This window comes from Centruroides sculpturatus, unplaced genomic scaffold, assembly GCF_000671375.1.
Source record: "Centruroides sculpturatus isolate CEXI.00-Female unplaced genomic scaffold, Cexi_2.0 scaffold20, whole genome shotgun sequence".
NCBI classification, from domain to species: domain Eukaryota; kingdom Metazoa; phylum Arthropoda; class Arachnida; order Scorpiones; family Buthidae; genus Centruroides; species Centruroides sculpturatus.
The window spans coordinates 875,163-947,251 of record NW_019384333.1 but is presented as its reverse complement, the minus strand read 5'-3'; the positions used below and the strand labels follow the sequence as shown (position 1 = coordinate 947,251).

Sequence of the window (72,089 nt, the reverse complement as noted above, 5' to 3'; positions counted from 1 at the left end):
CAGTCCCAAATTATGTAAGGTGTTGATTTTCTTAAAAAAAAACTAATAGTACTTCACACCAAAGAGGTTACTTGAAAGAAAAACTCAGACTTTTGATGTTGAACTGTACTATTGTTCAGAAATGAAAAAAAATCCAAGTGGCAAGTGCTGTATGCTACCTGTTGCAGTAATATATATATATATTTTAAATTATATAATTTTTTGTAAGAATTATAGTTTAGTGTATTATTTTGTTAAATTTTTGGCCAATAGATGGCATTACGTGTAAATCAGTAAATTGAACTAGATAGAAATTAATAGATTTACAGAAACTTAATAGATATTTTGGAGCGAGATGTTTGACATCATCTAAGTTAGAAGAATGTAAACATAATTGTTGCAATTGGTTGAATGGTCTAGGAGCATATAGCAAACAAACAAACAAACATCCTCATTTATATATATAATGCTATAATGCATAGCTTTGTAATAATGGTAATATAAATACCACTAAAGTAGCCTATACATTAGAAGTTTAATCAAAGATAATATAGGCAAATGAATAGCGAAAATAACTTACAGTTCAAATTGCTTTTTTATAGTAAAAAATGAAACATTAATAAATATTAATTATAATTATTACTAAGATATAAACAAAATGATAAACAATCTAGCTTCATTTTTATAATAATATTCATAAATTAATTTCTTAGAAAGATCATATTACTTAATTTGCATACACAATTAACATTTTTATTACTCACATAAAATTGAATTAAAATGTTTTCAAAATTAATACAAGTGTTACTTCATAAATCAAGATAACCAGTTTTTTTTTGAATAAATGCATTTCAGTGAAAAAATTTTAGTATATATATTAAAGAATACAGTATACTCTACCAAATAATATTAGTCAGTTATATGTGAAAGGTTTAAATAAGGAAAGCAAGAAATAATGCATTCAATAATAAATTATTCAGTTTACATAACATCAATTTCACTGAAATTTTGTGCATCTATAGATATTGTAAAATTCTATGCACCTATAGATATTGTAAAATTCTATGCACAGTTGTCTGGTCAATGCCTGTGTGTGTTTAACTCCTTCAGAGACCATTGCTGGTCTTCTCCATACATTGGGCAATCATGATGTAAGTAACATCAATAAATGCAATTGAAGATAACCCTTTAATGGCATGTCGGCATTTGATTCTCTTCTATGCTGGAATGATGCTAACCTTTCAGCAGTTCTGTATGACAGAGTACAGTGTGTGATCGGTTAAAGAACAGTTTGGATAATAAACACTTTTGCAAAAGATTTTTATGTTCAGATAACGAACGCTTCACAAAATATACAGAAAAAGAAGCGACATAAAATAGTAAATACCAATTTGTCTTATCTTGTCTCCAGGTGACAATTCAATATAATAGCCAAAGTAGAGAGTGGGCAGATGTCTGATGTTGCTAGGCAGTATGGCTTGAACAGATCTATAGTAAACACAATCTTAGCTATGAAAGATAATATATCAAAAAGTCTCAAGCAATTAAAGATCTTTTGAGGAAGTGGGAGGATGTCAGAACAATGGTCATCCAAATCAGAATGAGGTTAATAGGCTTGGAGATCTTTACAATTACAATGCTATTAATTACTTCTGAAAAATCCTGAAGAAGAGATAAAAGCAATCGACATTGGGCAGATTCTTTAACCCCCAAGAACAGAAAAAATATGACTAATAAAAATGCAAGACTATGTATATATATATATATATTTTTTTATTATTACATATATACTTTCTTACTACGTTTATTTATATCTTTTATTTTTTGGAGTCTCCAGAAAGAATTAATCAAATTCCCATAAAAACCTATGGTAAATCGATAATCGGTTAACGAACAATTCAGATAGCAAACAAAGTCTTGGAACGGATTATGTTCGTTAACCAATCACCCAGTGTATAATTAACCAAAATCTAATTTCCACCAGCTCTGTGTGACACAGTTGTTTTTGCCACCAAATAGTATTTTCAAGTATACTATCTCAGCTGACCAGAATTCATTCTTGACAAAGATCGAAAATGCACAAACATTGTGTAAGCCCTTTGATGGGCTTGAATGTCTGAACCATTTAGTAGCAGCACTAGCTACCTGATGTAAGTTCCTTAACAGCATATTTTATAATTCTGGTCAGAGTTTCGGATTAGGCAGAAAAAAAATGTCATGATTTATGAAGTAAACCTCATTTAAGTATATAACCTAATTGCTCTGAATAAATCTACAAAAAAATACAAAATTCTATTGTTGTTCTCAATTTTAACTTATAAACTTAGAATATGTTTTTTTTTACTTAGGTCACACACAAAATATATCTGATTAAATAATTTCTATTAAATATATAAATATATTTATCTATTGATAATTATATAAAACATAAATATGAGAAAATAATAATTTGATTAATCTATTTAAACTATCAACAATGAAGAGCTACATAAAAAAGTTACATCCATAATTTTTAAATCATTACCTGTCAACTCATACAAAAATAAAGTAATTTCACATAAAAACCTTAACTTGATATCAATTTTATTTTTAAAAATGCAATTAGTACTTTCTATTTCAACATTAAAAACATATTTACAATCCAATAAAAATTAATAAATAAAAATTCAAATGAATGTCAAAATACATACATGATTATAGAAATCATCAATTAATTGATGTTTTTTTTATTTTTGCAATTTTATTGGTGTTATATTATATTATTAGTACCATTACTTTAAATTTAAATTTTCAAGTTTGTATCTTCATGATCAATAATGTTTTATGTAGCACACAAAACATTATTACTATTCTTACAATGCCAAACGTACTATCCAAAGCTGGAAGAAAAAGCATATAAATTGCAAAGTTTTACCTGATATAATAAATATTAAATTTGTACATAAATTATTATTATTAGTTTTAAAAATTAAATTTTCACTAAGATAGAAACAATAGTATAAATATACATATATTAATTAAATAAGAAAATAAAAATGTATATTAATTAAATGATTGCTTAGAAAACAAAACATCTTTAGCAAGATGAATAAAATTAAATTACAATTTCTTCAGGCAATAAATTGTAACAGATGTAGAAAAATCACATAGTACAATGCTGATAAAGAATTCAGATAATTTCATTTTAATTATGGACAAAGCTACAGTTGATAGCTGTAAGCTCTTTTCCCAATTAACAAATTCCCCTTAAATTCGAAGAATAAAAACATTCATGCCAAAGAGAAAACTAAATCCTTATCCAAACACATAAGGAAAAATAACTTGGACATCAAAGCAGCAGAGTTAGTCAAATACTTGCTTTTAGGGCTTGATTTAAAAGATTACAATTCAATGTATTTCAAAGCCTAATGATGAGAATATAAAAGAAAAAAATTCTGTATTTTATCCTCATGCAGAATTAATAATTTGAAGTATAAGGAAGTATTCAATGTTTTCTATAATGCATATTATTTAAAACATAAATTTCTCTTCTTTAATTTTCATAAAAATTTCTTTAGTACCAAAAATAAATTAATCCAAATCTTATGTCTGATACTTCTAATAAATTAGTGAAAATAAATGAGATAAATATTATTATTAAAATACAATAAAAAGCATATTTCATATGTTTTCATATCTGTGATTTTTTTCCCCGAATGAAATTCTTTTATGCTATTTGAATCAACATAATGACCCTACAATGATAAAACTGTCCTTGCTGACTTTAGATTGCATATGAACTGTCAACATCACATGATGTTTAATTCTGAAAGGAAGACAAGAAATAAATAAGTCTTTGTAAACTGTCTCGAATATTTTCATTCTAACCCTTGGAGGCATTTAATTATAAATTATATCTTTAAAAGAAAATTATGTGTCTATATATATATGAAATTAATTAATATTTTTATAAATTTAAATCTTTAAACAAACAATGAAACTATTAATAAAAATTATATTTTCTTTATTATTTAATTATTGTTAATTGTAATTCCTGATAACTAACCATTAAATAAAAGGATTTAATTACCTAAATTAATTTTGTTTTTGAAATATTACATTATAAAATTAGAAACTGGATTCAAAATATGCATATGAACAGTTTTCTAAACAATCATTCAATCGTTAACTTATATTAGAAATGATACTATATAAAAAATTATAATATTTATATACTTAGGATGTGCTTCTGTCTGTATTCTTGATTTACTTTCCAAAAACCTATTTTTCTGTCTTAAAAGCTCACTTGTCAATGGTATTCTTCCACATGTCCTTTCCATTTTCAATTCACTATCTTCGTGCACAGTAGGAAGTACATCCAAACCGTCCCTAGAACTTGAACTACTACATGACCTACTATTTCTCAACGAATCACTTGATGCCATATTATTTTGAATCAACCTGATGTGTTGTAAATACACATCAGATTCTAAAAAATTTGGATATGCAGTACACATCATCAATTCTTCGACTTCTTTCTGAGCCGGATCATAAATACTCTGATCTGTACATAGTTTATTATTGATTTTTTGTTCAATTTTCTTTTTAGTTTCAGGTTTGATATCTTTTAAAGCCTGTTTAATGTACCTTTTGTAAAGGAGTTTATTAAGTTGATTGATTTGAGTTTTATCGTTTGGATCGTACTTTTTTAATCCTTCGCAAGCTAGCCAAAATTCTAGAAGTGTTTCACACTTTTCTTGTTTTAAATATTTCTGAAATAATTTTACTCCTTCGGCATCTTCCAGCAAAGTCTTCAAATTTTTTGCCCATTTTAAATACACTGGCGTACTCCGATCCGAATTAGGTATCGAAGCATTCGCACTCTCCGTCATTTCACACTCCACTTTACCATCTTTTGTACTACATTTATTTTCACATTCGGTTTCTTCTGACACAATTTCACCTGTAGGAGACTGTAAATGGCTGCTCTGAAGTTTATCGTTATCCCAAAATTCACCAGTCTTATCCACTTCTTCGCAATTATACAATTCAGGACCTTCGCCGTACTGTTGAAAATTACAATAACTCCCCGTATCTCCTTTAATCAAATTTGGGGATTCGGACCTGACATTATTCATATCCTGTCCCAAATCTGAATTTGGCACCAAATCTTTTGCCTTTTCGACTGATGATATAGGCTGACATATATCATTCATTTTTACACTCGGCACCTGTTCACAGTGCTTATTTAAAGTCACAATCAACTCCACATTTTCTTCGTAAGGATCATTTCCCACATTACAGAGTTTCCATAATATCTAAAAATAGAAAAATAATTACACATAGTTTAAAAAAATTATAGTCTCTATATAATTATATTTAAATATCCCATTCAACAAAAGGTAAGTCTAAAAACCGAATTATATGTTTTAAATTAATAACTAATTTTTAATTATTTTCGAATATTGTTCTTAACAGATTGTATAATAAGCTATCATTAAATGACGAAACAAACGTCCAATTGCTAGAATTAAGTTTCAAACAAAAAAAATTACACAAAAATTTAAGTTAGAAAAAAAAATAATAATGATAATAAAAAGATCCAGAGTTAATAAAGCATTTATATTTCTCTCTCATCAAACAGTTGTGAAAATAATTTCAACTTTTTGTGGCTGGTTATTTAATGGAGTTATGGTTCATATAAGACGTATAATCGACACAGATGACAATGGAAGTTTTTATTTTATTTTTATTTTTTTTTATTCTTCCAGACTGATTAAAACACGAACATAAAAGCAAGTCCACAGCAAGCTAGACCACGGCTTAGCTTCCGGCAGCTTTACAGTGGGACGGTAAATGCAGCTAATTACAAGGCAGCACAGACAGAACACTTCCTCCCCACACATACCGACACACCCTCCTCTCTCACTTCTAGACAGAACTAGCCCAGTGGACAGAGTAATAATCATGCATACAAAAATACACTACACGGTTTATATATAAAAGTTTTCATTATAAACAATGCCCGTGTAAAAATTAACAGCGGTGCGATTTTATAACCCATCGGTAAAAATCCGAAATAGTTAAGAACGACGCATTACAAGTATTCCTTTCTTCTAAAACAAGTATTATATTGTACGTTTCTGTTAACAGCCTATGGTAGAGGCAGGTGAGTTTGCAAAATGCCCCGGGGGAACTTATAAAGCAGACACACGCTCGACAAACAATATCATCGATTGTTCCCATCCGAGAAGGAATGAGACGAGTGGATGGCCTCATCCCTGGAACCAATGTAATACCCGAAGTAGTTTCATTCTTTAGAATATGGCAAACTACATAAATGGAAATTAGAACGCTTCCATTACTCGTCTACAATGACCGTTAAGAAATTCACCTTGAAGCTTTATTAATTGACAACTGCCAAATTAGATGATCCACAGAAGAAAAAAAAAAACAACAAGGAATTTCGAGCCGAAAGGAGAACGCTTTGATAAAAACTAAGAAAAAAAAAGAAATTTTTATTTTAAGTAAGCTTAAGTGGTCGCCTACGTGGAGCTTTATCGTCCATTCGGAAGATTTAAACCCGTCTAAAAATATCAAAATTAAGTATAATAGATATAAATATATTATCTAAATACACGATCATTAGCATCCTCTCGGCAGATAATTAAAACTAAGTTGAGCCATTTAGTTTGGCCAATAAATATCGGAACCACTTAAGCGCTACGTCATTTTATCCTCGAGGGAATGGCTATCTTGTCTCCAAAAGTCATTGATTTCATCCGTTAATCACATCCCGACAAATCCCATGTTTCTCCAAATGGATCGTGTACATCCTCTAACCGTCTCTTTCGATTCTGTTTAAGCAGAGAACGTTAAAAGTCTTGGCAAATTAATAGAAAAATGGTAGCGATTATAGAGAGAGGGGGGGAGAAAAATGAGTGTATCCATTTTTCTGTTGACTAATGATTAAAAACCCGAAAGGACGAGAAAAAACGCGAATGTCCAGGTTAAAATTTCAACCGCGAGTATAATTATAAGAGGAGGGGAAAGAAAAAAAAAAAACAGAAAAAGAAGCGGGACGGCAGAGTCGCGGCCTACAGAGATAGTAAAAGAGAAGACAAAAAAATGCTGTGTTTATTTTTACAGAGCAGAACTACACAAGATAACCGTTGTGCTGAACAAGGTTTTAAATAACCCACTCCTATCGTTGCCGTCACTTCGGCTCTAAACTCATTGATTTGACCGAAAGTTGACTTAATGGAACACGTGACCGGGCCCGAACCAATGGGATGAATACGCGAATATTTACTACCAGGCCTTCAATTCGTTTAAAACAGGCTAAAAATTTTATCAGATTTTTCGATATGGAGTCATTAAACGATTTTTTTCCCCTTCTTTTCTTTTTCCTTCCGAGGAAGGCACCATTACGATTCTGGGGAAGGAGAATGTGGCACGCAGCGTCTACTGTGGCAATGGTATCGTCTAAACCGTACCATTAAGCAACTTTTGATGCCTTAGCACCGAAACGAGATCCTGTTTCTCCGACATGCCGACGTGTAAACTACCCGTTAATAACAGGGTGCTAGTCCTACAATTGATTTCGGCCTGAGAAGGGACAAGTTCCAACCAGAAAAACAGTCCATCTGGAGTGTCCCGCAGGCACGACCGGTTCTTTTTTCCCTCTTTCTCTCTCTCTCTCTTCTTCTGTACATACAACGCATACACGGTATACTTTTCCAGAAACTCGAGGCAGGTACGCGATATACTGAACACGGCCTGTACTACGAGGGGGGTGACGAGTGAGCGAGGGGGTAAGAATGAAGCCACACCCGAGTGAGGGTGGAGTGGGTCGCCCTTCTTCGCAATCGATAGCGTTATTTAAAGTCACTGACTGCCTATACTCAGCTACTACAGTTAGGTATAAATCAAAAACGTATTTTTGAAATTGCGCGGCCGGATTTATCATCGCAAAACTTCACTAGGAGGGAGAAAATGGAATTTAAAGAGGCCTTGATCTGCTACTTAATGATTGAAACTGCATTTTTGGATGGCGAGATATTAAAATATTAAATATACAATGTATTTTATAAATTAAACTTCATACACTATATGAACCATATATTTTATTTACTGTTTTTATAAAATTATCAATTAGTAAGCATAAAAGAAAAAAAACAATATTCCTTTTAAGTGTGAGCAATGCTCAGTACTTAAACTTGAAAACAGAATTATAATTTGCCATTGGGAAAGTTGCCAATTCATGCAAATCCTCACATATAGTAACTAGAAAAAAAATAGTTTGCAGACTTTATAACAAAAGAATTTTTTCTCCTTAAAGTAACCATTGTAGCTGCGTCTAATAATTCAACCTAATATGGTGCCTCACATTGTCATTATTTTGTAGCTCTAGTCCGCATTTAAAAGATACATACATAATTGGATGGTAATTAAATTCAAAATAGCAAAACTGGAAATCTAAATGTCAATTGCTATATAATTTTTGATTAAATAATGAGATAACAAATGGAAATTAACTTTAAGTAACTTGGTTTAGTTACTAAATAATTCTTTTTAATATATTCACTAGCACTAAAATCTTTTTAACTAATCACTTTATAATTGTTTCTGAACATTTCAACAAATGTACTCTAAAATACAACCACCACCTTAAGCAGGAATTAGAAGAAGAAATAATCTACACCCATATTATAACATTAAATGTACTGTACATCACCATAATTTATAACTTCTCCCTTCAAATATATAATTACATTCAAAGTAATAGTTATCAATTTATTAAGCTTTGACATAATTTGTATATTTAGATGCTCTCAAACACCAGAAAAAGCTCAAGATGTTTGATAAATGAGAATTAAATTTCGACAAATATAAAAAAATTAAATTAAAATATCCAAATTCTTTTTAATATAATAAAATGGTAACTGAATTCAGTCTGTTGATGAATGCTATTAATTTTGAATGGCATTTTTATTAAAATTTTGAAAAATTCATTGCTGTAATCACGTTATCACAAATACTCTCTCTTATGCTAGAAACTTTCGCAATGTTTGAATTAAAGATTAGAGAACACTTGTCTTATTCTACATAGTGATAAAGAAAAAGACTCCACCCAAAACTTTTTTCGGTATCTACTGATTATTCTAAAGTAATCGGTAGACTTTACAAGAATTAAATGTTTACAAGTTGTCATATGTCAAGTGCTTACAGAACATTTTAAATTTCTCATACGTAGGATTACAGCAACAACCGATTCAATTCTATATTTTTTTCATTTTCACGACCAAAGTATTTAAAATATAATTAAATTTAAATCACTATAAACCTTATTCAAAATTAAAATAAAAATAATTAAACATTTTTTAAAACTTGTATATATTTTTTTAAAGTAATTTAAATTGTCTTTATTTACAAAATATAAATTTTTATAATCTAGTGAGTTTACATCAGGTTTACATAATGTATGAGAGTTCACTTTTATAAAACCCAACTTAATTTGTTATGGCAGTTTTTATAACACTAAGAAAGCTGTAAATAATTGAGTTGGAGCCAGATGACAATTTGTCTGTTAATTGTCAGATTTTTATCACTTCTGTACAGCATTTATTTAGAATCTCTATTATATATCACATATTCTCTATAAAAGAAAATTGTTCTTTACTACAACCCTCTGTAGATAATTGGTTTTTTTTTTTTTTTTGTTTTTGCTAGATCAAACTAATTCTAAATCAAATAGGCAATTGTCTTTACGTTCTTAATTACAAATGAAAGTAATAAGCTATCGAAATTTTCTAGAAATCAGGATTAATGGCAGCGAAAGCAATATAATAATACTTTTCGATTTATCTTAACAGCAGTTTATTACTTTGCGCTTACAAGTACATTCAATGGAATATGTATTTTACTTAGATCATAAAACTTTATGGTACTAAATTATATTATGGGTCATTATAAGAACTGTTTTAAATACATTATCACAAATCATTTAATTATTTGCAAAAATAAATTTAAATATAGCTTAGAATAAGTATTCATTTCTGTATCAGCTACTCAGAATACCAAAAGTTTTATATTCTAAGTAAATTAAAAATAGGTTTAATAATATTAAAAACCAACCTATAGTCTGAGAAGAGAGAACTATCTTCTATTTTTAATACAATATTAAGTTATAATAATTAAATCAAAGAATTAAATTATGTACATCATTGTCATCTGAGACAATTAAAATTAATTTCAAAATTTACTTTTAAAGCAAATTCTTATGGTTTAGTTAGTAACTTATTAAATATTTCTTCAATAGAAATTTGGCTATGACTTTCTAATAAATAACTATTTTGATTCCTAAATGCTAGAAAAAGCTGTTGTTCAATATGTGCAATTATTAATAGATATATAAATTATACATTTTGTATTACATGCATTTGTCCATGCCTTATTGAACTTACAGTATGATCAATTATAAATATTCTTTATCAATATAAAGACCTAAAATAATTCTTTAATCTACATCACTATACTGATGTTAAATGTCATTCAGTCTTTTCAATTTAAGATCTTATCGAAGAACATAAAATATAGTTATTCAATGCATAATTGATTCTAGATTTCTATCTCCACAAAAAAAAAAAAAAAGTAATGCTTGGATGCTGTTTTTTTTTCCTTACAACTTACAAAACTATTTGATAATTAAGCACCAAAAAATCTAAATTTGAATAGTTCAAATATGTCATAATTAACATCAACTCAATTAATTAAATAATGATACTCTTATTAAAAGGAATTTATGAACAGAAACCTTTAACAGAAATTAAAGTAAATAAATTAAATTAAACAGTTCGGTAATAGTTTATCCTTACTTATTTGGCTTAATTTAAGCCAAATAATGTAGATTCTAAGAAAAAGTGGGTCAACTGAAAGTACAGTTTGGAATCCAGTTCTATTAAGAAAAACTCAATTCTTTCTTAATCCATAAAAACATAAATATGAAGATTTGACTGAAATTATAATTTTCTAATTAAATTATGAGAATAAAATGAAAGCATCTTTAAAATTTGTATAAAATGATTAAGAGCATAGCTAGATTATTGCTAGATTAAGAGCATATAAAAATTTCTAAATTTTTAAAGGTGTAAGTATCTAATTCTATCTTTTAATCATTCAATAAATGTATCACATATAAAATCAAAAGCAATTCTGATAAACAGGAAATAAAACAAAAATTTAACACAAATTTCAGAAAAAAATCAGCAAACAATTTATAAAGAACATTTAAAAAAAACTAACTCGTTTAAATAACAATCCATTGTATTATTATGATTCTCATTTTTTTTACTTATAAAGGAATAAGTTAAACTTTTATAGTTTTAAAGTAAGTTGATATGTCTTATTTGCATTTACATAATTAAACATTTCCATCCAATTTTTACATCTCAAACAGAGCATTCTCCAATGATATGGATGACAATGTACATAAAAGTTATCATTTGAATGAATAGTGTATTATCTAATGTGTTCTGTATACAACAGTTAGATATTTTGACACAAATGTTACTATAGTAACTTACTATATATTATAACAATAATACAGTATAAGAGATACACCAGAATACCAAACACACTTAACAATTGAAATTGATTAATTTCCACATAAAAACAGCATGTGTTATTAACACTACAAAAACAACAACAGCTCGCGAATTCTTGTGTATTCTCCTTGTGTTTAACGATTTCTTCGCGATTATAAGAGATAAAATTCGTTTTAAATTTAATAATAAAACTTCAACTTTTATAACTTAAGTTCTAACCTGAAAGATTGTATCCTCTCTTTAATCCATTGCTTATCTCGTATCCTTTATATATACACCTGTTTAGTATCCATTATAGTTTGAAATTAACACCCGTTCATATTTAACGATTTATAATAACGACTTTCTATCTTTTTTCCCCGACTTTCAACTTTGACTTGACTTCCATGTCCGACGCCGACCCCTTCGACGGACACTGACGTCACAAGGAAGTTTGTCGTTTAGTCCAATGGCGTACGAGGATATTATTATGTACGGAAATTCGCACCGGCCTTTGTTCCTAACTTAGTTTATTTTTCTGCCACTAGGATAGTTTAAGATTTAATCGCCGTATTGTTTTTCCCATTTNATAGACTTGAACAGTAGAGTAACACGTCGCTATGAATGGGTAAAAATCTAATTTTGTAAAAATAAAAATATAAAACTAGTTTTGTAATTTTAAAACCTGCAAATACAATTTTGCATTCAATTTTCTTCTTTCATTTCAAGCCTACTATTATATTTCTATTACTTGAAAGCTGGTTATTTAGGGATTAAAAGCGATGGTTTTAAACTTACCGCTATTTATTATATTTAAAAATTTATTTATTTTATCTTCTTAAGTTAAAATTGCCGAATTATGTATTTTATCTTTTATAAAAGTCATGCATATGAAAATAAAAAAACTATACAACTAGAATTCGATATGCTTTCTAACATAATATAAAGTTAGATAAAGTCGTCGCTTTTATGATAATGACAAAGTTTCATCCATCTTTCATCAAAGCGGTGTGCCTTTCATCTCTTTTTGTTATCGCGACGATCAGGTGACCAAAAAAGTTCCTACAGTTTTTTTAGAATAAAAATGCACAAAAAAGAAATAAACACGCGAATTTTATTTCCAAAGATAATTACACTCTAAACGTCTTCCAACGACAAATGCCATGCCTAAAATATTTTTGAGTTTTATAAAGGAGAAACATTCGACTCCGTTTCCGATGACTTTAGGCTCCGAAATTTTCAGTTACGCGTAAGATACCAATAAGAAAAAGTGATAATCGGATGGCAGAAAGTGTGGAAAAATACGATATGCATAATAAAATTTCTCAAACTTTGCTGAGAGATTTTATTCCGCCCGTTTAAACCTTGCTGAGAAATTTTATCCCCCCCGATCTTTGCGTGTTGTAACAGGTTAACGGCGCCGCGTGAAGTCTGGCGTTATCTTGAAACGATAAAGATGCTCTTGCGATTAACTAATACATATTTGCAAATTAAAGAGTCTTTTGTTGATGAACTGCAGAGTAAACACGCTTTGATTAATTTAAATACGTTTAAAACAGAGTTTGCGTCGTAATATTAAATGTAGAAAACAGTACAAACTTAATTACTCAAGGCAAAATTTCGTAAAAGGAAAGTCTTTCGGATATTATTTCAATTATATTGTGATTAAAAACGTTTTAATAAATATTTAGTGGAAAAAAATGTAATCTAAACTAGTTTATAAATGAAACTTCAAAGTATCATAACCGATTCAAATTAATATACAGCTGTAAATACACAGAACATAGAAATTAATGTACGTGAAAACCAGTAGCGATATTTAATTTATAATTAAGTCATAAATGACGTGACGTTTCATAAAAGTTCGAACTCAAAATGTAATAAATAAGACTAAAGTACTCTCGGTAATGATAAAGCTGCCGCCTTCTTTGAACTCGGAAATAGTTTTTGTTTCAGTTTACGAGATTTAAATAGAAAACGTAAAACAGTGTTTGCAGTGTATACAAAGATCGGTTTCGTAAGTTAAAATGGAAGATGTAAAGTAACAATATACCTGATAATTGTGTCTTAAGTAAAAATTAAGAAATCTGAAACTAAAGATCAGGTGTTTTATTAACTCGAACTAATATAAGTAAATCTGCCTTTAGGTTAACAATGCACTTACTGGTCACAAATGTACTATACTTATCACTTAAAGTTTAAAATACGACTAATAGTTTCGATAATGATAAAAATGCCGCTTCCTTTGAACTCTTAACAATGGTTTCTAAGATTTGTAAGATTTAATAGATACGTTTTAAATGAAAGTAATATGGAGTGTTTACGTTTTACAGGAGTCATTACCAATTTACGAGTAAATTACTCGCGTAAGAATTCTAGAGTATAAACTCTTATTTTGCTAATGGAGATTGCACAGGAGTAATTAGACGTTCGAGTATGCAACGTTTACGTGACTGAAAAATGATATGAATTGAATTAAAATCAATACGTAAAACAATTTTATGAATGCCGATGTTTCATGTATAAATTTAAACGTACCGCTCATAAGCGGGTTGAGTACAAATGTATTGTCCTTATACTTTATTGGCAGACATTATGCTCTAAATGGCATGTATACTAATAACCTTTACAATAAAAAATCGCGTAGACAAAGACCTGTTGCAATAAACTAAATGACGAGAGTAAAAATCAGCATTAAATTGAAAAAAAAATTTTGTAGATAAATTAAATCTCGATTTAAAAAGAAAAATTACATTCATTTAGTCAAAAAAAAATTTTAAAAACTAAGATTAAACATCGACACGAACTCCATTAAGTTCAGCGAAGGGAGAAAATTTTCAACGTGACCTACAGAATTTTAACCACGAGTATATACTGTATCTCTTCATCTTTCATCAGCTACGTGATGTGACTTCCCTTAAATTACTGTATAAATCCACACACCAACACTGACACACTATATATATATATATATATATATATATATAAACTTACGAAACTGAATTATTTTCAAAACATCCGATACTGAACTTTCTGCTTGACTTGAGAAGAGTTACAGGAAAAGATTGCAAGATCGAGCCTCCGTAGTGAAGATAGGCGCCAGTCAACTGAGATTGTTTCGCTCGAAAGATCAAAGGAGCCGACACTATTCTTTTTTTCCGTGTCTCTTGCTAGAGTTGAATGAAACGGGACAACCTCAGGAAACACTTAATAGGAGGTTAGAAACAGATCTATCTCGAAAAATCTTCCGTTATTTTTTCGAAAAAAAAGAAAGAAAAATTACTCGAACGGTTAACAAAATCTCATAATTAAAACCACTCACAGATATTTAAACAATTTTCCTGGAAAGCGTTAAAACCCCTCTAAACATACCTTCAGGATAAGGCAAATTGCATACAATTGGGACCGAAAGATAATAGGATGTGTCTTCTACCCTTTTACAACCCATATTACTTCCTTACTCGTTTGTATCAATAGAAGCCGAAAATGTCCATTAAAATTTTTAATTTTCGACACAAACGTTTTATTTTGTTTTTAAACTTTAAAAATAATATTTAAATAAAGGTATAATTTAAATATAACCAATCGGAAAATTCGATTTACAAAAACGCGCGGTGATTCGATATATTTGAATTTTTTTAAATACCTTTAAATTGTTGCGTAATAGCATAAGAACCAATAGGATGCGGCAAAATTAAAATATTTCTATTTATTTACCAATAAGAGTGAAAATATCGACATCTATCGATTGCTGATTGGTTAATTTGATTTGGGAATGGAATTAAATTTATTTTGCTGTATATTTTATTTGAAAGATGTATTGATTTATCATGAAACGAAGTTTAAAAGTACTTAATTAAATATTATAGAATGGTAATTTTGAATTAAAAAAAGCCTTAAATATTTCAAATTAACTTGTGTAATGTTGATTCCTGCTGAAATGCTTTTAACAATAGACTTGAACAGTAGAGTAACACGTCGCTATGAATGGGTAAAAATCTAATTTTGTAAAAATAAAAATATAAAACTAGTTTTGTAATTTTAAAACCTGCAAATACAATTTTGCATTCAATTTTCTTCTTTCATTTCAAGCCTACTATTATATTTCTATTACTTGAAAGCTGGTTATTTAGGGATTAAAAGCGATGGTTTTAAACTTACCGCTATTTATTACCTGTCAATCAAGTAAATGTCGCAACTTTAATGTCCTACTAGCCTCTGGCCTCTGTGTTCATTCAACCGAAATTTTCGACAAAGCACATTCAGGACAAAAATAAAATTAATGACAATGAAAGACTCGAGAAGAAAAATAGGGTGCAACTTATATGCTCTTTCTTAGAATGACGAAAATTATTAGGATTTCTCATAGGTTACACCTATAATACTTTTCTATAATCAAAATTAGCAACATTAACAGCTCTATCCTTAGTAGTTTTTATAGAATTTTATGGTATAATGTCCATAATTATTTTTCTATAATTTGAATTTAATTGAGTGTATCGTTAAATGACACAATACCGCATAATAAGAAGTCGGCATCCTTTGCCTACAAACCGCGAACGTTCTCACTTTTAATGAAGTTCATCACGCACATCCTGCACCCCTGTGACGTCACTTTCGTGTTAGATAAGGATAAAGTTATCATTCGGTTTAATTATGCGTAGATATGTTATTTTCTTCTTCTTTTTTTATTCTTTGTATGTGTTTTCCGTTGTATGAATCCGAAGGGTGGTTACAAGTTTGCGGTTTATTATATACTAAATCTTTTGAATGTGAGGTGGGTTTATGTTTCGTGCGTGTTTTACGTAACGTGTATGGTAAGTCATTTAATATTTAGCATTAAAAATCGCTCAGAATGCTTACTTTCGGCGTCGGGGCGCTTATTTACGCTTTCATAAATGTATGATATTAAAATGATATAGGAATATATATTATATATTTAAAATTTATACGCTCCTTAACTTTGTTTGTTAGGTTTAATTAGAGATTATTGCAAATGTATCTGTACTTATTGTTAAATTGTAGAATAACAATATGTATTCTTCCATAAACTGTTATTAATACACGTCACATTCACATATGTACTGTAAATACAGTATTGTGTATTTACGTATGTATGTGTGTGTGTACATTGTATTTACACAGTTACATACAGTATATATATAGTATTTAAATACAGTTTAATCGCATAAATTAATTTATAGGATTAAACTGTATTCAGTAACAAATACAGTACTACACAAAAAATAATTCTACAACGTACAGTACATAAACATATACTTGTTTACCAGAAATCAAATTACATAGGAAAAAAAAAATCAACTTTGCAGTCGAACCTCCAAAAACGACCACCTCTAAACAGCGACCATTTTTTCCGGGAGTTTTATCTTTTTTATACAAAAATACATAAGAAAATAACCTCCGAATAACGTCTACTTTTTGTTCCCGTCAGCGGCCGTTGTTCGGAGGTTTGACTGTGTGTGTATAATTGAAAATCCTTAAAATATTTCTATGAAAGCAGGAAGCAATGACCGTTTTGGAGAAATCGCGCCATCTGTTGCAATTATGTTAAACCATTAATTTAATTAAATTAATTTTTTTTAAGAAACCAAGTTCAAAAAATAAACATACGGTCCGTTCGATTGATGTACATTTTTACGTCAATTTGACGTCATTATTTAAGTTTCACAATGAGAAATTCCAACAAATGACGTCAAATTTACGTAAAAAATGTGCACTACCCCAATTGAACAAACGTGTAAGTTCTTATAGTCAGTCATTACTATAATATTGAAATATCAATTTTAAAAAATTACTTTTACGCGCTAATTTTTTAGATTTAAATTTAAGTACTAAATACGTCAATTATTCAATAATTAAAAGTGAATTACATAAATTTAAGATATTTGATCAATATCTTACATTTTAAAAGTAATACTACGGAAGTCGAAGATTACGTAATTTTCTCGCAATAAATAGCAACAGATGAACTAGTTCAGATGAAATCTAAGAAACGTGGCGAAAGATCACGAAAAATTGTTTAATATTAAAGCAATTATGGAATTTAATAAATTAAGGAAACGTAAAATTCGGAAACGATAACTTTTTTCCTATTTAAAATTCGTTTTATTCTTTCAAAATAACTTTTAAACACCTATTTAACCTGCTTTGTGTGATGTCCTCAAATCTTACAACTCAAATTTCATCCACTTGTAATTAAGATGAAAGGATGAAACTTTGAGGACACAAGTACGATGACAGTGCATTTTAATCATGTTCTATGGGGATGGCCCACTCCACATCTTCCCAACCCAAAACCCGATAAACATGACCAAAACGTGGAATATAATCATGATTTGTATGCAAATGCATTGTAGTGAAGTTTATGGTGGGGGTTTGGGCACCCCACCATATACTTCACTACAATGCATTTATGCCACTATCTATCCCCACACTGAAACCCGACAAACAACCAAGTGTAGAATTACATAAAGTAAGCTTACGTCTTATTTAAACAAACACAAAAAATTTGTATTAAAAGCTATAAATTCTGGAGTCTTTTGAAGGCCGCACTTTGAATCTGTAGCGTAATCACTGATAGGCTCGAGAGGCCTGCGCCCTTTGCAAGGCATAAACAAATTAAGAAAAAATTAAATACGTACAGGACAAAAGAATTGAATGTGACAAATATACTTATGCAATACACGAGTTCATTCTTCATTCACAGCGCTTACTGACTGTAGCCAATAGCGGTGCGAACGTAGATTTGCACGTTCTAATTCCTCTAAAATCAGTTTTAATTATGTACTGAGACTGATGTATTTTACAGTAACGGAATATAACCGATGTTCTATTACTTCTTTTCTGGAAATTGATAGATTAATTTTATGGGATATGGCAACACAACACACGGACGATCTGTCGAGGAGTGTGTCGCTCGGGAAGGACTTTCTACTGGAAACTGATCCCTATTTAGGCCTAGGTGTAAGATACATAAAAAAAAATCACGGGAAACTCCGTGGCCACGTTGACGAGGTCGAACCCGCTACCACTCTTTGGGGGTTGACGGCCGAATGGCTGAGCGGTTAAGGTTGCAGCCTACCGCTCTAGGGATCGAATCTGAATGGGTCGAAAAATCCAGAAATTGTTCGGAGTGTGGTCCGATCGGATATGTCGACCCCCTTCTCTCACCACCCGGCCGCCCAACTGTGAACTTGGCCGAACTAATAATGAGCTTGCTAAAAAAAGGGCCCTCCTAGCGCCCACAAGGCAGAGTTAAAAAACTGTTTGGGGGTTTCATCCACTCCACCATTGTTAGACTTTTTTTCTTGAGGAACTAAATAAAAATTTCAATTTCTAAAAACTTTTTTATAATTTTATATCACTATACGAAGCCTTCCATTTATTTTTCTTTAAAAAAAACCAACGTATTTTATGTGTATACTACCATCTAGTTTAGAACGAAACTTCATCTTTTCGTTTACAGTATAAATACGCTATCAAATTGCACTAGTTAAAAATTTCGATTAAAAATCAACTAATGGCAAAAAAAATTAATTAAATTTTTAAATATTAGACAATATTCACTAATATAAATATAAATTTCGGGAATTTGAACCGATCAAAGGAAAGCCGTCATTTTTCTTCAATTTGGACTGGTGGATAAAACCACTGAACAGTAGTAGTTGGGTCATGGGTTCGCGCCTTATCCAACGAGCTGACCACGTAGACTTTCCAGGGTTTTCTTCACGTTTGTAACACGTAAATAGGGCCAGTTTCCCGTAAGAGACAGGAAAATGGCCACGTGTCGTGTTGCTGTATAGAGCCAAACCACGAATAAAGCCAAACCAAACACTCTCGTGTCTGTACTCGCGTTATAATTCTTTACATTAAATATATTAATTCATTCTTCCAAATATCATATGAAAATAGATGATAACGCTTAAGAATTGTAATTACTTGTTGATTATAAATGCTATTCGAGTATTACAGTAACTTATTTTTAAATCTTACGGAATCTTTCTATTGTTTAACGTTGTGTTGCAGTTCTCTATATAATAAACAATACTAATCATAACTAAACTGATAATTTACGACAAACCGGAACAAATTCAAAAACCAGTTAAGTATGTGGATTGGTAGAAAACGCTGGGTATTGTCTTAAGCGTTCTTTTGGCCTACATCTACATAAAAAAAAAGTAAAAACAATACGTATTTTACGATTTTATTTCCAATTAAATTAATTGTTTTTAATTAAAAGTGTTCATTTCACACAAATTAAGGTATATTTACCTGTACGAAGTACCGTACAAAAGTTTTCATTCATTTATTCCGACGGAAACGAAAAGTCATTTTCACGAGAAAAATGCACCCGTAGACAATTAGGAAGGGGACATCAAAGGTATATTTAGATTTAAATTAGTGATAATTGCCACTTCCCCAGACAATGAAAAATACTAACTCTTGCCAGTTACGGTTCTAAATTAGGTGTTGTAATTTACTTGTAAATTACTTGAAAATTTTTTAATTTGAAACCTTAATAAAATTTATATATATAACTGGATAAAACCTCGGATACATATAATTACGTATAAGCTTTATATATACATATATATATTCTATTTAAAAACAGGTTTGCCAAAGAAGTTGCAATATGATTAAAGCAATTATGGAATTTAATAAATTAAGGAAANTATAATTACGTATAAGCTTTATATATACATATATATATTCTATTTAAAAACAGGTTTGCCAAAGAAGTTGCAATATGTACATTAACAAGAATGTGGTGTATGTAAATTGAAAACTCTTTATGCAAGTGGAGAAGCAAGATATTGACTGGAGAAGATCAAAGATACCGACTTACTCGACTTACATTGCATCAAAAGTACCGACACACAACTAACTGTTGCATAATCTGGACATGTAATCAGCGAGTAATTAGCATGTAATCATGCCCTTCTACAAGTCCTATGTCGTATTAATATTTCTGCTCTTAAATATAGTCTGATACTGGTAAATTGTGGTACTTGAAAAGTGTTGAATTATTAAAAAATTTTGAATAAAAAATATTGATATTAAAAATTACACATGCAAATTATGGAATTATAGATTTAAAAATAAATAAATAAATAAATTAGACTTTGTATGCGAGAGAACTGTATATTAAATTAACATTTCTGTAAATAACTTTGTTTACAAAATATGGAAATTCTTAACGATACTGTTAATTTACGACGGGATTTTACAGATTATTTTCCAGTTTACGGGGGGGAAATAATAGAAAAATTTATACAATATATTACAAGAATTAATTTACGACATTTAAGGCGCCATGTGACTTAGACATCCACACCTGAGAGGCCAACAAACAGAGACTATTTTTTTTCACTCGAATTTTCCTGTTCAATCCATTTCAATGTTACGTATAATTAAAGAGTTCGGTCACTTTATACGCGATACCGCTGCAGCAAACTTTCCGCTAGGAGTGGAAACGGCGAAGTATCGCGAGAACAAATCGAAGATAACACGCAGAGTATAATCGAAGGAAGGAGAAAGGAATAAAAAATTAATAGTTATAGAACCCAGATACGTGTTTAAAGTCGGCCCAACAAAGAGAAATGATTGGAATAGCCGCGAGCTGTTGACACGACCTTTGACACGGGTCATATACCGCCAATCTATTAGTAGACAGGAGTTTTCCATTCGTCCCAACAGACGGCGATAGTGCAGTACAAAGCTGCACATCTCGTTCCATCGGCATCCTTTGTAGCACAATCATCAAAAGGATACCGTCCTTACCAAGTGGTCGGTCTCAATATCGATGTAATTTCATATTATCAAAATGCTCGTTTTCTCGTGTATGGGGCTTCCATCAAAAAGGGAAGAAGAAAACGAAAATTTCGGAACCGGGGAGAGGAGGGGGAAGGTTAACAGAATAGCAAAAGAGAAAGAGAAAATTTAATGTCCTTACTGGGAACTTGTTGAAATCCCCCCTTTCGCCAATCAGTTCGGGTGATATGAAAGGTGGATTTTCTCTGATCAGGACGTCGGCAAGACTATAGGGCATCTGTGTAAAGAGGGTGGAAGTTTTAGATATTGGTGAAAGGGATCTTCTACGCTCTGTTCCCGCTCCTTTGATGTCTTCTCTTTGACGACAGCGACGTAGCGGGTTACAAAGCTGATACCGATAACTTATTCCCTGTGTGATGTGTTCTTGTATTCTTAAAAGGCGAAGAGCTAGCGGCATGGTGACTTGTTGATTCTACTCTTGTTTTGAAATCAATAAGCGCCGCTTCCATGTAAATAAGCTTTAGGAACCATCTCTTACTGGAATGTTTGGATTATAACGAATTTTCACACGATAATTTTTCAAATAATAAACTTTTCAATGTAAAGTTAATATGCCCTAAGTAAAAAAAAAAAAAGAATCTATAGAGAACGTACGCCACTAAGAGGCCATCGACTCTTATCAATTCTGTTTAATTCCTCCTAGCCACTAAAACAGAATTGATAACTTTATAAATTCTTAACCTTATTTTAATGTAAGAAACTTACCTTACATAACCACATCATTTTTTCCAAAATAATTCGCATTAAATCTGAACAGTTACTCAATTTGCATTCTGAAAGGAAAATTGTTTGGTGTGAATAATTTTTTATATTTATATATATATACATAAATAAATTTTGAAGAATTTTTTAAAAAATCCAAATGAATATTTTATGCAATGCAAAATGGCTTGTTTACCTTGCAAACTGAACATAAAAAAAAGAGGAAGAACAACTTACCATTTACCGATTGTCTTCTATTTATTTATTGAAATACCGGAGATAGTATCATTACAAAGAGTTGACCCAACTTACTCGTTTTAAAACTTTAAAAATCCAATTTCATAAAATCTTTTCTGAAAGTGCTCTTTCCTTTGGGCTTAACATAGGATATGCAATTTAAAGATATTGGATTTTACGAATTGCGGTAAAGTTTCTCTTCAATTTTATATAGTAGCCCTTCATATTTTTATGCATTTAAAACGTAAAAATGTTTACTGCTCGCTTCACTTAAAATTTTTTCAATGAAATATTGAAACAACTTTCGTACCAGAGACTTTGATCATATGCTATAAGTTTTACTTATCTTTTAATTAAACGAAAATAAATGAAGAATTATGAATTATTTTCCGTAAATATCAAATATTCACATTAAAATTTTATTATTATTGTTTAAAACTTGTTATAAAATTTAATCAATTATAATTCATCGAAATTCATTTAATAATTTGCGTTTTGTATCATTAGATTTTTAATATTCTTCGAATTAATTTGAAGTTTCTGGCGGATATTTGAAATGATACCCATAAATTACGGATATTTCATGATAAAACTTTCAAACTAATCTTGCAAATACTTGTAAAAGTATGTAAAAAAAAGAGATAATTTAGAACCTTTACAAGAACTACATTTTATCTTTCGTAATATGATTAAGAAATTGGGATTACAAAACTAATTTTCAGTGGAAGTTACGAGTAATTTGCTTTTGGTCATTTCGTACATTTGTAATATTTCTTCAATAAAATTATAATTTATTAACACGAAATATTGAGCCATCAAACATCCATGCAACGATTTACCGAATAAAACCTAATTGACACAACAGACAAAGAAAAAATAAATAAATAAATAAAAATGGTGTACAGATCATTGAAAACACTTTATTGGCACCATGCAGAAGTACAAAAACAAAAATAAAAGGATCACACCTCGAGAATATAACTTCTTTACCATACTCACCACTTTAAACTGTGTAATGTCCACACATCGTTCAAGTAACAACTCGCGCCCATTCATGACGTCATGCCGCGGAGCACGCGCCCTGTACAATCTATCGGCAACTTTTTCATCTTTCGACGGAATGTATTTCATCTTTATAAAATTCTTGCATTAAAAAAGGAAGAAAGGGAGAGACTAATCAAGGGACACGGAGAGATAGAGAGAGAGAGAGAGATTCACTTTGATAGGAACAGCATGAAAAGTCGTGTAAGATTATGCTGTCGGCTAAAGGCACAGACGAGACTGAATCCAATCACAGGTTGCGCGGCAGAGACGTACATATTCTGTATGAGCGCGTGCGCTGCATCACCCCCCTCGACAGTCGATCTTTTAACGTTGTGCCGACAATCCCTTTGATCTTGTCCGCCGCGCTTCGTCCGTTGTCTGATTGTCCACTATCTACTTTCCGTCCTCTGTCGCTCCCTGGAGGTTTCGCACCACCCTACTTACTCCAATTTCCCTCCTTTTTTCCCCTTTCTTATACAAAAATAAGAGAGATGCTAAGCTAATTTCTTTTATTTACAATTTTTTCTTTTTTCCCTGCGATTTCCCTCCATTTTTCGTTCTGTAATTCGTTAATAGTGGCGCGTTTACGATCTTTATTTCTAAAATATGCATTAATTATTTCAATTTAATGATTTTTATTATTATTATTAATTTTTTTCAATTTAATTTACATAACTTATGTTTTACAAAGTTGGAATAAAAGCCGTTAATAACTGCTTCGTTATTGTTTAATGAAGCATTTAATATAAAAAAATATATATTAAATATGCTTTTTTTTTCTTTTCTTCATTTTTATATTAATGTATACATACAGCATTTAGAAATATAAAGTAATAAATAATTAGAAATTTCAATCATTCCTATAATATACCAAATACCTTAAAAAAAAAGAAAGAATTTTTAATTATCTTCAAGAGAAAAATAACTGTTTTAATTTTTCTTTAGTATCGTCCGGATTCTTTACACTGTGTCCGTATGTCCTAGAATCATTATAAATTTCAAAATCGTTTCCGCCTTTATCTGTTTTATCACCGAAAAAATGAATTTCTTCGTACTTCTCCTTAGCTAGATGCCGCAGACAATAGGTTTTATCCCAACCTCGAGGAAATGCATCAATACTAATTTGTCCTCCTGAAAATATATTCTTATTAATTATAGGAAATACAAAAAATATATATATATTTAAATATTCCTATATTTGAGAATAAAAACTAAATTGTTTTTAAATTCTTAAATAAACAGAAAAAATAAAATTAACTCACCTATAGAAAATACTAATTCCATTCCATTAAATTCTTTATATAATGCATCAACAAATTCTTCACGAACTTTATGCTTCTGCCAAAACAATTTTTATTTTTTAAAAACAGATAAGACATCATAAAAGAGATTTTAAATAGAAATTTTTAAAGATGATAATCAAATAAAACTTATTGAATATTTTATAAATAATCATACACTCAGAATATATATGAATTTACTTTGTCATATTCAGCAAACTGTTCTCTTTCAGACTGAGAACAACTTCTTCCAACAGGACAAATGTTAATTAAGCCATTTCGGAATTCGATAAAATTTCCTCTGAAAATACAGAGATCAATAAGAGACGAATATAATACAATTTTATATCAAGTAAAATAAGAAACATCTTTTACATATAGTTTTAAATACCTTTTAACTGGAAGAATGAGTTTTGACATGTATCCTAAACAAAAGTTAATTAACTTTTGTACCTTCTCTTCACCTAAATAACTTGCTATACTCTGAAAAAAAAAAATTAATTTAAATGAATATTTATTAAATCAAAAGTTCACTAAACGATAACGTAAGTTCATTAAATATGAAAAAAGATAGATTATTATTCATGAACTATTTTCGAATTATACAATAGCTACATCCATCATGACTTAATTACTTTTAAATCACATAATACATATGTACAAAGCATGAAGTAAAATGAAAATATCGATGAGATTATATACTAATATCGACCAACTCTATTATATGGATGAGTATTAGCTTTCAATCATAACAAAATAATGTAAGGATAAAATGTAGAAAAAGATTTTGTAGTTATTTTATATATATATTATTCATATCTAATCATAACTATATTTTCTATAAACAAACATCATATGAACTATTTTGATGAGCTTTTTTTTTTTAAAATTAATTATTATTATTATTAGATACTTATCAACGGCTAGGTTTTTTTATATCGTATTTTAATTATGTAAAATATTTAGATAATATATTAAACCATATTTGTCATCATTAATTAAAAACAACGCTTTGAAGTTCGAACAAATAATTTTTCTTCTTTTCTTTGGTCTCAATGGGGTAATTTTGAACTCTAGCCCCAGATGCACTTTACTTATATGACACAGTCTACTATTCGTGTAGGCTGTATGTCACACAATAATAGTATTTATGTATCTAAACATATTGATAGAAAAGGTACTTATGGGACCTCTGTGGTATATTCGATCCGGCGCGTGCTTGTTATATACATCTAATTGATATTTATCATAGTAAATATAAAGTTTTATATAACGTCTTTTTTGAAATCTCTTGAGGTTTTCTTCTATTGATGTTATCTTTTAATGAATTCAGCGAGTCCTCCTCTAATAACTAAAATAATGTCCTAAAATTATTTCTTTCCTTAATACAGCGAGCCTAATTTTTTTCTTTAATTTTACAGCGACACTATTTTTCCCTAGATTTTTCATATCTTTTCCACAATCTTTCTCCTTACTCTAAATTGAGGATATGATAATTTTTACTACTCTTATAAAACAACCCAAACACGTCTCCCTCTTCTTACAATTCTCTGCTTTTATTAGCGCATTCTACTTTCTCGTTCTTCCCGTCAATGGAACTGCCATCATTCTAAGCAGAGGTTAATATAAATAAACTCAAATTTAAAGTGAGTAAAGAAATAATAAATTGAGGGGAAAAAATGTAATCCAAAACTGAAGCTAATCCGTATTAATTTATCTTAAAACGTAGTGTTTTAAGACTTTTTAGATTTCCAAACTGCTTAACTGTTTGATAGTTGACGGTTAACAATTTTACTTTACTTAGAAAATAAGGAACAATTGGTGATTGACACTTTATTCAGAAAAAAGGAAAGCTGAAGACACCTTTAGCTATTGGCTTATTTTTATTAAGAATTTATTTCGCTTTTGGTTTCAAATTCTAGATTTATCGGAAACTGATTTTAGGAGGCTGGTCTATAACGAATGTTAATTCGGAGAACACCGGTAGATATATGGCTTATCACAATTAAAATATTGCTGAATGACAGGTTTTTCGGATACGTACTAATCTCAGCTTTCTGACAAGTTCTTCTCTACCGAGTTACTACGACCGTTAAATGACAAATATTGGCTAAAGGACAATGTGCATCGAATAGAACTTTAGCTGGGTTTCATATTTCTTCCTTCTCTCCACGGACTATGCGTTATTGTCAAATTTAACTTATAAGATTAAAACTTTACTGACACAACTTCGTTTAAATAATTGTACTATCTTTCTAAATAGTAACAGTCTAAACATTATAGCAAATACTAAATGTTCTTTTTGTGGTTTCATTATCTATTCATTTTATTTGAATCTCTTGAATATTTAAAGAGACTATTAGGACTTCAGTTTACACTATTTGTTTAATAACAACTTAATTTTCATTATACTATGAAATGTTTATAAGTTTTTCCTTCATTCTTAAATTCTTCTTCTTCTATCTTACTAAATTTAAGGAAACTACGTAAAGTTTTATATACAAGACGTGTATAAGTTACCCAAGCTGCTTTGTAAATTTATGGAATTCCTTTGTATCTTGTTTCTCTCCCCCCGTAGAGGCGAAAGCTAAGTCAATAAAACTATTATTATTACAGTATTAAATTCATATGACCGTGTTAACACTGCATTAGTTAATCCCAATCCTGAAAACATACTATTTTGATGAGAAAACCGGCACGGAAGTACTACTCATATCATTAATTCAAACCTTGATAGTGTGTTAAACTAATGATAATTTAATATTTAATATAAAAAATATCAAATATATAACAGAAGTTGCCTCAGACAAATATGTTCATTTTGTAGTTTGAAATTCTATGAAAGCAGTTACTAAGAAATTTTATTCTTTATAACTTGTCGCCAAATGAAATTTGCATGATGATTAATATCTTATTATGGTTACTTATAATGTTATACATGAACTAAACTGATGTGACTGTTACGTTATCTGATGCAAATGACGATTAACGATGAAGTGAACGTGCTTTTCAGACTGTGAGGTAACTTCTCAATGATACTTATCGGCATGCCTAGCAGGGTTAATGCGTTACGTTTTTGAGTAATTCATTAAAAATCTCACATGATATGATTTCTACTGAAACTGATTATATTAAACAGATGACGATCCAAATAACTCCAGTATACAAATTTTCAGATTCCACCGACTGACTGCGAAATAATATTCGCAACAAGAAACAAACATTCAAATTATTTTCAAATAAAAAAGGACAGCATTTTAAGATTTTCATTTCAAAAATATGAAGTGAGGTTCACACCAATACAAATTATAAATTTTTTAAACGTCTACTGTATTTAAAGTAAAATATATATTACATTTTGTCATCGATTACACGTATCACGTATATTTTAAAAACAATTTTTTTTTTACTTTTCAAACACAATAGTTACTTTTCAAGAAATCTGAAAAAATTTTATTTGAATTTCATTAAAATATACATGAAATTTCGTATGCGATATAAATGCAATAACATTTGTCCTGTTTTTATGGGTTGGAGTTCCTTTGACTGAAAAAAAAAAAAAAAACGAATTTTTTCCCTTTTTGAAATTTCTGCACCTACAATAATAAACATTCTGTATATATCTGCCCAATACTTTTGTTTAGATTTGTGTACTAAACTTACGTCTCAAATAATTTACTGTTAACAACATAAATAATTGAAAAAAGTTTTTAAAAATAAATATAATAATTAAAATATGCGTATTATCTAACGGGAAAAAACAAAATGCTATTGATACAATACAATCAGCAGATGGCATTAGATCGATCAGCTGTTACATGATGTCACGGGAGAGACGTCACGCTTTTGTTTTACTGAACTATAAAACTTGCTATTTCCTTTTATACTAAGGTCTTAAATAAAAGATCAAGTAATCTTGATCACAAAATATTTTGTTTTATAATAATAAAATTAATAATGAGTAAGTAGTTATACATCAAAATATTATTTTGCTAAATAAACTGATTATATCTATGTCAAATTATTACATCTTATAAAATCACAAAACAATTTTCATAAATAAGAAAAAGTTCCATAAATAACAGGATTTCCACAAAGGTTTCAGCAAGTACACTATGCTGAAGTGTACTTGCTGAAACAATATACTCTAGTACAGGGATGGTGAACCTTTTTGAGTCTGTATGCCACATAGTAAGCATATTAAGCATATTTTTCTTTAAAAATGACTATGTGTGCAAAAGTTTTAGACTTGTAGTAACTATATTTAAATTTGGCAGAATGGCCGAGCGGTCAAAGTGGTAGCTTATCGCTCGTGGACCCGAGATCAAAACCCCAGAAAATTTTCAGGTGGTGATCCATACTTCACCATCCGACTGTTCCATTTGGAGTTTGATAAATAAAAAAAACCCTCTTAGTGCCCACGGGGCAAAAAGAGTTTTAAAAACTATATTTAAATAAATAAAATAATATGCTCTAATTAGAGTAAATGTAAAGAACCTGATTGAAAAAGATGATAAACCGATATCGTATAATACATTATGTGCCAGATGATTTCTTTGACGTGTCACTTCAGGCACGCATGTAATAGGTTCGCCACCTCTGCTCTAGCAAATTGGAGGCATTTTCTTCTTTAGTGTCAATATTTTGAGGCTTCTTGAAGTGTATTGGATTGTTAAAAGGAATAAAAAGAAACAAATTAATATTAGATAATAATAAATTGTTATTAATGATGCCATTGTAGATATTTGTATACTTGATAAATGTTTGTTCAATAGCAATGCTGTTTGAATTGTAATTATATTAATATTGATAAAATAATACATAACACAAATAATTTAATATAGGACTCTACGCACGTGATTAATTTTGTGGGTTAATAAGGTAACCGTAAATAAGACAGGAACCACCTAATTTTATTAGTATAATTAATTGGATCTTCTCTCTTCTGTAGTTGAAAGAGACAGGATCCAATTCACATGAGCAAAAACCACTTGTTAATACATCCCGACTAGATGCTATTATTCCTTTAGTTTTCCTTTCAATATACTCTAATATAATTCCAATATAGTTTAAAGTAATATTGTCTTTGTATAGAACTTTGTAATTCTTTGATAACTCTCCCTTTTGAACTAAAATTCCTCTTAAACATAGAAGTAAACTAACAGCTAACTTTTGGGAAGCGTTTTAGTGATATTAACATTTCTAAAGTTCAAATTTCTTAACAAAAAAAGTTTTAGCAAAATTTTATTTTGGGAGTCATTGAAGTACTTTTGAAATGGAAAAAAAAGATAACCTGGCTGTATAACTTGCTAAATCAGTAATATTGGCTTCTTCATTTGATTTAATTCTGCATGGGATGAAGAGAAAAGGAAAGAAAGTCAGCCTTCTTGATATTTTGTATGAACTAGCAGTATCAATTGATATCAGCTCCATGCCTTCACACCCCCTCAAATTATAAATTTCTAAATATGGCAATGATTGTGAACCCTTAAATCTTTTTCATTTTAAAGTGCAATATGATAAATTTCTAACATTAGTGATGTTTGGCACATTATCTGCAAATCATTCATTAAGTGATATACATGAATTTGATTCTTGTGCCAGTTGGGTTCACACTGTAGATATAACGCTTCACTACGTGGTCTATTAGCACCCTTCCTGCAAGAGACTCGCTCTGCCAAAACTTATAATGATTGAAAAGAATTTTGTTGAGACAAACCATTTTATATTTTGAAATGAAAAGTATTTAAGACTTCACAAATGCACAAATTTATGCTGTTTTTGCATCTTAGATGCTCAAAACTCAAAAACTCTTGTGCCTGTGAAAACTTTTGATTAGGATCACTATATTTACAAAACATCAAAGATTCAGCCAAATCTACTGGGACTCATTTCCCGTAAGAATTGTGTGGAGTCTTTTATCAAATTTAATGCTGAAACTTATAATAATCTAGCAATTCTTCTCTCCTAAGAAAATAAAAATCAGCTATGTAATATTAATTTTTAATTCTAATTGTAATTACAAAAATTAATTAAAAATCTAATGAAGTCTTTTAATTTCTTCAACTATCCTAAATCAGAAAGTGTATAATAAATTAAATACTAAAATTTATTATTAAAATATTTAATAAAACAGAATAAAATTACAAGAAATATTTCTGTAATAACTGTTGCAATAATAATTTCATCAATTATAAGCTGTTTACATAATTTGATGTACTTAAAATATATTTAAAAAAACTATTAATTATTAAAAATATTTTAAAATGTTACTCTATGTTAAAATTACTTTTGATGTTTTAAAACTAGTAATGTAGAAATGAAAACAATCAATGAATTTTATCAAAAACATTAAATAATTGATAAAATAGTGTATAATAAAAGTTTGCTTTCTCAAACTGTATAATGTTTTTATTTTTATAAAACATATAAATTTGTTGTTTGTATTTGATATAAACAAGATGTCAAATGTAAGTGTCTGCTATTTTGTTCAATGCACAAGTTTATTGGTATGCACATATTCAGAGAAACAAAGAACTGTTTCAGCAGTGATTTCCTGAATTGCTTTTTCAATATTGAACTTTAGATTGTCCAGATTATGATGACTGTATGATGTTTGTGGTGGTACCTGAAGGATACAGTGTATAAGAAAATTCTGGAGAGGGTAAAGTTTAGAAAAAAGGAAAGAAAAAAAATTTTTTACAAATGATCCAATCAATGAAGTTTCTCAGTAATGTCACTGTTGGTACAAGCAGTATTGTTTGTCTTCATTCAGTAGCACCATAAGCTGCTGCACACAGAAGTTAATCAGGCAATTATTCTGAATCATAAAATTGTCACCACAAGTCAAATTTTTTCTGTGAAATAAAATTTGAAGTACTGTATCTGGAATTTGGGCCGTATTTTTGTTATCTGAGAATTTACATAACTATTAAGGTAAAAGTACACCTCATCAGTAAACAACAGTGGTTAAAATAGAAATGTTGTGTTTGAAGGTAATTGAAACCAACAAGAGTATTGAACATTTTTCTGTCCAATGACCTTAACTCTTGTACTACTGCAATTCAGTACAATTAAAACTTTAAACTTAATTGAAGTTTTTAGACTATTTACAAAAAATTAAATTTTTCGAGTCTATCTTTTAAATCCCTTTTTCACCACCACAGAAGTAACAGTTTTAAAAATTGCTTTTGAAGAAAACACTTCTAAAACAGGTAAAAATTGGTAGAAAAAGTCCACAAAGTTAAAAAAGATCAAGTGCCAGCCTTTTCTTTTAGGTTCTGACACTTTTTACATTAAAACCATGATGAATTCTTCATACCATATTATTTTATCCACTTTTAAACTGCTTCTGGCCCTCTAGTGGTAGTTACGAGAAATCCACATTATTTGCATACAGTTACAATTTTTATTTGTGATAACTCAGGATATATTTTTTCTTCTTAATTGAAGTTTTTAGACTATTTACAAAAAATTAAATTTTTCGAGTCTATCTTTTAAATCCCTTTTTCACCACCACAGAAGTAACAGTTTTAAAAATTGCTTTTGAAGAAAACTTCTAATGAAGAAAACACTTCTAAAACAGGTAAAAATTGGTAGAAAAAGTCCACAAAGTTACTTCTGTGGTGGTGAAAAAGGGATTTAAAAGATAGACTCGAAAAATTTAATTTTTTGTAGTCTAAAAACTTCAATTAAGAAAAAAAAATATATCCTGAGTTATCACAAATAAAAATTGTAAAACTTTAAAATTTTAGTTGCTCATTGGATGGATAGACATAAGTGCTGTATCAATCTGCTGGGATAAATGTTGAAATAATTTACAGTCGACCCCCCTATAATTACGATTTCTATAAAACTACGAAAAAATATACGTATTTTGGAAATGTTGAGTCGGATTAATGTAGAATCGATTAATTTTATGGATAAAAACCTTTCAATCAGCCGTAGTCCGTAAACTTGACACGTGTCGGGCTGTGATTGGAACGACTTGTAAGAAATCGGATTCCTAATAAATTGGAACGTATCTATATCTTATAGGGGGGTCGACTGTACATGATGATCACAGCAAATGCCATTTAACAACTTTTACAAACACTAATGTCACTGTTTTGGGTCTTCCACTTTTTTCTCTCTCTTCAACTTCTCCAGTTTCATGAAAACACATAATGAGTTTATAAATAGTACTTTTTTGAAAGATTTACTTTACTATCAGAAAATCTTGCTTGATAAATCTCAACACATTTGGCATAAAAGTTAGTGGTAAATGTGCTTCCATAAAGTCAGCACATGAAAAATGCATTCTGATGAAGCTGGAAAGAACTGCCTTTTACCTATATTTGTAAGGTTGTATAATATGACAATGACAATACAGCATTCCACAGGTTGCCAGCTTGTGCCAACTTCTTGTCATTTTGATAAAATTTTTTAATCTTTAATATCACAATAAATTATTATTATAATCTTGTAACTTTTATTACATATTGTACTATAAATTAAAATAGTAATATAAATGAATTTCTGACAAAGAGAATGTTTATATAGTTTTACTCTGCACTGAGGGCATAAGAGGACCCCTCCTTTTTTTCTGGTCCATCTTAGGTTTGTCCAAGCCCACAATGGGGGCAACCAGCTGGCAAGGGACAAACCTAATATCTAGGACAGACTACTCTCTGAAAAATTCCTAGAGATTTTTGACCAGTCAAATTTGATCCAGGTTCCCAGGAGTAATAAATTGATGTCTTAACCATCTTGGCCATATTTCTGACCAAGAATGTTTACATTATAAAAATTGTTCTATAGAAACTTGAAAAAATTAAAATAAAAAAATAAGAAAACTTGGCAACAGATTTGATAATATAATGTTCTTAATTTCTTTTTCATGCACATCTTAATGCATTACTTTTAATAATAGTATGAATAAATTTTACAATTCAATATTCCAAATAAATAAACTATTGATTCAAAAGCCAATTATTATTCCAGGCCTATTATAGTCTTCCATATTTTCATACTGAATTTGTATTTTTTCACTAGTATTTTTATTTTTTTGTATTGTATAAAAGCTTCTAAAATTGCATAAAATAAACCTAGTTTTGTCCTATTTCATAATCTAAATTTCATAAAATAAAATCTAGTTCAGTAACATAATTTGTAAAAAAGAATCACCTTATAAATTCTCTGAAAAATCTACGATGATACATTATAATGCAATAAAATCTGTTTTTAATAAATCATTTTAGAAGACAATTTTATGAACAAACACTAAAAAAATCATGAATAAACTTATTAAATTTAGACAATTTCATGGTGAACTCAGGATATATTCTTCCAATTAGAAAGTTCAGACTATGTACGAAAAATTTTTTTAATTTTTGAGTCTATCTAACAATTCATTAACACAACCACAGACTTTCTAATTGGAAGAATATATCCTGAGTTCATCATGAAATTGTCTATATGCAAATGTAAGGATGACTCGTATCAACCACCAGAGGGTTTGAATCTGATAAAATTGGATAACTACTTGATGGTAGTGTGAGAAGACTTGTTGTTTTTAATGTAAAAGACGTCAGAACCTCAAATAAAAGGCTGAAATTTTGATCATTTTTAATATTGTGAGTTTTTTACCTATTCATTATTTGTTTTTATTGAAGGTTTTCTTCAACAATGTTACGGGTACTTCTGTGGTTGTGTTAATGGATTGTTAGATAGACTCAAATATTAAAAAATTTTTTCGTACAGTCTGAACTTTCTAATTGGAATTATTAAATTTAACTTATTTCTAAAGTTAAAAAAATTTTAATATGCTAGATTAAAATTAAGTAATTAATTTTGCAAAAATATTTTTTAATTTTGCAGGAAATTTAAATATAAAAACATCATAAATTTTACAGTTTTTGGATTACAAGCAGCATAATTACTATGATGCAAATATCATAAACTGCTAACTTTGAATTATTTAAATTAATATTGTATTGTGTCTGATCCTAGAAGGACTTTTGAATACCAAAATTATTACAATTACATTACTTTTCTGTTATCTTTATTAAAAATAAAATTTTTTATTAGTGGCTGTGAATATGTTGAAATCTCAAAATATAATTATTTAAGTTTTTTAATTAAATAATTAAATCAATAGTCAAACAAAGTATATTTGCAATATTATTTATTTAAGAAAGTTTCTGAAACTATTTTACATATTTAATCCATAAAATAATTATTGACATTGATTATAAGATAAATAAAATTGAAATACATTAATTTTTGTATTTCCATTATTTGAAATGTAGTTAACATTAATTTCATTATACAAAAGAAACTGAATATGTTATATAGGTTAAAATAAATAAAAGTAACCATAAATAAAAACATTCCAATATACAAAATGGTTCTTGAAAACCTGATGTATGTTAGATATTTTAATTGTTTTATATTTGTATTTGATAAAATAATCTAGATTTGAAACCTTTAATGTTGAATCTAGACCAGGGGTCAGCAACCTATGGCATGAAGAATGATTTTTAGTGGCATTCTGATAGAAATTTAACACAAAAGTTATATTTTAATTATTAATTACACATTTAAATGAAAACCATAGTTTAGTGTAGGTCATAGTACATTAAAAACAATCTCTTGCTTGTATATTTATATTACAACACATATGTTTACACTCTATGTTACCATCTGTGTTGTGCATGCACTTCACATGTATAGTCCTTTTATAGTTCTCAGAATAAGAAGTCTGTACATGTTTTAACATCTCCTTTGAGTGTGTTCATAGTCTGGACAATATTGTCTTATAATTCTTCCACACTAACTATCTTTTTTTGCATAAACTTTGTCCTTTATGAAGCATCACAAAAAATCAAGGGGAACTTGGTATCCGTGTGAGTGACTGATCCAACAATTTGAGAATTTCTCATTGAGGAAATTATGCAACTCTACAACTCAGAGTAAATTAAAATTTTTTTTGAGTTAACAATGTAAGTTAAATGTTTTTTGATATCTGCCATAGTTTTTTTTCTTTATTGAGTTTCTTAATCAGGTGAACAAATTATGGACACCACATATATTAATTCAATTATTTACATAATATTGTAAGATAAATATATAATTATCTAATATTAAAAATAGTCGTAGTGATTATGATAAATTACCTACCTCTTTGGCTATTAATTCACCATTTTTATATGCAACAAGACCATTTTCAGCAAAAACATATTCATACTTCTTAATTACTGAAATAACAATTACATATATTGTATAAAAATCATTTAAAAATTAAACAAATTGCTAATACATATTTCACAATTCTTATTTAAAGGTACACTCAAATGTACAATGACAGAAAATTCAAAAATTTTTCTGAAATCATATATTTGATTATCATATTTACACATTAGGGGAAACAAATTATTTATTTCTTTTACTATATAAAAAAGCCACAAAATTTTCATATAACAATACATATGTGTAAATTTAATAACTATAGCTCCATATATATGCATTTAACAGATATTTGTGCATATAATGCAATTATTTCTCACTAAAGAAATAAATAAAAATAATAAAATTCTCCTCTATACCTAAATTTGTATTTGATAACATATATATAACTAATTTATTTTATATTTTATATCTAAATCATAAGACTGCAAATTGATCAATTTCTGATTCTAATTAAGTACTGTACATAAATGCTTATCAGTTGCGTTTTGATCTTAAATTATGAACACTAATCCTAGAATCACCTATCAACTTTCTGAAAATGTCACTCTACAAATGATTAAATTTTGAAAAACTTTTTTTCATTAATCACAAATCTTGATAGTTATTCTTATGCAATTCTAACAGCAATTATTTACAATTCAAGAAGGAATGAGAGAGATAAACATCACTTTATCTCAAACTATTGACAAGACTATGTCTTGTTTATAAAATCATACTGCCTCATGTTCTTATCAGCATAGAGGTATGAAGCAGTATATGTAGAGAGTTGATATTTGGCACAGAGTATTAGGTGCCCAAATCATTTACGCATAAATAAATCCAGACTCGTAGGTAGTCGGGGGACCGAGAATAGAGTCAAAATAAAATCCAAAATGATGACCCTCTTCTACAAACAGGCAAAACAGCCACCTCACCCCCAAAGTCAGGTAGGGAAAAGCTCCACCCGCAGTCATTCTAAGAAGTGAACTCTGACCTTAGGACTGAGGGTGCCTGCGCGTGACCTTCGCCCTTTGACCTCACTTTGTTCCTAAACTCTAACGAGGAGAGACATCTTTTTACTACCTTTCGATTCAACAGCCATGCCAATCTTGGATTTATATTATATATCGATGCTGTTGTAAATATCACTCTGCAGATACAAATTATGTAAATTATCAGTTTTTTAGTAAATTTTTAATGAAAGAACAAAGGACATAACACGTGGTTGAGGTCACTGTGGACATCAGGGACAAGGTAGGAGAGACATTTTTTCACTTCACGTTAATTGACCTTTCGAGTCAACAGCCGTGCGATCTTGGATTTATATTATATATTGACGCTATTGTAAATATCACGCTGCCGATACAAATTAAGTAAATTATCAGTTTCTTAGTAAATTTTTACTGACAGAACATTCATTGAAAATCGCTCATGGTCGAGGCAGGCGAAGTTTTAATGATCACGCCCAAAAGCAGCGATATCAAAGAAGATAGGAGAATGAGAACGAGACCTGCCTTGACCATCAAAGTGATTCCATCTCCGAGACGTAGTCTTGTCCCAAATATGGTTTGCCATTTTACTTGTTTTTTTTATAGTTGTAAGAAGAAAGCAGAATTTAAAAAGTGTGAAAGGTCTTGGATCTGTGGTAAAAAGCTTGGAAGAAGTTATTAACAATAAGAACTCAGAAAGATTCTCAACACTCAACAGCATGAAAAATGGTTACAGAATTTTTATAATAAAAATATGTTATTATTTAATTTCATAATTTCATAGTTATAATCTATAAAAATAATATTAAATTAAAAAAAAATAACTGATTATATAAATGTTCCAGCAATAAACATTTCATCTACTTTTGCATTTAAAGCATTCCTGAATGTTTATTTTAATTTGTTTTATGCTTTTTTTTGCATAACTTGGTTACATTGACCTTAACCTTTAATGATAGCATGAAACTTCTAAAGTATTTGGAAATTAGTATTTCATTTGTTTTATCTCCAGTAAAACAGTATTTGATGGGTTATTCAAGAATCTATTATACCTTAGTAAAAGTAATACTATAGTTAATTTTTTACATACATTTTTAATCTAAATACTCTAAACTTTTAAGCCATTTAATTGTCCTTCAGGAAGACTTCAAAGCATTAAACTTTGTTTTTTCCCCCTTTTCTTTTCATAATATAGAGATATAGCTAAATAAGTATAAATCTGTAAATTTTCTTTAAGCTTTCATTTAATTCTAATGTATCATATGTAAATTATATATGAGTGTTTATATATTTAAATACAAATTTTACAGGCATTAAAATAATTTTCTGTTCAAATTATGCTTCAAATAAATTTGTTTATTTACGATTATATAGAATTATAAATAACATTATCTCCTTTAATTTAAAAATTTGAATCAAATCCTAAGAATCTGTCGAAATTTTGGTAGTCTGGCTTGAATGTGTCAGTTCAGGACCATGTAATAATTCCATTGTAATCTGATTAAATCTTTGATAAGAATATTGAAAAATTATATTAATACTCATAATGATAAATAGCTTATAACCACAGAAAATTTCCCAGTAAAGAAACTATTGCTAAAATTTCTATCTTAATGTCAAAATATTTATTACATATTATTATAAATGTTTTTTAAAGTATTTCTTTTTGAAATTAATTTCTATAAAAATATTCTCTCTGATAAACATTTCACAAGATAAAAATATGTTAACAAAAAATGTATAAATAATAGCATTATTAATATGATTTGCATATAACAAATGTCTACATTTAAAGAACAAATCAATGTAAATATCTCTTTATAAAAATGTCATATTATATTTGTAAACATATGTACGTACATACTGATTTGTTCATTAAATATTAATTAAAATTAAATATATTCATTGATTTTTTCAGCCTAATATATTGTGTGTCCATTTAATAAGTTACAAAAAGTCTAATTCCGAATAAATATGCTTTAACGTATAATACTAAATAAAAAATATAGTACATAAAGTGAAATTAATAACTTTATTCTATCACAAATAAGACAATGCTAATAATTTTCAATGAGTTAGTTTATTATTTGATAAAATGTTTCTTGAGAACTTATATCTCATCATCAGATTGTAATAACAAGGCTAAGATTGGTCTGACAATGAGATCCTTTTAACTAATTCATTAAAAATTATTAGCATTGTGTCTTATTGATATAAAAATGGAGTCATATTTTACTACTGAAATCTATATATTGTTAAGTACAAGAGGCTTCTTGTACTTAACAATATATAGATTACATGTTTCTTTCTTTCTAAACTTGTAAATGTTTTGAGTAAACAAAATATGCTTAATTTAATAGATTAATTAATTAACTAACACAAAATTAATATTTATTAATTAAATTTTATTTTTATTTAATAAATAAATTTATATTAGAATAATTAGCTTATTGTAGGGCAATTTTTTCTGTTTTTCATGTATTTTCTATTTAACCTTTATCTGATCTTTACAGTTGTAATATCAGAGTATAAAAAGAATGGCACATCATTCAAAGACCTTTGATCATGTTTTTATATAAATTTTTAAATTATACTTTGTATAATATATCCTTGTAAGAATTTCTGCTGTATAACCTCCGTTAAATGTCCAAATTAAATAATTATATAAACAATCTCTTTAAAATACACACTTTGTTTGATAAAACTAGATTCAGCTGTATCTTCAAGGATGTCATAAGTAAAAGTTCTAGTTAAATAAAGAAAAATGATTACCAATGATTTTACAATTATGTTTGCCAAAAATGGTCAAAAATCATTGTAGAAATCAGTAATTTTTCTGTAATGAATTTTTTATATTTTTATATGAAATACGTAAAATTAATTTAACCTCTATGTTTTTTGATATAGTTTTAAGATCTGTTCAGGGTCTGGTGAATATAAATAAACAAATGCTTGTTTTTATAATGGCAAAACAGATGATAAATGATTTTAAGAAAAGCAATTATTAATTTTAATGCATATAAAAATATTAGTTATTTATTAGCAGTGTGTTAGTGTTTTAAATCAGAGACAAATCTATGAAATATTATTATAAATTTATCATTAATTCATTATACTGTTTAAATTAAATATTATATCAGACTGTCATTAAACACAAAAAAGAAATATATATATTTTGCCATAAATGATATTTATTAGAATGATTTTATAATAAATATTATCTTCTAATAGATATATATGTATATGTAAAAAATAATTGTTCTGATAGATAAAAAATAAAAGTATTTATATTTTAAGGCAAAATTATAAATAGGTGTTATATTTTGTTTATAGAAATTTAACTGCTAGAATTATTTTTGTTCTTGCTTTATCTTTCAGCACACTTCTACCAACCTGCAGTTTTTATTCTTGTAAATGAAAGCAATTCCTCAATCTTCCTGAGAAAAAGCATTTGCTTAGATTTTATTCATCAAGCCCATTGACTGAAAAATAATTGTATCATTAAATAATAATAATAATAATAATAATGGTTTATATATTGAATATTCACACAAACATTTATTGATCATCTTTTCATATATTATAAAATTTTAAATGTGATAATTTCTTAGATATTATGGCTTGCAAGATTACAGTGTAAGTTCTTATTGTTGACATAACACTTCACCATATAACAGTGTATAAATATGACAATCATTTTCAGATATTACAATGTTTATTTTAAAAATATAAGAAAAAAAAACAAACATTTAATTAAATTTTTATAAAACCATAGGTTATGAAAATTAAATCCAGTTCTTATTTAATCATCATAGTTTGTTTGAAACTGACTAATTAGTTTTGTATTTAAAACATTATAAATTTATAATTAGAATTATAGAAATTCTTTCCTCAATAAGCACTATAGTAAATTTATTCAAAATACTAAACAAATATCCATTACACTTATATTTATAATAGCCTATTGAAAAAAACAAAAGAACCCTAATTTCTAATATGGTTTAGATGTTTTAATTTCTATAATATTGATTTCTTTTGTACATGCTGAATATACAGCGTATCCGAGAAAGATCTTTATCATTCTAAACATTAATAACAAAAACAGATGAAATGAAATGCAGTTTGCTGCAAAAGAATGAAGAAATCTAAGAGTTTTTTCTGGCATCAATTTCCTGAGATAGATGGCACTAGTTGCTTGCCAGTTGTGATAAGGACCCATACCTTGGCCTCCGCGATCACCCGACATAACTTCCACTGGATTTCTTTTTTTGGGGTTATGTTAAAGACAGGGTTTATCAAACCCGTTTCTGATATATCTGTTTTAAAGGAAAGGATACAATTAGCAATCCTCACTGTTACACCGCAAATGTTAAAAAACACTGAGGGAAATCGAGTACATACTCGACATTGTTCGTGCTACTAACAGAGCTCACGTACAGCTACATTGAAGGTACTGTAAAAAAAACTCTTAGATTTCTTCATTGTATAGCAGCAAACTGCATTTCATTTCACCCATTAGTATTTTTGGTATTAATGTTTAGAATGATAAAGATCTTTCTCGAACACGCTGTATTTAAATATTAAGAAATAATAAAAAGAAGAAATTTTTTTTGCATTTTATGATTTAGATAAGCCTTTTTATGCTGTAATTTGTTATTTAAAATGTATAAAATAATAATTGTGGTATTAAAGAAAATCAGTAATTCAAATTTATTTAAGCCTTGATTATATTAAATGCTTTTATCTGATTTTATATATTCTACAGCATTTTAATAAACAAAAATCTGTATTTGAAATGACAATCTTAACATATAAACTTTCATATAAATCTTGTATGTCAACACAAAAAAACAAGATTCACATATGAAAAAAAATTAGCATGAAATAAATATCAATGTTATTTAATTACAGATTCATTTATTACATATTTTATGAAAATATTAACTAGGTATACTTAAGAATAAAAAAAAAAACCAAAAAATGTTTGGCTAAAGCTAGAATAATACTTTTCTACATAGTTAAGGAATTTGCTATGGCCTTTTTTTATTTAAAAATGTAAGTAACAGTTTCTATTTAAAAAACTGATTAGTCTCTGATAAAAAAAAAAACATTTATAAACTAAAAATTATATAAATATAATCCATTCCTTCTTTTATATTGATTTTGTCTGGATCTTGATTTTCTTACACATTTTAATATATTTAAAAAGTTATAAAAAAAAACTATTTTCAGCTATAACATCTTAAATCTTCATTAAGCTCACCATCCTTTTTTAATATGTTGATAACTTTCAAAACATAAGAAACTACTTTAAAAAACTAAAACTATAATTCACTTTCATTTTAGGAACATAAATTTGGTCAAATTAACAGCTTTTATTTAATAAAAAATTAATTTAGCATTATTTTTAAAATTATAATTTCACATATCGAACATTTCCCTTTTCCTTAGATTATAATCTACATTTACATGAATTTGAGTACAATTATATTTTTTCCTCTCACTATTGGATGTAATCATAATTCTATAAAATAATATTTGATTTAAATACATTTTTTATTGACAATCTAAGTTGTACTACACCAACAACTTTCAACGCACCAAAAACAAAAAGTTTTTGACTTCTTAAAGATTTAGAAATTGTTATATTGAAATGTAGTCTTTGTTCCTTGAAAAGCATTTTTTTTATTTTTCAAAATGTTCTCAAACTATCTCAAAAAGAAGTGCAAGTGCAGTGTACATTTTTTTAATATTATGAAAGAACATTTTATAATATATATAAATCAATAAAATATAAATTTTTTAAAATTTTACTTACCATCCATGCCACCCATCTGTTCAGCAATTTTAGATATATCTGAACCTCCAACTAAACCAATTACAACTTTATCTTTTAATTTTTGTAAAAAAGCTTCCATTGTTGGTGTAATAATCTAAATAATAATAAAAAAAATATATTAAATTAAACAATAAATCCAATTTATTAACATGCAATGAAAAATAGTATCAGAAGAATACAGAATCATGATTTTTCCAAGTTACCTTAAAAATTTTTGTAATTTAAGATAAAAATAAGCAATTAATTATTACAACTTAATAATGTATGTGTGTGTGTTTAAATTATGCATTTTGAAAACAATAAGCACAATTTTAGTTTATTTAATTTTCAAATTTGATGATAAATAATTCATAATTGAAAAATTTAATTTACAGTACAAACCTATATAGTGTGTATTAGATTTTTATATTTTTCTTTATAAATTAATTCTGATTCTATAATAATTTTTTATAAAATAAAAACTAAATTAACAATCTTATAAATTATATGACAAATTACAGTTCCTCACAGTAATATATTATGATCTACAATAGTATTGCAGTACAGTAAAGCATCGATTATCCGATTCAATTGGGGACTCAGGTTGGTCGGATAACCGAAAAGAAGGAAAAAAAATACATTATTAGTATAGTATATTAGGATATTAGTATATCCCATGTAATTAGTATATTAGTATATAGCTATTAACCAACTTTGCATTGAATTTTCGTCGATGTTAAGCCTAACAATTTTTTTTTTAAATAAAAATTGTCGCTACTGTATCATTAAAAATTATTTTATTGCTCACAAAACAAACAACCACTCATAATTAGAAAATTAAGTCTTGTTTAAATACTGGCCTCCCTTCAATGGTCGAGCCGTTGATGCCAGCTAAAACACGAAAAAATTTAACAAAAATAATATTAAAGTAGCCAAGACATAGCCAAATATTGTAATGCCACATCACTAGCGGACATTTGAAATTTGCCGACTAGAATGGTCGGTTAACCAATGTGACGGTTAATCGGGGGTTGGATAACTGATGCTCTACTGTATATTGAAAAGAATACTTAAAATTTAATAACTGAATTTTTTATTTTTAATGAACTTTACAATTAAAATTTTGCAAGACCATGAAAATTTTTAGTACAACTTATTAGTATATCAGTGTCAAATTATTCTTTCTTATAATCCAGATTATTTTTAGGTAAATGCCATAAAGTTAAAACAAAAACTTAAAAATTTTAATTAATTTTCTGATCTTTACTTTATTATTCAAAAATGATATTATAAAAACTAAATCTTAAATTGGATAAAACAAATCAAAATAGAGTATTTTTATATTCTAATTATTAAAATGATTCTAAATTAACAATCCTATAATTTTTGTATTATTGTTCTATATTTGATTTCCTTAACCTGAGAAAGGCTTAAAATTTGCTATTGATAATTTAAAAATATTGTTATTGCTATACTGTTACATTAATACTTGTATATTTTATTTAAAATTTTAAATTTATTTCAAATTTCTAGGCTATATATTCATCAGTTTAAGTTATGTTTGTTCTAAAATGAGTTGTTCTGATGTAGATACTAAGGACAGCCTAAAATAAAGTCAAAAACATTTTATGAATAAACAATAAACATATATAAACATCTCTAAGCCTGACAGTTATATTAAAGCCAAATGATTGCTGGATTACTCAGTATTTAATAATTAATGGTAGCAGTAATATATCCCAATTTAATCTGACAATCAGTTGGTTTTAAACAATAAAAATTTTTTGATGTAGTTATTATTTTGACAAATATAACATGAATCTAAAGAATCTCCTTAAATGCTCCTTTGACTACATAACAAATTTTCCTGTAGCCACCTAATTTTAAACTTGGTCATAATTACTGAACATCAAATTTCTTTTGACTGCTGTTTATATATAAATATTATAAAGTCTCTGTAAATCCGCACTAAAAATATAAAAAGTTACTAAATACACTTGATATGAAAGTGCTAATGGAATGTGAATCCAAGCTGTGTACCTAAATGGTAATGAAAAACTAAAATATTAATTGTTATATTGGTAGTTTTACTCGCATAAGGTTTATTATAATATTTATATTTTGTAGTACTGAAGAGGATTCTTTAATAGGACCGAAATGCATATACAGTGATTAAATAAAGAGAAGTAATTAGCTATCTGCTGTGTGTTGGTCTACAGCTAAACCTAAAATTTATATATTTTTAGTGTGGATTTACAGAGACTTTATAATATTTACTGAACATCATGTTTTTTAATTCCAGTCAGGGAGTGACAGCAGATGATTTGAAGATATAGTATTAAAATCTTCATTAAAACAAGACCAATGATACACTATTAAAAAAAATACACATGCATAATAAAACTGTACATAGACATGAATCTTCTACTGTAAGATCTGGCATCACTAAACCGATTAAAACAGTGCTAAAAATCTTGACAAAGGTAAGTTGAGATTGTTTTTAATGGTACTATTTTAATGAAGATTTTTGAAGTTTGTTTTCAAGTCATCTGCTAAAGTTTCTAACTATAATTAAAAAAACAAGCAAATTTGTTTGTATGGTCTTCATTACTTAAAAACAGATATTAAATGCATAAAGGCAAGTTAGTTGTGATAACTGTTAATGACTATTAAATAATAAACATAATGGAAAAAATAATTCATGTTGATGCTCACATTGCAGAAATCTCCATCCAATTAATAAACACACAAAAAGAATGCTTGTTTATCATGATTTCAACACTAACTGAAAATAATATTTCTAGACAAAGTTGAGTAGAAAGATCTAAGCCCAAAATGTCAAAAATGTGATTAAAAATGCAAAAAAGATTCCCAACATCATGACTAATTTTGAATTAATAATGTGATCAGATGAATTTGATTTCAAATAAAAGTAACTCTCAAGTAATTATTGATCACAGCTGATGTCACAGCCAGAAATATTTAGTAGTCATGTGCACTGCAATCTTTGCATAATTTTTCAAATGAGCATGAGCCCAAAGATTAAGAACCATTGATCTACAATATCCAATATATCTTTATGATGTCTTTTATTTCATTTCACTTTTTATTAATATATTTTTCAACTGAAATTCTAATATATCTACAATAATTATGCAACAATTACAATGATCTTCCCTTTAAATAATGTCATTTTAATTCACTAAAATGAATTTCCATTCTTAGTATACAGTAAGATAATTATAAAACATTTTTCAAAATCCNATCCAACTGAATCCTAAAACTAGAATGTATCAGCATTACATAGTTCTAACACTGTTGTATAAAATGATGTGATGATGGTGTAAAATGTTCCCGTTAACATGGTCTAACAAACAGTATTCAATTCCTTTCCAACAATAACAAATAGTCACTGACCTTGGTCAATCTAGATTGAAATGCTCGTGATGAACATGAAATGAGCAATTATTTTATTGTGACATTGTCACAATGCTGGGTTGCAATTTTTAATAATATTTTTAAAATTTATTTAATTTAAAATATAAAATGCTCTCCCCCTTCAAATTAGCAGTGTCTTGCCTCTGTACATCACACTTTTCATTTAGCAATCAAGTTGTGCCAGTCATCTAATGCCTTTCAGGGGAAATTTTCGAATTGAAATAACATAACTTCTAGTTTACATTGGAAGTTCGCACACAGTTAATCAGGGCCTCCTGCCCCTAAGGTTTCCATATCTGGTCTCATTTTTCATCTATCTAACTCCATTCTCAAGATTAAGGAAAGAAGGATGGATGACAGTGGGAATTTATAGGTCTACAAATTTCTTCAAATAGTCAGTTTGAAATTTGTTCTATTTTATTTTATTTTTACACATACATTTTTGATATATTTCATCATTTGAAACCCATATCACTTTATGTTTGAACTTTAAAGCTACTCTATATGAAACATTTTATTGTCAGCCTTGCATGATCATACCAGATGGATCAGACAAACTGTTATATTTGGACAGCAAGTTTGACATCTTTTCAAAAGACCGATGAACTGGAGCATTTTGTTTTCAAGCAAGACAATAGACAAATTATTGCATGTAGACAGTCAACCATCTTACCTGTCATCTTTCACTCAGTATTGAATCCTTTCTTGATGGTGTCAGATGAGTACTTATCTTGCACTGTTTTTCATCACCCAATGTTTGAAGTTCAGATTATTGATCTATATGAAGACATTGGTCTTGTGATTCATTTTACTGAACTTATAAAAAATTATACTATAATTTTCCTTCCTGCAGCAAGTTAAATCAAAGAATTAATGAGCAAGATAAGAAAATAAACCAACCATATGCTGCTCTTGTTAATAAATGGAGAGAAGAGGCTCAAGAGGCCAAAAAGTCAATTCTTTCGAACAATTTACTGTAAAGAGTTGACAAAAGTAAAAAAAAATGTCCATATGTTGTTAAAGTTGCAGTGAGTTGCTCATGGAGAATGATTGCTCTTTTCATAGTAGCATCTGTTTTTTATTTCTGGCATTACTAAACATCAATAATTTGTAATGTGTGTCCATAAATAAATAATTATGACAATCTTCTGGTTCCTGTCGTAATTCATATAGCAAATATACAAGAATTTATGAATGTCTTTATCTTTTGAGATCACCATTGAGCAAAGAATAACTTTTTTTTCCAACTTTACTACTCAATATGAAATAATTATTTGCATATATGTACTAGATAAAACTAAGGTATCTCACATACAAAACCAAAATTCCAGCAAAAGTAGCATAAAATTTAATCAGAAACTAAGTTTTTTGACAGCATTTAGCAATCATCATTGTTAATAATAATTTATCTATGGTATCTCTGGAAAAGACTGAGCAAAAGAATGAATAGTTTGGTTGCATATTTTGCACCAGTTTTATCTATCAGTATTATTTGTTCATGCAGGACTGATGAAAAAACATTATATATAAACCAGCCTTTATGGAACATATGGGCTGTTATAAAACCAAATTTATTATAATAATAAAATTAATAATAATTTTTATGTATAGTACATTACAATTTATCTAAATATATTGTTTATGATATATTCCCAAAATAAAATAACTATTCAAAACAATAATATAATTTTTAGGAATAAAAGATATTATAAACATATCTAGAATATTTAATACTAGTAGCCCGGGCTGCCCCCTAGTGGGCGTTCTAGTCATTCCGCAGTATAAATAATAAATTCATATCAATGGGAAATGTTTTCCCCTTTTCATGGGGGAATTCCNAATTTTTAGGAATAAAAGATATTATAAACATATCTAGAATATTTAATACTAGTAGCCCGGGCTGCCCCCTAGTGGGCGTTCTAGTCATTCCGCAGTATAAATAATAAATTCATATCAATGGGAAATGTTTTCCCCTTTTCATGGGGGAATTCCCCTTAACCCTCTTCCCTACGAGAAAGGCGTTCTAGCAGCAGCTGTGTCATTCTGTAGTATAAATAATAAATTCATATCAATGGGAAATGTTTTCCCCTTTTCATGGGGGAATTCCCCTCACCCCGTGGTGGGAAATTTATTCCCCCCATGGGGGGAATAAATTTCCCATGAGGTTAAGGATTACCCTCCTAAGGTTCTAGCAGCAGCAGTGTCATTCCATAGTATAAATAATAAATTCCTATTACAAATAATAATAATTTATTGTTAATTTAAAATCATTGCTAAGGCGCCCTTAGTAGGCATTTTAGGCATACTGTTACAGATACACTGACATGCGATCAATGGCTTATATTATTAGATTACAAACAAAAACACAAAATTATACACATATAGTATTTTACTACAACCCTTGATTGCGTACAACTTACAGGATCATGGTCAAACAATTAAATACCTGTTTAACATATAAATGTAAACCAACTATATTCTTACAGTAATTAAGGGTTCTTTTTGGTAAATCTTTCCCCTCTGTGTGAGAGCTTAATTAAGAGTTATAAAATCCAACTGAATCCTAAAACTAGAATGTATCAGCATTACATAGTTCTAACACTGTTGTATAAAATGATGTGATGATGGTGTAAAATGTTCCCGTTAACACGGTCTAACAAACAGTATTCAATTCCTTTCCAACAATAACAAATAGTCACTGACCTTGGTCAATCTAGATTGAAATGCTCGGTGTGAACAGGGTATTACGGAGCAGCACCATTTAGTAAATTGTGTGGCCTGAATTTGAGGGAGCTACAGTGGGTGATCAGTTAATGAACAAAATCCATTCCAAGACTTTGTTTGCTATCTGAATTGTTCATTAACCANTTTGATGAAGTTTATACATTAAATTCCTTATCTTTAAAAGGTTTAAAAGCATCTGCCATTAAGGAAGACACTAAAATTATTCAATAATATATTATATTTTCTCAATAAAGTAGGAAATATTAAAAAGAAATTTAAAAACTTTGATGCACGATCTATATAAAAATTTAAGGATAAAGAAAATTATACACAGGATTTAGAATAATTCTAGGAGTTTGAAAATCTAGTTTTAAATTTAAAAATTCAACAAGTGATTCGAAAATTGTTGGTATTCTTATATAAAGTTGTTTTGTTTCTGTTCCATAACTCTTTCTTTAAAATTCATTCGATTTTTAAAATTATTTGATTCTGTCTCTGATAAATCGTAATAATCTATCTATCTATAGCCTATATATAAATGGACGTGTGTGTCCCTATGTTTCACTTTTCTGCAAAAACTACACATCGCACGTGAATGGTGTTTGTATGTGGTAGTAGCCCCAAGTCTCCATTCGTGGATAGGGGTAGTTGCGTCTCGATAGCTATAAGGGTGCGGGAGATATGAGGCTGAAAGTAGTTGAAAGTGGCTTTCTATTTCGAATGTTTTGTTCGAATTAAATTCGAACATATAATTCGAATATTGGCTCGATTATAAAACGATTGTAAACGTTCCAGAAACGTTGAAAATAGTTCGTTTGACTAAACGTAAAAATTTTCTAATTAGCCTGAAAACGGGGATCCTAATTCTTGCATGCTGTGAAAACGGGAAAGATTAGCTATAATGTAATTATCTTAATCTTCACTATCGGTACTTTTTGCTCAGCGAAGCGGGTCCTTGCAGCTAGATGGTAGGTTACTTAGAAAAACAGTCTTTTATATATAAAAATCTATATTACATACAAATAAAAACCCAGCGAAGCGGGTCCTTACAGCTAATGTAATAATAAAAATACAAATATACACAGTCTTGCATTTTTACTAGTCATGTTTTTTCCGTTTGTAGGGGTTAAAGAATCAATCTAATGTCAATTGCTTTTCTCTCCAGGATTTTTCAGAAGTAATTATTTATAATAGTATTGCCAAGCCTATTAACTTCAACCTGGTTTGGATGCCATTCTAAGAACATTATTCTGACATCCTCTCACTTCTTCAAAAGATCTTTAATAGCAGATATTGGCATTAATTCTCAGAAGAAAACATATCTCGCCGAGTTTCTTCGTGTTCCTCATTCAAGAGTTCTTGGCGTTCTTCTGTCGTCAGATTAGTTTCAGGTTCCATTATGAACTCTTCAGTGTTCTTTATTTCTCAGATGCGATTTTTGTTACACGTTTAGTTGTTTGAGTCTTCTTGATTATAGAGTATCTTTCTTAGATAAGATTGAACTGAGGTCTACTGTACACCTGTTCAAGCCATACTGCCCAGCAACATCAGATGACATCAACCTACTCTCTACCTTTGCTATTATACTCTCATCTTTTGAAAATAAAAACCCACGCAAAACTTAACGAGTGCCTACCCAAAAGTCTTGCGAATACTATAAAAAAATCGTTTCTGTCAGAAAAATAAAAGGCTGGAATTACAAACGAGAGTTTCAAAGTTCGGAGGAATACTATCCGATCAGTATATACTGAGGTGAGTGTCAATGTTGAAGTCTCCCATGCTCTGAAAAGTTTCGAATTGTTGCCTGAAGACAAGGGAAGACCAATCAGTATTCATTATTTTACATCACTTCTTGTGTTTGTTCTGTGAGGTGTTCAGTGTCTGAACATAAAAATCTTTCGTGGAAGTGTTCGTTATCTGATTTGTTCATTAACCGATCACCCACTGTATATCTCAGTGCCACCTAGATCATATTTCAACTCACACTTGTTGCTGAGATTCTGAATGTGCCACCATTGGGACTACCAAGGTAAACTACTACCGCTTATAATGCCAGAAAGTAGGCTGTAGGCTAATACAGTGGAACCCCGGTTAACGAACGTCCTGGTTAACGAACTTTTATTTTGCAAAAATTTTGTCTCGGATAACGAACGTAACATTATTTTGTGTCAAATTTTAGTTGGTGTTTAGTAGGCATGTGCGAGTTAAGCATTGCTTTTCCAAGTGTTTGTGCTATACTTTTTTTTTCAGTTTTGTGATTTATATATTTAATCAATATGGCATCAAAGAAAGAAAAAAGTCATAGTGGCAATAGAAAACGACAACGCAATATGAACGACAATGCGCTATCGCATTTGAGAAAAATTTTGATTAAAAGAGTACAGTCGACCCCCCTATAATTACGGTCCCTGTAGTTACGATTCCTATAAAACTACGAAAAAATTGCTACCGGTATCCGTAAAAAATAGTAAAAGTTCCCTATAAACACCTCAAACGTCATCGGGAAGCCGAACTACTTTCCCGCCGTCCGTAGCGCCACGCTACGGAGAGATTTCTATCGTCTGGACAGTATTATATAAATTATATATAAATTAGGTACTGTACATATAATTATATATTAATTATATATAAATTAGGTACTGTATATATAATTATATATTAACTTATTGTAACTTTGTTATAATTAAATATATAATTTCCGCCGTCTAGCGTGGCGCCACGCTACGGAGATTTTTACGCTAACTATCGTCTGTCAGTATGTAAATTAGGTACCGTAAGTCTAATACAGTACTGTAATTTTATACATTTCTTGTGAAAGAAACATTTCTTATTCAACGGCGATTAAAATTATTTATATTAATGATGTCTCCGAAGTTCTACGAAGTTTTCACAGAAAAATAAGTTGTTAGAAATCGGCCGCTCTTTGCTGAGCTGTTCCGCGACGAAAACAATGTTGAGCAATGGCAATGTCGAATGGTGACACTCGGTAAGTAATCCTACAATTTTTTGTTTATAGCGTAGTTTATACGGATTATTCCCAAAAAATATATACGTATTTTGGAAATGTTGAGTCGGATTAGTCTAGAATCGATTAATTTTATGGAAGAAAATCTTTCAAACAGCCGTAGTCCGTAAACTTGATACGTGTCGGGTTGTGATTGGAAGGATTCGTAAGAAAGAGGATTCCTAGAGAATGGAACGTATCTCTATCTTATAGGGGGGTCGACTGTAATACAATCAACTTTAGATCAATTTCTTGTTCCTTACGGAAAGAGTTTGTTTCTTTGTTAAGTTATGGCAACGCAACACTTGGGTGATCTGACTACGGGAATGCTTTCTGGGATGTGTTTTTAAGGGAAACTGGCCCCTATTTAGGCGTTACAGACGTGGAGAAATCCCGGAAAACTCCACGTGGCCAGCCCGTCTGAGCGAGGTGCGAACCCACAAACGAACTCCCCGTGTTCAATGTACGAAGACCACTGGTGGGATTTTTACCGAAAGAGACTTCGACTCGAAGAATCTTTTGATGAAGTGCTACCCGTTATTTTTTTGGAGGGGATTCCCCTTCTAAGCATTAAGGTTCGTATATCTCCACTTTTCTGCCACCAACTACAACAAACGAAGGTATGTACAGTGCTATTTTATTAAACAAAGCTTACATGTTTGTGGCTGTAATGATAGATATAAGTTTTCCTACATTTTCATCAAAGAAAATTACTGTATATTACAAATAAAATGACAAAAATTTTGGAGACTAGGACGGATTAATTGCATTTGCATTAATTTCTATGGGAAAAATTGCTTCGGTTAACGAACAATTCAGTTAACGAACGGAGTCGCGGAACTGATTAAGTTCGTTAACCGGGGTTCCACTGTATCAGGCACTATAGGGATGATTCCTTTGACTTTCTCACCTACAAGCATGCTCTACAACTCTGTTAAGATCCAACAGTGTCATTAGCTGACTCAACATTTCTGGAGCGGTTGAGTATTTTTCCGCTGAACGTCCTCTACAGTAACTCTCTTTTGGAACATGTTAGGTGTTTTGATGTCACATTTGGTAGCATCTTTCTCTTATGTTACCTATCGCTATGCTCTACAGCTTGCTTCCAGACTCAATACACTAAATTTGTCCATGATTTGAACCTGCTACCTAACAGCTACTGATTTGCTCAGTTACAACAGCTGAGTCTGCTGAACGCAGCCATTAACATATACAGTCTTCCCACTTGACACCATGGGAAAACTACTGTGATGGTCCAAACACTCCTAAATCTCATCACCCTCTTTACTTAAGCCCAAATAATCTTTTGTGTTTTTCTGTTTCATTATTTCAAACTCTCGGATCAATAAATATACACTTTAGTTAATAATATTGCTTTTATCACCCACCCCTGAAAAGATCGAGCAATGTCAGGCACACGCAGCAACTTATATTGATTTCAACTTAAATAAACAATTTCGTAAAAAACATTAAATTTTATACCTGCCGAGGCTTCGTTATCGTTCCATCGACGTCTAACAGGCATATAGTCGACGAATCTCTCTCCATTTTTATAAATTACAACAAAAAATCGTTCCCCACTTCGTTCAGTTTCGTTAAAATATCAAAATGGCGGAAAAAAAGCAGACGATGACGACTACGGCTCCCTCTAGTACACGTCGACTTGATCGTTACGAAAGTCGACAACGTATTAACTAATCATTTACGAAATATTTTATAAATTTAAATAAAAGTTATTAATAAGTTTTAATAGAAAAATAATCTGGCACTATACGTACGTACGTCATCACCAGACGATGGCCGACAACTGTCATGGCGGCGAGTCTGACATCAACAGAACCGGGTTTAACTCTATATTGGGCACTTTTTACAGATAAACTTTGCTGTTTAACAACAATCTGTGTTATTTTCGTCACACTTGGAACTTTTATAATATTTGAGTAAGGAGTTTTATTTAAATACGCCTTTAATATGGATATTTTAATTTTAATTCAAACATTAATGCATTGTTTATCTAATTAACTTCATTAGATAAGATTTAAGATTATAAAAGTTTTATATAATGATTTATAAATAAAATTAAAGTTTAAACGTTAAGATAAGTTACACACAATATAATGGATAATAAACGTGACTAAGCAGTCTAAAAATTGTTTAAATTGCATAATCAATTGAATAGTAAATATATTTTTTTTACAGAAAGTGTATGTAATTGATCTTGTATCAATGAAATAATATATGAATGGTTTTTATTACTCTAAGATTTTCTGCATGTATTTATTATGATTGAAGTTTTGACTGTTGTTCTGAGGATACGTGTTCCGGGTTCGAGTCCGGGTTGAAATTCCGAAATTTTCTCGAAGCAGTACACTTGTCCATCTCTTACTGTCTTACTGTACCTTTCTTTCTTTCTGTCTGGTTTATATAGAAATTCCAGCCAATAAGGCTATTTTTTCTGCAGTGCCACCATCTGGTGGCTACTGAAAGTGGCCTGTTTGGCATATGTATGTTTCTAAAGCTGCCATATGCTGTTTGGGAGACATGGCAGCATGTGGCTAGTAGACGGCCGCAAGATTGCGGACTAAGGTTAGATTGATGGACAGGGCCGAGTTAAGGGTTTGGCCAAGCCTATCATGGTGAGGGCATTTTAGCTAAAATAATAAATGGTTTCTGTTGCAGTGCAATGGGGGCATGCTGGTGAGATGTGGAGGTGACGAGTACAGAAAGTCATTTAACTTGGCTGTTTCCATGCATAAACAGGCTAGCAGAGCCTTGCTGTACCTATTGTAGGCTCAGCTGTACCTGTGATGGCATACTCTTGATAAGAGAAGAAAAAGCAAACACTTATACTAATTTGCAGATTTTAATTTTCGTTTCTGTTTTTTGTTGTTATACTTCAAATTTTTTTTCTTTATTTTTGACTCTTTTTCACTCTGTAGGCACTTCTTTGTCTTAGCTTTTCCCCATGTTTTTATGGGGTTGGCATTCCCGTCTTTAATCTGTCTTCTCCATTTCTCTCTATCTGAGACATTTTTTCTCCCAAATCCTCTGCCATCTTGGCTTCAGTAGGCACTAAGAAAGCCTTTTTTAATCATATCCGTCATGGATCGGGGCTGGCTAGGAGGTGAGAGACAAGATTCGACATACCTAGGATGAACTGTCCCCTGAGAAGTTTAGGAGATTACTTGTTTGGATTTGATTTTGGGTCCTCATTGCTGCAGGCTGTAATAGCCAGAACAGTAGGCTATTACCTTAACTGCGAAGTCAGTTAAGGTACTAGCCTATTTTTCTGGTTATTTTATACTTCATATATTATAAACTTTCGTATGCATTCAGCTTATTGGTAGAGTATATTTAAGACTTTTTCTTACTCTATTAGCCTTTATTATATTGCATTTTTCAGACTTTTTAAATTTCATTCATTTTTAATCACTACACCTAAAACCAATATCCAGCCAGAATTACAAAACTCTACAAAAGCAAATGTTGTCACCTGTGTTAAACAGTCATCATTAAAAGATGATGGGGATGAAGAGGGGAGAGTATTCCCTTCCTTCCTCTTACAGCATCCCCTTTAAGCATGTGGACAGCAATGATCAGTCCTGAGTAATTCTTCTTTTAGAACTGTTTGTTTTAATAGCTGCATTCTAACTGCAAAGATTTTTTAGCCTGATGATGACTTATGACAGTTTAACATGGGTGAAAGTGTTTGCTTTTGTAGATTTTTGTAGTTCTTGCTGAATATTGGTTTTATGTATAGTGCTTAATTATATACCTAGATTGAGTCTGAATTTTCATTCAAATCTGAGTACATAAAAAAATTAACAGAAATTATATCAGTTTCTGTTACAAGCATTATGAATATTTTCATTTTTGAACTCAGCTGAATTCTGCCACGTAAAACTGGGTATACTCGAATTAAAATCACTAAGAAAACCTAAAATTTAGCAATTTTTTAATAAGTGCTAATTTTTTTGTTCATGTTGAATGGGCATCATTAGGCAAACTAATCCCCCAGCTGCTGAAACAACTGGGGATTGCCTTACATGTGAGAAGAGGAGAGGTGATGTAAGAAGAGAGAAAGGGGAGGGAAAGGATAGTAAGATTTATAATTTGAAGAAAGATTTTCATGCTGTGGGTAAGCAGTCAACATTGCAAAAATTAATAGTGGTGTTATTGGAAGGCATTATATTCTCAAACATCTTGAGCAGGTGGAAATATATAAGACCATCTGCAATAACACTGCTATTGATTTTTGCAATGTTGGCTCCTTCCCCATAGCATGGAAATCTTTTTTCAAACTATAAGAGTGCAATTATGCAGACCTGAGCAAGCAAAATTTCCAAGCGAGTGAGAATATGTGGCAAGAAGAGGTGAGACGCAATAAATATCAAACCCTGTAAGATATGTGTGAGAACTAGGAATATCGCCCTTGAGATCACTCTCAACAGCGATATTCCTCACTTCTCACTTGTGCATGGTTTCCTTTGAGAGAACTATATCGTTTGCAACTTCTTGCTCACTACTAAATTTGCATCTGCATAGTTGCACCCTAAATCTTACTTTCCTTTCTCAGGTCCTATCCATTAAACAATTCCCAGTTTCAGCAGCTGGGGGATTAGTTTACTTGAAGATGTCCATTCAACATGGGCAAAAACATTAGCACTTATTAAAAAAGTGCTGAAGGTCCACTTTCTGAACATAAACATTAGAGTGGAAGATCCACTATCCACATGTTGGTATACCGCAAATTATGTGCAGCCTCGACATACATACCTGTGGGCTCATGCGACCCATTCTCATACAAGGCTGCTGCATTTAACGCTCTGGTTAAGAGGGCATTTTCCCATTCATCCACCTCACAAGCCCTAGCCACTGAGTTAGTTCACGTTAAAAAAATAGCAACCAGGCATGGGTACCCTACTCTGACACACTGTTTGATTAAGCAACATTACCGCTTACAATGCACACCCACTATGCATGCAGGGACCAGCACTGACCCAGGCGATCAAACACATGTCCTGATCACATTTAACCCATATATTAAAGCGGTGTACACCAAAATCACTAACAAAAAAGAAGTCACGTTATTGTGTTTGAATAAAGCAAAATTAAATTAAAACACGGTTTCATCAGAATCAAAACTAAATAAAGTGATGGATAATCTGCCAAGTATTTAAAAGAAGTCATGTTATTGTATCTGAATAAAGCAAAAANTTTAAGGTATATATAGTAAATAAATTTATCATTTCAATTAAATTTTAAACTGTTAATTTAAAAAATTAAATTGTATATATTGGTAAAAGAAGTCTTAATTGTGTCTAGTTACTCATGCATTATATCATCAAACATAAAGAACATTTAACAAATTATTTAGAAGTTCAATAAGTCATTTATTAGTGATTTATTATTTTCATTAATTGTTTATTATGTTTGCTCACATAATGAGTGTGCCTATCTGAATGGACTTCATCTATTATATTGTTTCTATCACTTTGAAGCTGTTTATAATAAAAGAAATAATAAATTATATATTGTATCTTTTGTTATATTTATCTCATTATATTATGCCAACAGTTTTAAGTGTTGGCATAATAATATTTGTAAATTAATTGTATTGTAAAGAAAATACAAGGTCTTACAAAAAGAATGCTACCATTTTAAAATAAGATAATTACATTAGTTAGTATCTGAGAAGTATGCAATATACATCAATTAATACAGTAACTTCCAAGTTTCATCTCTCTGCATTCAAATGTCTTATGTCTGCTACTTCAAAGCACTGTAACAAAAATGGCAACTTCCCATAGAAAAAGCATTTTGTGTTCTGAAGTTCACAAAGTCAGAATCACTCATCATTGTGCAACATGAGTAATCTGCAGGAGCTATAGAATTGTGCCTGCTGTGGAAGGAATGACAATAGATATGCTGTAGTGAGCATAAGAATAATTTGAGTATTGGTCAGATGTATGTTGTGTGACACAAGGTATATGGATTGAGAAATTGTAATGGATAAATGTGAAACTTAGACAGTTTTCCAATATTTTAAAGTACATTGCAATGTTCTCAGATAATAATTAACATAATTACAATAATTTAAAATGGTAGCATTCTTTTTAGAAGATCCTATATGTATCATTTGAAGTTAAAATTTGAAATGCATGTGATTTATTGTTAATAGGGTAAGTTTTTTATCTAATTAACCAAAAATTATATAAAATTTTATGTTTGTTTATAAAATATGTTCATAAATAAATAAATAAAATAAAATGATTGAATTGACACCTTTTTTTTATTTTTTTAAGTATTCTTAGTGCTGTGACAGTATTAATATCTTACCTGATAGGATGTCTAGGTGTTACTTTTATTTTATGGTAAGGATATATTAATAGTTATTATGATACATACATTTTCTGTTTATTTAAAACTGTATTCAATATTTATTTTTGATTAGGTTAAGGGAGAGGAAATTACCAGATATTTTCTTTCTACCAAAAAAATCTAAGGCAAGAGTAATTTTAATATATGATGATTTATAATCTGAGTTTCAATTAAAAATTTATGAACTTTTTTATTTTGTTTTAAACAGCAACTAGTCAATGTATTTAATATTCCACAGCAATGTACAGTATGTGGAAATATGAAATGCAAACGTCACAGATCTGATCTGAATGTATATGTACTTAAACCATGGACAGATCTAATGATTCCTGAAAGTATAAATGAAGCATTAGAAGAGGTAATCAAAGAATTTTTTACAATTTAAAAATTAAAAATTAAAATGTGTGTGCATAATTCATTATTTCTAAATTATTCAACTGAATGTAAATGTAAATGCAATTAAAAACATTAAAACTGGAAATAAACTTTGAAGATGAACAGAAACAAAGTTCAAAAGCACTTATTTAAAAATTTTATAAGTGAATCTCCATTAAGTAGTGAATTTTATAAGTGAATCTCCAAATGCAAATAATGAAAACAAGTGGATAGATATTCTTAAATCAATATGAACACCATATATATCTAGCAAAATAACATTTTACTAACATTCAACTCAAGTGTTCTGCAAATGTTTGTTCTTATAATGTTTGATAGTTGGCTAATATGTTATGTTATGGCTTGAAGATGGCCAATGAATTTGGCCAAAAACATTAGCATTAAAGTGTTTACTAGATATGTAAGGTGTGATATTGTTTTAAGGATATAAATGCTTTGGTTACGCTAAGTATTAAAAAATATTCTTTGGATATCTTTACTAAATGTTTATTGATTATTACATCTAAAAACAGAGCTTTGGTATGAAAAATTTCTAATAATTTGAAGTAGAATTCCTTATTTGATAATTTTTTTTGATTAGTATATAATTTGATTGTTTACTATTTTTTAATTTTTTCTCCAGTTGAAATTTAAAACTATACGGTTTAAAAAATATGTTTATATAATACAATAGGTTTTGAAATAACTACTCTGTTTTACATGTACAGTCAGCAAGTGTGTGATAACAAAGCTTTCACTTTTTACAGAAAAATTAAGTAGGTGACACACTAAATATAATCTATTTGATCCCAGACTTGTTTCATTTGACTCATTAATTAATAATTACTGATAGCTTCCATAACAAATAACAATATAAGTAAGTAAAAAAATGATGATCAAAACTAAGGATCTAAAACAAAAAAAGTTATAAAGTAGAAAGGAGAAAATTAGCATGTAAGTTAAATTAATTTTTATTAACAATAACGATGTTTGATTGATCGTTATATTTGATTTGTATATTTTCAAATCTTAAAATCTCTACATTGTTGTCTTGAATATTTTGCAATACAAATAATTACCATAATTATTTTATTGGTATAAAATTAAAGTTGTCATTTTTAGAGATTCAGTTACCAATTTTGTCACTAGCTTATTAAATTTAATTATCATTTTCCAGAAACAAAGTAATGACTTGTCATTAGAGAGATTGTGGCTGAAGTTTTCATCTCTAAAACATCAACATCGAATGTGGAACGCCACTTGAAAGATAGTGATGTTCGATGTTCACGTTTTAGAGATGAAAATTTCGATCACAACCTCACTATTATATCTAGGAATCCTACTATGGGATGTTGTTCAATAGGTTTTCATGGAAAGCATATTTTTCATGATGACAAATTGAACTAACTCACGTATCTATGAAACTTTAATTTATGATTGATAAATTGGATTATGTAGAATATTAAGTGTTCTACTATGGGTGATTACTTCTGAAGCTCTGTAAACCCAGAGACTATTTCAGTCACGTGCTCTACTGATCCCGTGACTATAGCTGTGGTACTGTACATTGTCATACGCATGCAGCTATATCCCGATCTTCACTGAATGAGCCCAAATATAGGAACAGAGCTGTGAAAATGTATTAGGGAACCCTGAAAAGCTTTTTTTTTTATGTGTTTTTTTTTTTTAATTTTATATTCGTGATTATAAATTATAGTTTGCTTTGCCTTCTAAGAGGAATGTCATTCTGACAGCTGCAAACCCATAATATGTTTTCACTTGATTGCTCAAATGTGGAAAGTTAGTGACATTGGTTTTTTGTTTTTGCTGTTTACCTGTTTATACAATTGCTTTATTTCCTACTGATGCACAGAGTGAAGAATCTCTAAAACATCTTTTTATTTAGTTGATAATTAGAATTAATGGATCAAAATTTATAACCATTTGTTTTGCTCCTATTATTTTAAAGTCTTTCTATTGATAATTTTTACTTTCCTGGCTGTTATAACAGAAGGAAAGTTTGGCAATCTGGCAAAAAATGATTTTTACATTTTTGGACTTAGGACACCTTGAAATGTTGAGAAACGCAAAAAAATTCGGGCATCATTTCTATATTATGGATGTGTGTGTGTGTGCACGTACCCACACAATTTTGTTCACCCTGTTTGAAGCTTAATAACTCCTGTGATTTTTGTCAAAAATTTCTGAAATTTTGCAGGGAGGTTTGTTTATTATGGAAATTGATGCTATTAAATTTTGGTGGTTAAAAGTCAAGAGGGTGGGAATATTATGGGGTCGTGTATCTCCAGTAGGGTTGAACTTATTGACAATTTTACTTGTTATTAGCATTTACAATTTATTTATAAAACCCATCCCTACCCTCAAAATTAAGCATTTTTCCATTTTTCAATAATTAAAAATGTAAATAGTTTTTTAATGAAATATCATAACAAATGGTGCCACCAAAATTTTAAATTTTGCCGTGAAAGTTGAAGTTGAGCAACTTGTTGCTAGTTTATTTTATATTTTGATTAAATAATTGTAAATAATATACAAATTAATCTTGTTTACAAAAAACTGTTGCATGTTACAAAAATACATGGGGTGTGTCGTGAATTGATGCAAAACTGTAGAATTGGTCTGCCAAAAGTGATGGAGGATAGTGCTCCTATTATTAAAGTGGAAGTTCATTTCCATCTTTAAGCTAAATCGATTATCTTCGTAATTTTTCATTTATTTCCAACTGAATAAAAGTAAAATATTTACCGTTATCCAGTTGAATACATATGATACGAAGTTCCATTTTAATGTGTAAGTCAATATTTACATATACAGTATAATTAATGTAAAAATTTTGAAGAGAGAACATAAGTANTAGAAATAAATTATATTTTATTTAAATCAACTTTTTTGTACCTTATAAATTATCTAAAATATATAAATTTTAATTATACCATATGTATTTTATGAAGTTATAAAATGTTTTGTTACTAAATAGATAACATCCAAATTATAAAGCACATCTATCCAAAGTATGCTATTTAAAAAACAGAAAAAATTGTTTCAGTAACTTCAAGGGTAGATCAATCAACACGTTATAAAATCATATTAGTTTAATTCCTGTCCAGTTAGACATTTTTTTCCTCTTCATCTAGTTTTTCTTTCACTAGATAAATGATTGATGCACTAAATTCATTTAACATTACAGATGTAAAATTACATTTTATATAAGTGTTTTCTTTACAAGTGGACATTTTTCTGCAAGTTTTTCATAAAAATAAACAGAATTTTACATTAATTTTGTTATTATAGTTAGGAATTTAAGATTATAATAATACATTCTACATCTATATAAGATAATAATAATAATAATATAGGCACACACTGTGTACATTTATTTTTTTTAATACAAGGAACAAATATATTGCAAATTACGATAGGTTTATACTTTAAAACAAAAGTAATTTTTTCATTAATGTGTAAATTTTCAGTCTAATAAAAAATAAGAATGTTTTTACAGTAGAGCATCGATTATCCAAAACAATTCAGGCTGGAGTTGTTCAGATTTTTTGGATAACTGATCATTTATGAAAAAATATATTAAACACTAAAGTGTACTGTATATATTTTGTATCACATGTCTTACAAATAATGTTCCTTCTAAGCTGCATGGTTGTACGGCCATGCATTGCTCAAATTGTTGTCGCACACAAGAATTTATGTGCCGTGCAGGCGAATATGCACACTGATTTGAACTGTTATGTACTGATTTCTCACTCTGTCTGCAACATGATTATTGATACATATATTTTGATTAAATACATTAAATCATTAACAAAAGATAATATTTTGTATGGAAGTATGTTTCAAAATGAAGTTTAATCTTTACTTTATAATTAATTATTTTAGTTTTTAGAGGAAAAAAATAAGATTGTCTATGTATCTGCTCAGCAAAAGTTTTTTGCTCAGAGAAGTATATCTAAAAAAAATTTAGAGGGAACATTGCTTACAAATACATATCTTATATAAAATAGTACATTAAAGTAGGCCTACAGTTTACGTTGGCTGGGAGGGGGAGAGTGCTGCAGCACCATAGCACTAGCGAAAATTTGGATTTGCCAACTGGAATGCTTTTGGTTAACTGATGTTTCAGTTGATCGGTATTCGGATAATCAATGCTCTACTTTGTAGTTTTTGTTAAAGAAAAGATCATTATTATTATTATTATTATTACTTTAGTAAATAATGATATACAAATGTTAAAACTATACAGTTAATAATTTTGTCAATAAAGAACAAATTTATTTTATTTAAAAATTCCTTTAGTGACCTCAAATGATGACAGTTAAAGTGAAAGTAAATTGCATACTTTGGCTTACAGAATTAAAGTCAATAACAGCTGTTAGAATAATATTATGATATGTTCTGTGGTACAGTACATATGCCATAACAGCTGTTATTATCATTAATTCTGCAAACCAAAACAAACAGCTTACTTTCTTTTCAGCTGTCATTGTTTTGAGTCATCATTAATAGATCTATAAATAAAATAATTCTATTATTATTAATAACTCTGCTTTTTGCGTCTACATTAACACTATTTAACATGTTCATTTTTTTCATACCAAACATTTTAAATAGTAAAAATAATTTCACATTAATAAGATTATCACATAAAAAATTTTCAAAAGTTAGGCATTCAAATTTTATTTACTGCATAGCTTTAATATTTGTAGATTTTTAGTTATCGAAGTATAAAACTGCACATAAATTTTAGGAACACTCTTTATATCTGTTATATATTACTTTATTTTATCTTTTGTGCCTAAATAATGAAAATGCAATGCAAGTTGGAATATTATGTCTAAATCCCAAGCAACAAATGCTAAATTTTTTGATAATGTTATAAGATTGTTCTGTTAAAGTAATTGCTTAATTAATTCATCCAATGATTTTATTAATTAAATCAGTGGTTTTCAACCTTTTTGGACTTACAGCACACTTGAACAATCAGGCAAAGTTTGTGTTTATTATTAAATATTCTAAGACTGACCAACAGATTAATCTTAGAGCACTCTCTAAAACCTTTTTCTGATAGCTGGCTGATACAAAGTTCTGAAATATAGTTGATAATACATAAAAATACACANCATTTCCATCTTTAAGCTAAATCGATTATCTTCGTAATTTTTCATTTATTTCCAACTGAATAAAAGTAAAATATTTACCGTTATCCAGTTGAATACATATGATACGAAGTTCCATTTTAATGTGTAAGTCAATATTTACATATACAGTATAATTAATGTAAAAATTTTGAAGAGAGAACATAAGTATTAAAAAAGATTTGAAGGTAATAATAGAAACTATATATATATATATTTTTTTATTTAGTTTAATTAAATGTTTATATTTATTTTATAATTAAATTAATTTATCTTCTCTACTTTTTAGCATCTTCACAAAAATCTGTCAACAGTAATTTCCATTCAATTAGAGCATAAATAATTTTAAAATACTTTATAGTATTTTAAATATAATAAATAGAAATATATTGTAACTGTTTAAAATATGTTTTGAATAATATTTAGAGAAAAATCAATGTTTTGGTGTTAACTAATAGTCTTTTTTAATAACAAACATATATGAAATGTCTTCCCTCAGGTAACATAAAAATAGAATAAAATACCCCTACCCCAGTGGTGTAGTGAACATAACTGGCACCCGGGGCATGACACTTTATTGGTGCCCCTCTCCTCCCTCCAGAAACAAATCTTGTTTGTCTTGGAGACCATTTGGCACCCCTCTGAGAGTGATGCCCGGGGCATGATAGACCCCCTTGCCCCCTCGCTACACTAGTGCTTCACCTTCTACTTTTTGTATTGTTATATCTTTAACCATTATGATTTTATCATTTTTATGTAAAGGTTGTTGCTTGTGTTTGCATAGCATATGTAAAACATGGTAAAAAAAGGATACCCGTTGTCCAGAATTCATCTTGTAAGTTAAATGTGAATGGGATTGGACTTCATGCCAATCAATAGATAAGCAAGAAGCGAGAAAATTATCATCCAGGCATTAAATTACGTATAAATATCACTATAAATTACACTAGTGCTTTTGACGAAACTATTCAGTCATATTAAATGTTTAATATGACTGAATATTTTTTTAAAAAAACTGTTATTTTCATCCTATTTTATGTTACTTGAGAAAGACATTATGTATATGTTGAAAACATTTGTTATTAATTAAAAAAGACTGTTAGTTAACACAAAAATAATTGATTTTTCTCTAAATATTAAGCTTATCGTGTTGTATATCAATTCTACACTGCATCTGTTTTGAATTTTTAAAAAGAAACATTGTTATGAAATGCAATGCTTTAGTGGATATTTTCAGTTTAAATATAGATAGCTTGTTTTAAGAAAATGTTTATTCTTGTTCCAATTATATTTATTGCAATTTTTTTTACTGCTACATGAGTAATTGAAATAAATAATTAATGAGAAGTATTTTTATTTTTAGCTACACCTTAGAATTTTCTAAATGATTAATCAAATATAAAGCTAACGATTTTGTCAGAAATGTTGACTTTATTATTAAAATATTAAATAACACCAAGTTCTATATTGTTTTATTTTTTCAAACTATTAAATGAAATATTCAAGAAATGTTTTTAGTATTTTTATTTTTAATTATTGCACTGTTATTATTTTAGTACCTTCAATGATTATAGTCCTCGTTAAAATCTGTTATATTGATGTTCAATGTCGGATTTTAACATGTACTATAATAAATAAATAAATAAATAAAAGAACTTAACATATTCTTTTAAAGTATCTTCTAATGCAAATTACATTATTAATTGATTGATATCTATACCTGAAATTTCATTAAATATCTACAGTAAGAAAATATATAAATTAAAATCATAACGTACACCCTTCTTTTAACCTGAAATAAATTGTAACATTTGTTAACACTGCAAAAAATTTAAATGAAATGCTAAAAACTACTTTACTGTAGCACAAAATAAAGTAAATACTAAGTGCTTTTGGACATCTTTGGCCTATCATTAGGGGATAATGCCACATTATAATCAAATTGTAGAGTCAAAACAAAAAAATATTTTGATTATTATTTCATGGTTTTTGTTGTTATATATTAATTTGTATCAATGTTTAATTTAAAGATAAAATTTGGATTATCGACTATTTTTAGAAGGTGCTTTACCATGAATTGGAGTTAGTACTTACTCTGAAAACACTTGGGAATTAGTATTCACTTTATTTTGTGTTTCACTAAAGCACTTTTTAGTGTTTTAAAACATATATTTTAAATAATTCTAAAAAGTTCTTTGCCAGATAAAAAAAAAATATAGAAAGAAACACATCATTTTATATTTTAGTGATCATAAAATCAATATGTTTCCAAAAAAACTTGCTAGGAAATATAATTTAGAATGATTTAGAATAGTAATTTATTGATATATATATATAGGAAACATCTGTACTTTCAGAATACCTGACATCAGTTTAGAATACTTAAATAGTTAACTTTTGTTATTTTCCTAGGTAATATTTTTAGATTGCTTTTAAAATTAAATTGAAGAGAAAATAATTAAAAAAGGAAAATTTTTAATGCAAAGTTTTGTACATTGAATTAAAAATATACTTAATAAAATATTAAACTTTAATACAACTTTATTTGAAAGTTACAAAATTTTTTCCTTTTGTAAATTATTGATATTTGTCTATTATTTGGTTTAGCAAGCAGTTTAATAATGATTAATTGAAGATACTTCCACACAATACATTAGAACCAGTTAAATTATTTAAAATATTCTGAAATATTTGTACAAATCTCAACAGTTTAAATATACAAAAGTCTATTATTTACTATACATATATATACATACATATGAAAATTTAAAAAAGTAATTTCACTTTATCATCTAAAATATTGTCAAACAATTAATGAATGCCTAATATTAATATTTGTTGATTATTATATAATAAGAACATTTAATATCTATAGTATATTTATATTTAAATTAGTTTAGTAATTTAATTTGCATTATAAGATGAAAGCATAATATAAATTTGAAATATATATATATATATATATTTTAAGGTATATATAGTAAATAAATTTATCATTTCAATTAAATTTTAAACTGTTAATTTAAAAAATTAAATTGTATATATTGGTAAAAGAAGTCTTAATTGTGTCTAGTTACTCATGCATTATATCATCAAACATAAAGAACATTTAACAAATTATTTAGAAGTTCAATAAGTCATTTATTAGTGATTTATTATTTTCATTAATTGTTTATTATGTTTGCTCACATAATGAGTGTGCCTATCTGAATGGACTTCATCTATTATATTGTTTCTATCACTTTGAAGCTGTTTATAATAAAAGAAATAATAAATTATATATTGTATCTTTTGTTATATTTATCTCATTATATTATGCCAACAGTTTTAAGTGTTGGCATAATAATATTTGTAAATTAATTGTATTGTAAAGAAAATACAAGGTCTTACAAAAAGAATGCTACCATTTTAAAATAAGATAATTACATTAGTTAGTATCTGAGAAGTATGCAATATACATCAATTAATACAGTAACTTCCAAGTTTCATCTCTCTGCATTCAAATGTCTTATGTCTGCTACTTCAAAGCACTGTAACAAAAATGGCAACTTCCCATAGAAAAAGCATTTTGTGTTCTGAAGTTCACAAAGTCAGAATCACTCATCATTGTGCAACATGAGTAATCTGCAGGAGCTATAGAATTGTGCCTGCTGTGGAAGGAATGACAATAGATATGCTGTAGTGAGCATAAGAATAATTTGAGTATTGGTCAGATGTATGTTGTGTGACACAAGGTATATGGATTGAGAAATTGTAATGGATAAATGTGAAACTTAGACAGTTTTCCAATATTTTAAAGTACATTGCAATGTTCTCAGATAATAATTAACATAATTACAATAATTTAAAATGGTAGCATTCTTTTTAGAAGATCCTATATGTATCATTTGAAGTTAAAATTTGAAATGCATGTGATTTATTGTTAATAGGGTAAGTTTTTTATCTAATTAACCAAAAATTATATAAAATTTTATGTTTGTTTATAAAATATGTTCATAAATAAATAAATAAAATAAAATGATTGAATTGACACCTTTTTTTTATTTTTTTAAGTATTCTTAGTGCTGTGACAGTATTAATATCTTACCTGATAGGATGTCTAGGTGTTACTTTTATTTTATGGTAAGGATATATTAATAGTTATTATGATACATACATTTTCTGTTTATTTAAAACTGTATTCAATATTTATTTTTGATTAGGTTAAGGGAGAGGAAATTACCAGATATTTTCTTTCTACCAAAAAAATCTAAGGCAAGAGTAATTTTAATATATGATGATTTATAATCTGAGTTTCAATTAAAAATTTATGAACTTTTTTATTTTGTTTTAAACAGCAACTAGTCAATGTATTTAATATTCCACAGCAATGTACAGTATGTGGAAATATGAAATGCAAACGTCACAGATCTGATCTGAATGTATATGTACTTAAACCATGGACAGATCTAATGATTCCTGAAAGTATAAATGAAGCATTAGAAGAGGTAATCAAAGAATTTTTTACAATTTAAAAATTAATATTTTAAATTAAAATACAAAAATTTAGTTTCCAACAGTGAAATTTGAAAAAGTAATTATTACTAATTAATTACATTTTATCCATCTTCAGATACTAACTAATTAATGATTTTAATATAGTTTTGTTTTCATTACTGTAATTAAATGATAGTTCATAATTAATCAAAAGGTTTCAAAATATTTTTGAGTTAAATCAATTAAACTTTCCAAGATATATTTATTTTATGGTAAATGACAGATAATTTGGAATCATATTTTCTCATCAAGAATGACTATCATTTCATTTTCATATTTATTAATGGTAATTATAGAACTCCAATACAGAAAATTAATATTAAACATTATTTTGTTCATTTGTAGTTTTAATCTGTTTATTATTTTAGAAAATTTATCTTATGCACTACATTTTTGCCATTTTATTACTTTTTTCACATTATTCACAAAGTACTACTTTAATTTAAAATTACAATAACTTCAAAAATAGAATGATTTAGTGATTTAGGCCTATCTATATTACTGAATATTAAGTTAATTTTTTACATGTATATATAAAGATGCATGAATTGAATAATTTAGTATAAAAATTAAAAATAGTGATTTAACAATTAAAAAATGAAAAATTAAAAAGCAAAATTGAAATTAATAGAATCTGAAAAATGAAGTAAAGGTGTGATGTTAAAAATTTAGAATAAGAATAAACAGTTAAAAGCACTGAAGTAAAATTAAAACTAAATAAAAGAAAAAATTTTTCTCTTTTATACCAATGACTGTCTAAAAAAGTTTTTTTTTTTTTTTGGAAGAACATTCTGAATCACTTTTATGATTTATATCTGTGACAATATGACAATAGTATGTAATATTATTATACAAATAATTATAGAAATAAATTATATTTTATTTAAATCAACTTTTTTGTACCTTATAAATTATCTAAAATATATAAATTTTAATTATACCATATGTATTTTATGAAGTTATAAAATGTTTTGTTACTAAATAGATAACATCCAAATTATAAAGCACATCTATCCAAAGTATGCTATTTAAAAAACAGAAAAAATTGTTTCAGTAACTTCAAGGGTAGATCAATCAACACGTTATAAAATCATATTAGTTTAATTCCTGTCCAGTTAGACATTTTTTTCCTCTTCATCTAGTTTTTCTTTCACTAGATAAATGATTGATGCACTAAATTCATTTAACATTACAGATGTAAAATTACATTTTATATAAGTGTTTTCTTTACAAGTGGACATTTTTCTGCAAGTTTTTCATAAAAATAAACAGAATTTTACATTAATTTTGTTATTATAGTTAGGAATTTAAGATTATAATAATACATTCTACATCTATATAAGATAATAATAATAATAATATAGGCACACACTGTGTACATTTATTTTTTTTAATACAAGGAACAAATATATTGCAAATTACGATAGGTTTATACTTTAAAACAAAAGTAATTTTTTCATTAATGTGTAAATTTTCAGTCTAATAAAAAATAAGAATGTTTTTACAGTAGAGCATCGATTATCCAAAACAATTCAGGCTGGAGTTGTTCAGATTTTTTGGATAACTGATCATTTATGAAAAAATATATTAAACACTAAAGTGTACTGTATATATTTTGTATCACATGTCTTACAAATAATGTTCCTTCTAAGCTGCATGGTTGTACGGCCATGCATTGCTCAAATTGTTGTCGCACACAAGAATTTATGTGCCGTGCAGGCGAATATGCACACTGATTTGAACTGTTATGTACTGATTTCTCACTCTGTCTGCAACATGATTATTGATACATATATTTTGATTAAATACATTAAATCATTAACAAAAGATAATATTTTGTATGGAAGTATGTTTCAAAATGAAGTTTAATCTTTACTTTATAATTAATTATTTTAGTTTTTAGAGGAAAAAAATAAGATTGTCTATGTATCTGCTCAGCAAAAGTTTTTTGCTCAGAGAAGTATATCTAAAAAAAATTTAGAGGGAACATTGCTTACAAATACATATCTTATATAAAATAGTACATTAAAGTAGGCCTACAGTTTACGTTGGCTGGGAGGGGGAGAGTGCTGCAGCACCATAGCACTAGCGAAAATTTGGATTTGCCAACTGGAATGCTTTTGGTTAACTGATGTTTCAGTTGATCGGTATTCGGATAATCAATGCTCTACTTTGTAGTTTTTGTTAAAGAAAAGATCATTATTATTATTATTATTATTACTTTAGTAAATAATGATATACAAATGTTAAAACTATACAGTTAATAATTTTGTCAATAAAGAACAAATTTATTTTATTTAAAAATTCCTTTAGTGACCTCAAATGATGACAGTTAAAGTGAAAGTAAATTGCATACTTTGGCTTACAGAATTAAAGTCAATAACAGCTGTTAGAATAATATTATGATATGTTCTGTGGTACAGTACATATGCCATAACAGCTGTTATTATCATTAATTCTGCAAACCAAAACAAACAGCTTACTTTCTTTTCAGCTGTCATTGTTTTGAGTCATCATTAATAGATCTATAAATAAAATAATTCTATTATTATTAATAACTCTGCTTTTTGCGTCTACATTAACACTATTTAACATGTTCATTTTTTTCATACCAAACATTTTAAATAGTAAAAATAATTTCACATTAATAAGATTATCACATAAAAAATTTTCAAAAGTTAGGCATTCAAATTTTATTTACTGCATAGCTTTAATATTTGTAGATTTTTAGTTATCGAAGTATAAAACTGCACATAAATTTTAGGAACACTCTTTATATCTGTTATATATTACTTTATTTTATCTTTTGTGCCTAAATAATGAAAATGCAATGCAAGTTGGAATATTATGTCTAAATCCCAAGCAACAAATGCTAAATTTTTTGATAATGTTATAAGATTGTTCTGTTAAAGTAATTGCTTAATTAATTCATCCAATGATTTTATTAATTAAATCAGTGGTTTTCAACCTTTTTGGACTTACAGCACACTTGAACAATCAGGCAAAGTTTGTGTTTATTATTAAATATTCTAAGACTGACCAACAGATTAATCTTAGAGCACTCTCTAAAACCTTTTTCTGATAGCTGGCTGATACAAAGTTCTGAAATATAGTTGATAATACATAAAAATACACAATTTTTTTATAAATTTAAAAATTTATTGTTTTAATTTTTTAATTCATGTCACAGCAAACTGATTGAGAACTACTGAATTAAACTGATGACCACATGATTACTATCAATATCTTTTTATTGTAGGAAAAGTCATTGAATATATTTTAAAAAGCATAATAATTTATCAAATATGTTAATAAAATAAAATAATATTCTAAGTGAATGTTATGTTTTAAAACCATATCTTTGTATTTGTAGATTCTTTCATTAACTTTAAAAGAACATATCTATTCATGGTACAAGTAAGAAATTTACTTTGTTTTAAATTAATTCAGAAAAATAAAAAATAATTTTAATTAACATTTTTAATCACTTCATATTGCTATTTTTAAAAATATTTTAGATCAATTAGTTCTGATGAATATTTTGTTCAGGAATTAAGGGTATCTTTAAGATTTCTTATATCTTCATTGTTAATAAGAATTTTACAGGTAATTCTATTTAACTTTTGTTTAGATTTATTATTTTTATAACCTATATATTATTAAAAATGTTATATTAAATACAGGTTGACAATGTAGATCTAATAACTGAAAAAATAGCAAATGCTGTATTGAAACATGTAGATTGTTATTTATATGTGAAAGACCAAAGTAAACCCCATGAACTTCTACTACA

The 72,089-nt window shown here is 28.6% G+C and overlaps 4 protein-coding genes and 1 long non-coding RNA gene across 6 annotated transcripts in view; 3 read left to right on the top strand and 2 right to left on the bottom strand.

Moving 5' to 3' along the window:
• The window catches only part of LOC111630953 (axin-2-like), a 44,007-nt gene extending 31,973 nt beyond the window's left edge, over positions 1–12,034 (bottom strand). Inside the window, exons 1-2 of the mRNA XM_023375122.1 lie at positions 11,784–12,034; positions 4,195–5,276 (exon numbers count right to left, since the gene is read on the bottom strand). Coding sequence (XP_023230890.1) covers positions 4,195–5,174 — 980 coding nt within the window. The 5' untranslated portion in view covers positions 5,175–5,276; positions 11,784–12,034. The remainder of the gene's footprint in view (positions 1–4,194; positions 5,277–11,783) is intronic.
• A 12,253-nt stretch (positions 12,035–24,287) lies between these two features.
• On the bottom strand, positions 24,288–53,472 carry LOC111630932 (phosphomannomutase 2-like). 2 transcript variants are annotated; one of them, XM_023375096.1, is made up of 7 exons: positions 53,322–53,472; positions 42,674–42,788; positions 35,819–35,895; positions 25,050–25,141; positions 24,860–24,959; positions 24,641–24,716; positions 24,288–24,509 (listed from the first exon to the last, which is right to left on the bottom strand). In XM_023375096.1, exons 1-7 carry the CDS (start codon positions 53,385–53,387, stop codon positions 24,289–24,291), a joined length of 747 nt encoding a protein of 248 aa, XP_023230864.1. In that variant the 5' UTR covers positions 53,388–53,472; the 3' UTR covers position 24,288. The 2 variants fall into 2 exon arrangements, with proteins under 2 accessions (XP_023230864.1, XP_023230871.1); XM_023375103.1 differs by lacking the exon at positions 53,322–53,472 and adding an exon at positions 40,249–40,337.
• On the top strand, positions 44,343–45,860 carry LOC111630948. Its single transcript, XR_002757613.1, has 3 exons — positions 44,343–44,720; positions 44,801–44,859; positions 44,976–45,860. It is a non-coding gene; the product is annotated as an uncharacterized LOC111630948 (long non-coding RNA).
• Positions 53,473–53,548: 76 nt separating the features above from the next.
• Positions 53,549–64,639, top strand: LOC111631205 (sorting nexin-14-like). Its single transcript, XM_023375412.1, has 5 exons — positions 53,549–53,779; positions 58,145–58,213; positions 58,294–58,345; positions 58,429–58,578; positions 64,523–64,639. The coding sequence occupies exons 1-5, from the start codon at positions 53,652–53,654 to the stop codon at positions 64,637–64,639; spliced, it is 516 nt and encodes a 171-aa protein (XP_023231180.1). The 5' UTR covers positions 53,549–53,651.
• Positions 64,640–67,794: 3,155 nt separating this feature from the next.
• The window catches only part of LOC111630923 (sorting nexin-14-like), a 35,829-nt gene continuing 31,534 nt past the window's right edge, over positions 67,795–72,089 (top strand). The window contains exons 1-6 of the mRNA XM_023375085.1: positions 67,795–67,882; positions 67,963–68,014; positions 68,098–68,247; positions 71,670–71,713; positions 71,815–71,902; positions 71,980–72,089. The exon at positions 71,980–72,089 is cut by the window's right edge and continues 135 nt beyond it. Of these exons, the coding sequence (XP_023230853.1) occupies positions 68,149–68,247; positions 71,670–71,713; positions 71,815–71,902; positions 71,980–72,089 (341 nt within the window). The 5' untranslated portion in view covers positions 67,795–67,882; positions 67,963–68,014; positions 68,098–68,148. The remainder of the gene's footprint in view (positions 67,883–67,962; positions 68,015–68,097; positions 68,248–71,669; positions 71,714–71,814; positions 71,903–71,979) is intronic.

Bases quoted from the DNA above. Each gene is read 5' to 3' on its own strand.
- LOC111630932 (XM_023375096.1), bottom strand. From the start codon at position 53,387: ATGGAGAGAGATTCGTCGACTATATGCCTGTTAGACGTCGATGGAACG. The intron at 25,142-35,818 runs GTAGGTAATTTA...TTTTTTTTTCAG, and splicing joins GTGAATTAATAGCCAAAGAG to AGTATAGCAAGTTATTTAGG. The intron at 24,960-25,049 runs GTATTTAAAACT...CTGTATTTTCAG, and splicing joins CTCATTCTTCCAGTTAAAAG to AGGAAATTTTATCGAATTCC.
- LOC111631205 (XM_023375412.1), top strand. From the start codon at position 53,652: ATGGCGGCGAGTCTGACATCAACAGAACCGGGTTTAACTCTATATTGG. The intron at 58,346-58,428 runs GCAAGAGTAATT...TGTTTTAAACAG, and splicing joins TTCTACCAAAAAAATCTAAG to CAACTAGTCAATGTATTTAA. The intron at 58,579-64,522 runs GTAATCAAAGAA...TTTTATGTAAAG, and splicing joins TAAATGAAGCATTAGAAGAG to GTTGTTGCTTGTGTTTGCAT.